The sequence below is a fragment of the Macrobrachium rosenbergii genome, chromosome 2, assembly GCF_040412425.1.
Source record: "Macrobrachium rosenbergii isolate ZJJX-2024 chromosome 2, ASM4041242v1, whole genome shotgun sequence".
Lineage (NCBI taxonomy): Eukaryota > Metazoa > Arthropoda > Malacostraca > Decapoda > Palaemonidae > Macrobrachium > Macrobrachium rosenbergii.
This window is the reverse complement of record NC_089742.1, coordinates 85915992-85988080: the sequence shown is the minus strand read 5'-3', so window position 1 is coordinate 85988080 and position 72089 is coordinate 85915992. Positions and strand designations below refer to the sequence as shown.

Here is a 72089-nt window from a genome sequence, read left to right as displayed (position 1 = left end):
GGCTCTTTGCAGCTAAGCCCCGCCCACTGCACGCTAGTGATTGGCTAGCTCTCGAAAGGGGGATGACGTCACACTAATTAACAGTCCATATGATTAGCAGTCAGTGCTGGATTTTAGCGGAAATTCGTCCTAGAAACTGATGACGACGTCACACTTCGAAGATAATGGAAATGGCGGAAAATTTTTTCCGCCGTGTATATTCACATGGCAAGAAAGGAAAATAGCACTCGTAGAATGAAGTTTTTATACCAAAATTTTATATTTGAGTTCTTTTAACCGTTTCTACATTTATGAATGTTTAGGCTACTGATAATGAATTACATTTGGAATTGAGCCATCACTCACTGACTGCCTGGAGAGAGTGGCGGAAACTTTGTTATCTGTGGCCGATTTCCCAGATATCCTACCTCTATGAGGTAAGGCAATCGTACTTTCATATATTTAACCCATTCATTAATAGGCCTTCATGAAACACCATTAATAATGGAATAAATTTACGTGATGTCTCAAACTTGAACAGGTACTTTGTGAATAAGATATTGAGTTTCAAGTCGTATAGCGCTTGTGGGAATTCTAGTGAAATATCAGTTAAACTTCTCGGTTCAGTTCGGTTCTGAGAAGTCACTCGTTAGCGATTGACAACGAAATCATACCGAGCATTTTGCTTTTTGTAAGAACACAACCTTAGTAATGGAATTAGCATGGATGAAACGTGTATCGTATCTTTTGAGTGCAATTAGGCTCTGTCCTAAAGCACTTAGTCTGTCTACGATGGGATGAGAGAGATTCGAACTAAGGCCATTAGAGCTGATGTTTTCTAGTGATTGCTGCAGCCAAGACGAAAAGCTGCAGAGAAGTAGGAGGGTGAGAGTGAGAATACGCAGTAAGATTTCTTGAAAGGGGTCCTTTGAAAATGAATGTGAGCAAACTGAGGAGGTTATGGTGTAGTACATTAATTAATGTGGCCTTGTTCGAATCTCATGATTCTCATGCCGTCGTAGTCAGACTATAGCTGCACTAGGTCTAATTGTAACTCGAAACGAAATATACTTCTGTCTTTGTACTACTTTTTATTTTTTCATTTTTATTTATTTATTTTCATATATATTATTTATTTTTATTTAATTTATATTATTTTTTATTTACTTATTTTTATTTATATTTCTTCATTTCTTTTATTTTTCTTTATGTATTTATTTTTAGTCAATGTTATATACTTATTCATTATTATTTATTTATTTTTAATTATTATTTAAAGTTTATTTTTTATTTTTATTTGTTTATTTTCATTTATTTATTTTTTCTTTATTTTTATTTATTTATTTGGTTATTTTTATTTATCTATTTTCATTTCTGTTTATTAATTTTACATTTTATTTTAATTTTTTTATCTACTTATTTATACTTATATATTTTTTAAATATATAAACTTATTTATGTATTTATTTGTTTTTATTTATTTATATTTTATTTTTTTGTTATTTTTATTTATTTATTTTTTTTATTTTAATTTTATTTATTGTTAATTATTTATTTATATTTATTTATTTTTAATTATTTATACTTATTTATGTACTATCCTTTTTTATTTATTTATATTTATTTATTTTATTTATTTGTTTATTATCTATTTTTATGTATTTTTATTCATTCATTTTTATCATCATTCACTTTTTAATTTTTTTATTATTTTTCATTTATTTAATTTATATTTTTTTATTTATTTAATTTTGTTCATTCTTATTAATTTATTTGTATTTTTATTTTTATATATTTATTATCTATATCATTACTTTCTATTCATTTTCCTTTTTTCAGACATTTTTAATTTTATTTTTTGATTATTATTTAGTTTTTCTTATTTTTATTTCTTTATGTCATTTTTTTATTTTAATATATTATTTATTTATTATTATTTTTTTTATTAATTTATTTTGTATTATTTTTATTAATATTATTTCTTTGTATTTATTTATTTTTATTTATATTTATTCATTATTTTTTATTTATTTCTATTTATTTTTATTTATTTATTTTATTTTGTTTATTATTGTTTATATTATATTTATTTTTATTTTTATTTTTTATTTATATATGAATTTTTTATTCATTTTTGTTTATTTATATATGTTTGTTTTTTTTATTTTTCATATTTATTTATTTTATTTTAACTGATTTTCTTTATTCATTTAATTATTTTTTTTATATTTTTATATATTCTTATTTATTAATTTACTATTATTTATTCATGTTGATATTTTTTTATTATTTTAAGTAATTCATTTTTATATGTTTTTAATAATTAATTAATTTATTTATTTTTATTCATTTATACTTAATTATATTTGTTCGTGTATATTATTTATTCTTATTTATTCTGATTTTTTACTTATTTTTATATATTTTTGTGTATTAATATTTTTATTTATTTATTTATTCAATTTTATTTTTATATATATTTTTTATTTATTTTTATTTATCAATTTTTTATTCATTATTTTTATTATTTATTTTTTATATTTATTTTTTATTTTTACTGGTTTTTCATTTTTTTATTATTAATTTTTATTTATTTATTTTTATTTTTATTTTTTTATTTACTGTTCATCTATTTTTTTATTTAGTTTTTAATTTTTATTAATGTTTAATTATTTTTTTATTTTTTATTTATGTTTATATTTATTTTGCTTTATTTATTATTTCTTTTGTTTTTATTTGTATTTATGTATTTATTTATTTTTTAATTAATTTTAATTTACTCCTGTTTATATTTTTTTAATTATATTTACTTTATTTTTAATTATTTATTTTTGTTTTTGTGTTTTTTATTTTTTTTTCCATTTTTATCAATTTAATTTTTTATTTCTTTTTATTTATTATATTTGCTTTATATATTTTTATTTAAATATATTTGCTTCAATTTAGTTTAATTTGTTTGTTGTTTTTTATTTTTTTATTCATTTTTATTTACTCAATTTTGTTTTATTTTTTTTTATTTATTAATTTGTTTCATTTCTTTTTATTTAAATATCTTTATTTTTATTTATTTTTATTTTATTTATTTATTTATTTGTTTCTTTATTTATTTATATTCTTTTATTTTCATTTGTTTATTTTTTTATTTATTTACCTGTATTTATATTTTAATTTTTTATTTATAGTTATTTTTATTTAATAATCATTAATTAATTAGTTTTTTATTTTATTTAATTCTTTATTTATATTTATTTAGCTATTTATTTATTTATTCATTTGTTTTTTAGATTTATTTATTTATTATTATTTATTTATTTATTTATTTATTTATTTATTTTCTATATTTTTTTTATCTTCATTTATTTAATTTTTTCATTTTTTATTTTTTATTTTATATTGTTCTTTATTTTTATTCATTATAATTTATTGTATTTATTTATTACGTTTATTTATTTATTTATTTATTTATTTATTTATTTATTTATTTATTTATATCATTTTTGTTTATCATTTACTTTCATTTACTTACTTTTTTATTTGTGTTTGTTTATTTATTTATTTAACTTTATTTTTAATCGTATATTTTTTATTTATTTTTATTTTTAATTACTTTTTAGGCATTTTTATTTAGTTTTATTTAATTTTATTTATTTAGTTTTATTTATTTTTATTTTTACTTTCATTTATTTTTATTTATCATTATTGATTTCAATTTTTTTATTTTTATTTATTTTCATATATATTATTTATTTTCATTTAGTTTATATTGATTTTTTTACTGATTTTTATTTATATATTTTAATTTCTTTTACCTCAATATAAAATATGTAATAAACAAAAATAATAGTACTCAACCAATTACAGGCAGAAAGGTCATTAAAAGGCAGCAACAAAGGCTCAAAGAGATGATTACGGTTACCATTAGGCATTTGCCCTAACAATACTTGGTACTCACCGTAGTCCATCCGAGCAAGAAGTGATTGACGTTAATGCTCGTTGAACCACTAGTATGTCCCGACGGAATCATCCACTGAGGTAGGGTGAAGTCCAAGACCGTGATGAACCATAAGCTGCAGGGCCAGAGATCATCCAGAGTGCCGACAAATATGCCGCCCAAAATATGGAGTCACAGGGAAATATACAAATGCCTCGTGAGGGACCCATGACTTAAAGTAATTTTAGCTGAGCCATTATACTTGTCGATGACTCGCTCAACTGAAGACTGGCTTATCCTGGCTTACACTGAAGACTGCCTCAATGGCAAGACTGGCTCAACTGCCCTCAGGCTCTGACGGAACAATCTCTGCTTATTTATCGGCAGATCTCGACGCTCCCTCGGAACAAGAAGAATACAAAAAGAGGAGGAGTCAAATAATTGCCAATTATCATTATGGCTTCAGGAAGGACGGTAGGGGGTACCAAGTATCCAAGTAATAATAAACAAACTTGAATAGTTACGGATCCTTCCTGCCGCCGTAGGAAAGTATACTAGAAATAACTGGAATTCTGTATATAAAATGTTTATTTTTATTTTTAGTATTTTTATTTTTTTATTGGTATTTCATTTTCATTTTTATTTTTAGTTTTTTATATTAAAATATTTTATTTTTTATTTTAATATAATTGTATTTATTTTTAGTATCCTTATTTTTTGTATTTTTATTTTTAGTATTTTTTTATTATTAGTATTTTTATTTTTAATATTTTTTGTTTTTAATATTTTTATTTTTATTTTTATTTTTATCTTTTAGATTTTTATTTTCATCTTTATTTTCATTTTTCGGTTTTCCTTTTTATTTTTATTTTTAGTATTTTTATTTTTATTTTATTTTTGGTATTCTTACTTGTATTTTAATTTTTATTTATATTTTTTTATTTTTAGCATTTTTTATTTTTAGTATTTTTTTATTTTTAGTATTTTTATTTTTATATTTTCTAGTATTTTTATTATATTTTCTAGTATTTTTATTTTTATTTTCACTTTTAGTATTTTTATTTTCATTTTTATTGTCATTTTGAGCATTTTTACCTTTATTCTTATTTTTTAGTTTTTTTATTTTTAGGTTTAGTATTTTTTATCATTTTTATTATTAGCATTTTTATTTTTATTTTATTATTGTTATTTTTAGTATTTTCATTTTAAGATTTTTTTATTTTATTGTATTATTTTTAATGTTCTTTTTTGTATTTTATTTTTAGTATTTTTTGCATTTTTTAAATTTTCATTTTTAGTATTTTTATTTTTGTTTTTAGTATTTTTATTTTTAATATGTTTTATATTTTTATTTTTTTTATATTTATCTTAAATTTTATATCATTATTAGTATTTTTATTTTGATTTTATGTATTTTTATCTTTATGTTAATTTTTTGTATTTTATTTTTATTTCTATTTTTAGTATTTGTATTTTTAGCATTTTTATTTTTAGTATTTTGTATTTTTAGTTTTTTTCATTTTTATTTCAATTTTTATTTTTATAATTCTTTTCATTTTTATTTTTAGTATTTTTATTTTTTATTTTATTTTTAGTATTTTTATTTTATTTTTAGTATTTTTATTCTTAGTATTTTTATTTTTACTAAATTTTTTTTACTTTTAGTATTTTTTTAATTCTATTTTTATCTTTTTTTTATGTTTGTACTGAATTCGGGAAAGATTATTTTTATCATAATGAATCCTGTATATTTTTAGGTTGAATGCTAAAAAAAAATTCGGTCAAAATAAATTATACCAATTATCAAGGAAAAATTTCAAGATATATCAAATTCTAAGAATGCAATAATAATAATAATAATAATAATAATAATAATAATATAATAATAATAATAATAATAATAATAATAATAATAATAATAATAATAATAATAATAATAATAAAAGAATTAAAAATCATTAAAAAAGTAAAATAAATGAAATATGTATAAAGTAAAAAAAATAGTTCAATTTGATTACGAAGTTTTCCGTAGTTTTGCCCTCTTTTTGATGACTGATTTTATTTTACCGTTTACGGATATATTCTTATAACAATGTTTTATGAAAAAAAATCTAAGGTAGAAAACAATTAAGATAAAATTAAAGCCTAAATGGTCATATACGTTTTGTACATAGAAATGCTGTTAAAAACATTCAAGATTTCAGTCAAAAATCAGTTTTAAAAAAAATCGCTAAGAAAAGGAAAATAAATGAAATATGTAAAATGTTTCAAAATTATTCCAATTTGAATACTAAATTTTTGATGACTGATTTTAGTTTAACGTTTACTGATATATATTATTATAATAGAATAATATATAAAAAAAACTCCGTTAATAAACACAATCAATATTTAAGTAAAAAGTTAACTTCAAAATTCACGTAAAAAAAGTAAAACGAATATAACATAAAAAGTTTTAAAAAATATGTCAATTTTGAGTATAATATTTTTATGAATTTTGTCCTCTTTAACTTTTTCAGATGTATTCTTATAACCGAGTTTTATTAAAAATCGTAAAAAAACATTATTTAAATGAAAAATCAATTTAAAAATCACCTAAAAATAGGAAAATGAATATAACATATAAAAAGCTAAAATAAAAACTTAAAAATTTGAATACAATATTTTTGGGAATTTTGCCGTCTTTATGATCAATAAATTTAGTTTAACTTTTTCAAATATATTCTTATGGCCGCGTTTTATTAAAAAAAATTTTAACAAAAAAAATCAATATTTAAAGGAAAAATCAATTTCAAAAATCACCTAAAAATAGTAAAATGAATATAACATATAAAAAACTAAAATAACAACTTAAATTTGAATACAATATTTTTGGGAATTTTGCCCTCGTTTTCTGATATTTTCTTATAACCTAGTCTTTTTGGAATTAATTTCTAATTGACTTTTTATTTGTTTTTAATTTTTATTTCTTTTGTTTTTATTTATTTTTATCTATTTATTTACTTTATTTTTATAGACTTTTATTTATTTTATTTATTTTTATTTTATTTTATTTTTACGTTTTATTTACTTTTTATTTATTTTTATTTATTTTCATTTATTTATTTTTATTTTTTATTAATTATTATTTGTGGTTTTTATTTATTTTGTTAAATATCATTTCTTTATTTTAATTTATTTTTGTTACTTTTATGTATTTTATTTATATTTATTTATTTTATTGATATTTACTTGTATATATTTTTGTATTTTAGTTTTTATATCTTTTTAGTATATTTTTGTGTATTTTTTTTTATTAATTTTTTATTTTTTATTATTATTTACCTTATTTTTTGTTTTTATTTATTGATCATTATTTTTTATTTATTTATTTTTATTTCTATTCATTTATTTATATTTTATATTTTTTATCTATTTATATTTAAATTTTTATTTTATAATTTTTTTTATTTAATTTTATTTATTTTTATTTATTCATTTTTATTTATTTTTTACTTTTATTTATTCCTATTTATTTTCTATCTTTACATTTCATTTATTTATTTTTATTTATTTTATTATTTTATTTAATTTTATTTATACTATTTATATTTATTTATTCTTATTTATTTAGGTAATTTAATATTAATTTTTTATTTTTTATTATTTATTAATATTTATCTTTATTTATTTATTTTTATATTATTTTTTATTTATTTATTTTTATATTATTTTTTGTTATTTATTTTTGTTTTTTTTAGTTTTATTAATTTTCTTTATTTTATATTATATTTTATTTATTTATTTTTATTTACATGTTTTAATTTATTTTATTTTTCTTTGTTTATTTATTTATTTTTATTCAATATTATTTACTTATTATCTACTGATTTTTTATATATATTTATTTTTTATTTATTTTTGTTAATTTATTATTTATTGATATCTATTTATTTATTTCTATTTATTTTTCTAAATTTTTAAAATTTATTTGGTTATTTTTATTAAAACAAATAAAATAAAAAGAATAAATAAAAAGATAAATAAAAATCATTAAAATAAATTTACATAAATAAGCAAATAAAAATAAACAATGATAAATGAAAAAATGGGAGTAAATAAAATTATACAAATAATAAATAAATAAATATAAATAAATATAAACAAAAATGAAAAATAATAATACATAAATATAAATAATTAGAAATAAATAAATATAAATAAATATATAAAAAATGAAAACTAATAAATAAAATATTAAATATAATGAAAATAGAATAATAAAATAACTAAATAAATAGATAAATAAATTAGTATAAAATAAATAAATAAATAAAATTAATGTAAATAAATAAATAAAAATAAAAATATATAACTAAGTAATAAATAATTAGATGTAAATAAAACATAATTATATATAAAAAATGAATAATGATAAATAAGTAAATAAAATTGAATAAAATAAATAAACAAATGAAGAAAAAATAAATGAAAAAATATATAAAATAATAAAATAAATTATAAAAAAATTAAAATACATAAAATTAATAAAAATAGAAAACTAAAATGAAATTAATAAATAAATATACAAAATAAATAAATAAAATTAAATTTTAAAAATATAAAAAATAAAACTAAATATAAATAATTAAAAATACAAAAATAAATAAAACTAAATATAAATTGCATAAACAAAATTAAATAAAAATAAATAAATGAATTAAAAATACAATCAATGAAAATAAAAATATAGATCAAATTAAAAATAAAAATAAATAAGTAGAATAAATGAAAATGAATAAAAATAAATAGTAATAAAATAAAAAATAAACAAATAAAACAATAAACAAAAATATAAAAAATAGTTTAAACTATATAAACAAATGAAAAAAATATATGAACTAGAAAAATTAATGAGTAAATGAAAATAAGAAAATAAATAACTGAATATAAATACAAGTAAACAAATGAAAACAAACAAAAAAATAAGAGTAAATAAAAATAAGATAAATAATATGAAGAATACAAATAAAGAAATAGAGAAAAATGAATAAAATTTGTAAAGATAAATACAAATATAATAACAAAGATATAAAAATTTAAATATAAAACAATATAAAATAAAAATAAATAAGTATAAATAATAAATAAATACATATGAAATAAATAAAAATAAAATTAAATTAAAATAAATAATTGAATATAAATTAAATTAGTAAAAATAACAAGTAAAATAAATAAATAAATAAATAAATAAATAAATGAAAATAAATAAAATAAATAATAATAAAGAAAATAAAATGAAAACGTTAATAAATATTAATAAATAAGGAAAATAAAAAGATAAAAAAAAATAAGATAGATAAAAAACATAAAAAATAAATAAAAATAAAAAATAAATGGAAAATAAATAAAAAAATAAACAGAGTAAATAAAAAATAAATAGAAATAAAAAATAAAATAAAAAAAATAATAAATAAAATAAATAAAAAATAAATACATAAATAGATGAAAAACAAATAAAAAATCAAACAATTTTAAATAGATAAATATATAAAAAATAAATAAATATACATCAAATAAATTTAATAAATGAATAAATAAATAAAAATATATAAAAGCAAAATAATAAAAAAGAAATACATAAGAAATAAATAAATAAAACAATATATATAAATAAAATGAAATAAAAATAATGAAAAATAAATAGGAGTAATAAAAATAAATAAATAAAAATGAATAATAAAAAATGAAACAATAAACAAAAATAAAAAAATAAATACATATTAATAAATAAATAAAAAGAAATAAAGATAAATAAAAAAATGAATAAATAAAAATAAGTGAAAAACAATAAAAATAAAAAATAAAATTTAATAAATAAGAATAAATAATATACATAAATAAATATAATTAGTAAAAATAAAAAATAAATAAAAAATTAGTACAAAAAATAAAAATAAATTACCGAAAATAATAAAAAAATATAAAAAAATAAATAAATAATAATACGTAAATAAAAATAAAATATATAAAAAATAAATAAATAAATGACATAAATGAAATCTAAATAAATAAAAATAAATAAGAAATAAAAGATACATATATAAATTAAAATAAAAAACAAATAAATAAAAATAAATATATTGAAATGAATGATAATAAATAAAATAAAAAATAAATAAATAGTAATGGATAAATTTAAATAAAAATAAATACAAATAAATAACGATAAATAAGAATAGTAGTAAATAAATAAATAAAAATAATAAATGAATAATATATTAAAAAAATATAAAATAACATGAAAACAAAAATTTAAAATTAATAATAGCCAATGAATAAAACTAAAAATGACTGAAAAAGGATAATAAACAGAAAGTTATAAAAAGATGATAAATAGATGAAAAATTAAAAAATGCAAAAAAATTATTAAGTATGAACAAAATTAAATAAATAAAAGTAAATTAATATAAATTAAAGAAATAGAAATGAAAAAATTAAAAAGTAAATTTCTTTTATGAGCGAAAGTTATATGATCTTTAATTTTATTTTATTGCATAATTTTGTTAGTGAATTCGTGAAGCATTATTTTTATCATAATAATTCCTTTATATTTTTAGATTTAATTCTACCAAATAAAATTCAGTTAAAATAAATTATATTAAATATCAAGAAATAAAATTTAAGATAAATTCTAGGAATGCAATAATAATAATAATAATAATAATAATAATAATAATAATAATAATAATAATAATAATAATAATAATAATAATAATAAATTAAAAATCATTAAAAAAAGAAAATAAATGAAATATGTAAAAAGTAAAAAAAGTACAATTTTTTATTACAATATTTTTCGCAGTTTTGCCCTCTTTTTGATCACTGATTTCAGTTTACCGATTACGGATATAATCTTGTAACAAAGTTTTATGAAAAAAATCTCCGTTAAAAAACAATTAAGATAGCATGCCTTCTACCCGCTGTGATGTCACTACCTTTTTGGGTGCTACCGAGCATCAGTGTGGTGAATGTCTAATGTATGTGTCTATCCCTGGTGGGAAAAAGTGTCCTATTGCTATGCTGGCTGACCCTGAATTTGACATTCAGTTGTATGTTTCTCAGCTTGATGTGGCTATCAGCATCATCAACGAAGGTTACTCTCTAGCTGAACCATCTCTGGGTTCATATGGTGAAAGTATACCACTTGAGGGTTTAGTTGGAGTAGAGACACTGCAATTAATCCCTGACCTTCACATCACTCAGTGCATGCTAGGCCCTGCTTGGAGTACACCAATGGGCCTTGTGATGCATTTCCTCTACCCTAACCAAGTGACTCCTATCAGTGCACACCAACAAGTTGCACCAAATCGTGACCTAGAATATCGGGACATCGTTCCTAAGGCAGAAAATGTTCCTTCACTTCAGTGTACTTTCGCCCAGAAAGTCTCGCCACTCTCCATTAGAGACCTTGTTTCCTGACAGCTCCGTTGAACAGGGACTCAAACAAATGTTCAGCCTAGACTCCTTTGTTTATCAAGAGGAATCTGAGCCATCATCACAATATGATCTTGCCTAGGTTGAAGAATTTAAGCAAAGCATCACCTACAAATATTACGTCAGCCTTCCACGGAAGGATGACCTTATTGACAAGGTCTCCCCCCCCCATCATAAAGTTGCTCTTACAGTTCTGAACTAAGTAGGTAATAATTTGGAACAAAAATGATTAATGACTGCTTACCAACAAGTCCTTCACAACCAATGTGAGGATGGAGCCATTGAAAGGATCAGTGTTAGGTCTCAGGACTTTGACAAATATATTTGGATTCCTCATAGGCCAGTCATTAAAGATGAACTCAATGATGCCACTAAGATTAGGCCTGTATTTAATTGCTCTTCGAAGACCAATAAAGCTCCTTCTCTCAATAGAGCCGCATACACTGGCATCAACTTAATTGGTGACATAGTTAAAATTGTCCCTATACTTCAGACCAAATGATATAGTCATTTTAAGTGACATCAAACAAGCATTCCTTAAGGATTAAGTTAGCAAAAGAAGAAGTTGAAAACAGATTTTGTTTCTTTATGAAAGAAGGAGACAAATTAGTACCCTACAGGTACAAAATAATTTTTGAATCCAGTGCTAGTCCATTCATTCTCAATTATGTCATCAAACATCAAGCAAAACAGTATGGCGATGATGAATTTTCAAGAATACTTAAACAGAACTTTTATGTGGACAATGTCATCGCCACTGGCAACTCACCTGACTTCCTCAAGAAAGTTTATACAATCTATCAACTGTATGCAACAAGGTGGTATAGGCTATACAGTATATATATATATATATATATATATATATATATATATATATATATATATATATATATATATATATATATATATATATATATATATGTACATTACACACACACACACACATATATACATATATATATATATATATATATATATATATATATATATATATATATATATATATATATATATATGCATATACAGTAATACCTTGAACATTCGCGAGGTTAGGTTCCAGAGCCCATCGTGGATCAGGAGGAATTGTGAATGTTTAGTACAAATTACTGAAAATGCTAATAAATGCATATTTCTAGAGTTTAAATCATAAATATGACTCAAATCATGCTCCCACAGCACTTTAATTTCATTTGAAGGTTAGCTTAATACAATACCATTAAAAATAGAAATAAATGGTTGATGCAAAAGCAGAGAGCAGTATCACCTAATGGGTATTTGCCACACTAGCGCATATACAGTACAGTATACTAATGTTACCCCTATACAGTACTAACCCATTGGCTGCAGTTTTCTTTTGCATTTACAGTAAAGTAAAATCAAGTAACAGATGGGACTGTAAACTTAATGACTGACGTTTTCTTGTCATTGTCAGGAAGGTAAATTAGGTAAACTTCATATGTCACAGAAGTCATATAATGAAGGTACAATTCAATAAAATAAAGAAAACAGGCATTCAGTCAATTTGCAATTATGAGAAATAACTACGAGAAAGACAGAGAGGAGAGAGAGAGAAACAAAAATTTCACAGATCTGTGAAAAAATCACGGATGCAAGTTAGGTTCTAATGAAAATTTTGCGAATCCAGAAATGCGAATGCATGAGGCATGACTATATATTTATGTATGTATACGGTATATACCATACTCGTCAAAATAATCAACTGGGTAACGCTACCAGGTTTATTATTCTGGCGAAAAAAGAAAGGTATTTTTGAGGGTGAATGAATTGAAACAGAATAATATGCCGGCTATGTGACGTTTGCACATCCTTAGTGATTATGACATTCCCATTTATTATTGTTCAGTTTGTGGGTAGCCGCCATTGTGGATAACATCTCATGTGTGACCACGCTATTGTTCTCCCGCATTTTCACCGTGTTGCACTGTGCAAACTGGCTATTGTTCATTTATTATGGAAAAAAAGACATCATTTGAAGTTATCGCCCAGATAATAGCTTTGAAGGAATCGGGCCTTCAAACCAAAGATATAGTGAACCAGACTGGTGTTAATGAGGGGAGTGTTCGGAAGTACGAGGCGAGATTCAGCTTGGACAATAATTTGCGGGCCATACATTATCCAACTTGTTGTACAACTTGGTTGGGTTGTATGAAATGTTGACAGTGTATGGGCAGGTTGTACAACAAGATTTTGGTTGGTTGGTTTGTTGGAGAGAATCAAAGCAGCTTTGATTTTAGAGGGGCGTGGCCTAATGTTGTACAACCTTTTTGACAATGTATGGGCATGTTGTACAACTTCACAATTAACATCAGTTGGAAGCCTAGTTTCATCGTGTGTAGACCTTGCTGAAAGGCACATTCTTTTGAAATAGCTGTTTTATAAAAGTGTTAAATCTATAGGCGTTATGGCAAATATAAATGACACTGAACAGTGGAGAAGTTTCATTGATACATATAGAAGTTTAATTCGATTTGGAAAGTGAAAAGCGATGAATATAAAGATAAAAACAAGCGAAATAAAGCATGGGAAGTACTCTTGAATAACTTGAAGGAAATAGTTAGCAATGCCACTCTAGATGATTTGAAAAAAAATAAACAATATGAGAACTTGTTATATGAGGGAGCCAAAAAAGAAGGAAAAGTCTGAAAAGTCTGGTGCGGGCGGTGATGACATGTACGAACCAACTTTATGGTATTTCGATCTGTTGCATGATTTTTTTTAGGAGACCAAGAAATCCAGATACCTGGAGATAGTAATTTGGATGAGAGCGATGACCAGGGAATTGAAATACAGTAGGTACCAAGAGAAAATGCAGGCTACTCATGATACAACTAAAGATCAGTATTTGCAAAAAGCTGTCGAACATTTAGATTTCATAAAAACATCAGAAACTTATGAAGGACGAAGCCGCAACCTATACAGATAGCTGGGCTGTATCTTACAGAAAGCTGAACGAGACACAAAAGTTGTATGCAAAAAAATTATTGATGAGATTCTTATAATGGGCCAATTAAACCAGTTAAATTTGGATTCTGTGTCACTTTCGTCCAGTAGGTCAAGTACTGAGCATCAACCCCATTGACATTTTCAACTCAACCTGTATGCAATTATCAATTATCCAATGAAAATGTCTCAACTGACATAAGCCAAGGGAGTCATTATAATATAACTGAACTTCTACAAGACCGAAATTATTCGGTTTAAACTAGTTATAAAATACCTAGATTAAACATCAAGGATAAAAATACATTCATTTGGTACAACAATTTATTTTCATTTAAAGGAAACTTTTTTGAACAATGTAATATTTAGTTAATGTATTTTTATAATGATGTAGTATACCTAGTTGACTTCAAGGATGAATACACATTCATTAGGTACAATATTTTATTTTCATTTTTCATTGCTTAAAGGAAATGTTAAAAAAAAAACAAGTAATATTCAGTTGATACAATTTATGATGTATATTAGTTAATGGTAATAAACTTTATCAGTTTTTGATGTTTTATTGCTGTTCTTTTGCAGAAGGTTGTTGTAAGCCTAACATTTTCCACTGCCATTGACTGCACCATCAGTATAGAAATACTGACAAAACTTGTTTTTACTTGCTTAGCACATGTGGTAGAATTCCTTCTCTGAGTTGGTTGTAATGGGACTAGTTGTTCCGGATCAGATCTCCAAGAACCCTCCTGTACAGTTGCATTATCTATATTTTCTATATCAGCTCCTTGAAAATATAACTGTCTATTCTTTTCAGGATATAATTGTGCAGATAGCAGCATGCCAATGTGATTCGTGCGGCTTTTTCAGGTGCTAAATTTATAGTAGTTAATAAAATCCGGAACCTGCTAACTAGTATCTCAAAGCAATTTTCTATAATTCGTCTTGCTCGAGATAATCTATAGCAAAAGATTCTTTGTTCATCTGTTAGCTGACCACTGAAGGGTTTCATTAGATTTTTCAGAGAGGGCAAATGCATCGTCTCCTACCATGACATACGGCATTTTCCCATAATTTCCTGCAGGTAAATCCTCTGGATCTGGAAATGTAATGTCATCATTTTCAAGTTGTTCAAAGAATTTGCTGTTAGATTGAACTCCTCCATCTGATGCTTCTTCCATTTGCTCCAGCCTCAGCATATATTTGAATTCATAGTTGGTATTTCAATGCCAAACAAGACAATGCTGAATTTTTTTTGTAATTATAATAGTATGAACCTGAATTTGCTGGTTTTTTATGTTGACATGTTTACCGTCCACAGCTCCGATACAGTGTGGAAAATTCCACTTTCTTTCAAAGGACGTAGATAGATAGTTCTTTCCATTCATCTTTTGTAGTTGGAGTTTTGATTACTTGCTTTTTTTAGCACACTAATTATAGCATTGCAAGTAGGTAAAATAAACTGACCTATAGTTTGGGGAGAAATTGATTGTCAAAAACTTTAAATCCTCATATGATTGACCGGTCGCTAAAAATCGTAAAGTTGTTGACAGCTTTTGTGTACTGTTATCATATCATCCCTCATCTTAGTTTTTTTTTTCCAAGAAAGGCGTAACCAGGCTTAACAGTTCCTGATAGGTTTCATTGTCCATTCTCAAGAAGTTTTGTAATCATCTGGAGCAGTTTTTGTAGTTCACGTAACAAATTACATGAGAATTATGTGGCGATTTAGCAACCATTGCTTTGCCCAATACTTTCTTTTACGCACTTTTTTCGTTCTCAGCTGCACATAAACTAATTATTGTACCACATAAAAGTATTTCTTCATCTACGTCCATTCCGTAATAATTCTATTCAAAATTCTAAGACAACAATAATATGCCACAAAGTATGTTATCAGTACAGATCGACATCTATAACTAATGTTGGACGACTTGGTCTTATAGTGTAGGCTATGCTCTAGAGCAGAAAATGTTGGCAAACATTGTTGTCCAATTAAGTTGGATAAATGTATGGCCCGCTTTTGCCTTTGAAACGGCCTGGACGCCCTCACCGAACACACCAAGATTCGATTTCTTCACTATGCGAGCTGTTAAACGAGGGTTTTGTTGTAACTCGCTCTTCAACACACTTGTAGCCCTTTAACAGGTGTTACGAAGGCGTCCAGGCCGTTTCAAAAGCTTAGGGGTGTCCGAACTACCACCCTCCCTGAACCTCGCCATGTACTTCCAAACATTCCTCTCATAACAGCAGCCTGATTCACTATATCTTTGGTTTGAAGGCCAGATTCCTTCAAAGCTATTACCTGGGCGATACCTTCAGAAGATACGTCTTTTGTTTTGCCCATAATAAATGAAAATAGCCACTTTACACCGTGCAGCACAGTGAAAATGCGGGAGAACAACAGCGCGGTCACACATGAATTGCTATCCACAATGGCGGCCACCCTCAAACTGACTGATAATAAATGGGAATGTCTGTAAGGAAGGTATTGAGCGGCATACTGGCTGGGTGTTGTCTTAGTTTATTGGTGGTTCCTTACTGAATGAATGTACAGAATCTTCGAAGTTGTTATTGGCTGGTACGAGCCGCAATGTAGTTTCTACACACAAACAAGGCAAAACAGAGATTATGTTTCGGACATCTGTGCTTGTCGACAGACAAACAGATGGCAATTGTGAGAGACATAATAAACGTACAATGATCAAACATATAGCAATGGAAAGGCCAGGAAATTCCACTTATGGACATTTGCATGAGATTCGAGACAGATTAATGAATATAATGCAGTAGTACAATATATGTGAAATGGCGAGACGTTTGGCGTCTTCACAAACAGAAACATACATACAATTTGATACAGAAGATTCGGTGGAACATTATGAGTACATGATCGGAATGCTTGCATGGCAATGCAAGTAGTGATGATTGTACATGGATCGAGACAACAATGGTTAGAGAGAAATAGACAGGTATATTATATGGTATCTGTTGCGTTCCTTCAAGCGCTCCCCTCCAGCTGACGCACGGGAGGGGGAGAGAGAAAGCGGGATGCTTTGTCTTCTTTTGTCTGATGGATAACTCACACACACGTGTGCCTGTAGGACCGCCATGCAGTCCCTTACATGTCATACTTACTAAGGATGCACAAATGTCACATAGCCGGCATATTATTCTCTTTCAGTTTATTCACCCTGAAAAATACCAGTCTTTTTTTCGCCAGAATAATAAACTGGGTGGCATTACCCGGTTTATTATTTTGATGAATATATAATATCTTTCTTGGTATAAGCGTAGTATATGAACGCGTGTGTATCCGGCAAAGACTTGTTTCATTTCAATTGTCATCAGTTGAGATAAGAGAATAATGAACAATATAAATAAAACAATCATAATTTAAATTTATTTATTAATTTAATGTTCCTGTGCAATTACCAATCATGTGAAATTTTAACACTCGAAATGTTGGTTGATAAGGACAGGTGTGCTTTCAGAGAGGCAACCTAGCCAGCGATAACCTAATCACTGAATGGGTGATGCAGAGCCTCCCCAATCCATTACCGAATAGTCCCGCCCTTGGAATTCTGAAATCTTGAAAAGCACCTTTGAAACCACTTTCCAAATGTAAATAAAGAGGCAAACAGCACTAAATATTATTGTTAAAGACCCGAGTGAAACAACAAACTCAATATTGAAATAAAATATGTTAAGTGAAGACGCTCCGAAACTAATGTCACCTAAACATTACATCAATAACTGTCTATAGCACGCCTATATCAGAACCATCAAAACTTTAATCTTAATGATGGAAGATTAATTCCAAAACCAATCGTAAATAATCTGTCACTCATACTGGACTTTTAAACATGAATAAAACTTTGGCAAATTGCCTCAAATATAAGTTACATATTTCCAAGGGTTATTTATTTTATCAGGTTGAGAGCAAATAGAACCTTAAGAACGCTAAAGGCCTTAAGTAAATGTGTCTTAAATCACCACTGAAATACCGCATCTGTTATTCAGGGTGAGATACCTCAAGCACATCCGTTCCTTTAAGTAATTGCTAAGGAGTAGAAAGAGGATCGCCATGTCGATGGTGGGTAGCGATGCAGCTAAGAAGTAAGTCGGTTGACTGATCCAGTCGAGAGCCGTCTGCAGGCTATAGTTTTCTTAGGCGTTCATGACAAAGGACCTTGCGTCCATACGAACAAATACGTGGGCCAAGGAGGGAGAATACGCTCCCTCGATATAATAAGTCTTCAGGTACGGTGGTAGGAGAGGAAGAACCATCTTCTTTGGATTGGACCTAGCTTCTCCCCTTTGCTTCCATCCGGCGCTTCCGTTGTTGACTGCTGTCTTAACGAACTTCTGGAGAAACGCATAAGCAGCAGTACGGTTGTTTACATCAAACAATCAGTTTACCGTGAGGAACCAAATATTGTCACCCGAATTGATGGGTATTTTGCCACTAAAAAGGGTTCATCAAGGGAAACTGATTACACAATTATTACATGTTTAAAAATCCATGATTCAAAATAAATGTGAAAATGTATTTTTCTTTACAGTTTAGAATGAATAATATCTTTCTTGGTATAAGCGTAGTATACGAACATTTGTGTATCCGGCAAAGACTTGTTTCATTTCAATTGTCATCAGTTGAGATAAGACAGAACGCTTTGTTTTGGGTTGTGATGACAGGTTGGAATAACAAATGCCGATTCGTCCCATACGAGCTCAAGACGAGGACTTCATGCTGTTACATGTTCGAGTCACGTACGCCACGCTGAGAGAAAGAATACATGTCTTGATCAGTTACACCATGTTTTGTAAGATTGCATTCAAAACGTTTTGCTGGGATGACGTAACTTTCCTTCTAGAAATTTCTCCATGGTATCTCGCACTCAAAATGCTTTAATGACGTCACCTCCCTGCTTCTAGAACTTCCATTTTGTATCTCGTACCCAAAATGCTTTAATGACATCATGTAATTGTTTCACGAGTTACTGGAATTCTAAAATCTGTTTCATTCTGATTTCCGAGACCAGTTAGTTTGGTTCCCTCTCTCTCTCTCGTTCTTAGAAAGAGATTACTTTTAATGTAGTGTTTTGTGGTCACGTATTAGCATTAACTTTTGAGATCTGAATTTAGTAAAGTTATTTAATTTGTAATGGCGCCTGGTAAAAAAGTGTGTTTTGTGGTAACGCAGCTGCAGCAAGAGATTTTACAGAGGTTTTCACAAGTCTGTGTAAGGTAACGTGAATTTTACTTATTAATACCATGGTATGATAAGTTAGGAAATTTTGACCGAGTGAAATTGTTATTGATAAATCTTATGTGTATTTTTGTGTGTATTTCTGTTTGCAATCTCTTCATATTTACACATTTTTTATGTTTTATGTAATGTAACATTTATTTACGTAGCATTTTAAATACTTCTTGGTAATTTAACATTTCATTTATTAATTTATTTTCTTTTTCAAATCTTGAGTAATTCTTGATAGTTTAAATTTTGCTTGATTGATTTAAATTCCTAATAAAGTTTTTGTGAATTAGTTTTGTTTCATAATTTAATTCAAGAATTAATTAAGTGTTGTGTTATTTTCATGTAATAATAAATTTTTCAGATTGTGAATTCTAATTATAAACTTTGAATTTAAAAATAAATTTTTGTATTTAACATTTTTAGAAAAAGTGTTTCATTTATTGATCACCAGTGAATAGGATTGATTGTGTGTGCATAAGGCAAAGTGATAAACATGTTTTGTTCTTTTAGTTTTGCTAAAGTGAATTAAGACCAGGGAAACAGTTAGAGTTGTTTGATGGAGTGATGCCCTTTTACTCTAGAATATTTCTAGTTTAATTTTTGATACCTCACACATATTCTGATAAACTTAGTTTGATTTTTCAAGTAATAAATAAGTTTTTTCTTAAGGGATCACTGTTACCTTTAGAATACTCAGTCGTAATAATTAATGTTATGAGAGTTCAGGTATCTGGCTGAAGTGAGGAATATTTTTGAATTTTGAGATTAGTTGTGTAATAACCAAGTACTTGATACGCATCGTGACATTATATTATTTGGTGCCCAGAGACCCGGGAACAAAACAAAATATCACTCTGGTTTATGGTTTATACTGGTGGTGTTAGGGATATATTTTGATAGGAGAGTGACTACATAGTTATTTTTTGCTTTGTATTGTAAATTATTTAGTTGATTAACTTAGAGAAAATGGCTCTGTTCAATGTTCAGAAGTTTTTGGCAACTCCTTCCATCCAAGAGTTATCTAAATCCAACCTGACTAAGGCACAGTGGATTGCTTTAGCAGTGGCATGTGGGGGTAATGTGTCTAGTGGTATGATTAAGGCACAAATCAAATATATTGCAATCCAAGCATTGATGGACTCTGGTATAATAGATGAAGAGTTAGGAGAGGCACAAGAGTTGTTGAATGCAGCTGAGCAGAATTTACAGATAAACATGAGCAAAAGAAAGAGAAAAGTGATGCAGAAGCAGAGCTTAGACGTATAGAAGCAGAAGAGAATTTGATTAAGCTGAAAATGCAGGCAGAAAGAGAAAGAGAAGATAGAGAGAAAAGAGAAAGAAAGGAAAGAGAAGAAGAAAAAGCAGCAGAAGAAGAAAGAGAAAGAGCAAAAGAGGAAAGAGAAATAGCAAGACATGAAAGGAGAAGGGAGATAGAGTTAATAAAAGCTCGATCCACATTACCTGTTCTAACCCTACTCAAGGTGATTCAGACCCTGTATTTGATGTAGTAAGAGTGCAGAAGTTAATTCCAAAGTTTACAGAAGAAGCTCCAGATGAGTTTTTTGATCACTTTGAAAAAGTGGCTTCAGGTATGGGATGGCCAGAGGATAAATGGTCGGTCTTGTTACAGAGTGTTCTCATTGGTAAAGGAAGGAGTGCCTATTTAGCCTTATCAGCTGATCAGTGTAAAGAGTACAAGGTACTCAAACACAATGTGCTAAAAGTTTACCAGATGACCCCTGAATATTATAATGAAAGATTTAGATCTTTGAGAAAGGATGACAAGATAACTTTCTTGGATTATGCCTACAAAGTAAGAAGATGTTTTAAACGATGGTTGGAGGCTGCTAAAGTTAAATCTATGGATGAACTTGAGGAGTTAGTAGTCCTAGAACAATATCTTAGAGGAATTCCTGAACACATAAGAGCCTATTTAAGAGAGAGAGAGGTTAAGAAACTTGACAAAGTTGCTACATTGAGTGAAGACTACAATATTATTTGTAGCCAAAGAAATTATAATGTCAAGTACCAGAACCAACAACGCACAGGTTTCAGGTCTCATCCAAATTTCAGGAACATTACAACTGGAAATCCTTCTAGTGGCTATGCCAATACAAAGTCAGGTAACACCCCTCAGCAATTGAATGTTAAATCCTCATCATCCAGTCTGTTCTCAAGACAGATACAGAAGACTAATGTTGTCTGCTACAAGTGTGGAAGAGTAGGACACTACAGTCGAGATTGTTATCAGACACAACAGCAGAACAAACCAGTTGGTCAAGTGGTTAAAGGTAACCAGGTGAAGCAAACTACGAAGAGCAGTGTGGGGACGACTGAGACTAAACAAGCAGAGTGTTTAGCAACCAGTGGAAATGTAACTTCAAGCAGTGAGTGGCTGAGCAGCTTGGAGGCTTTTAAGCCATACATCTATGAAGGTACGCTGACAACTCAAGGAGGAAGTGTGCAGGTACCAGTCAAAGTATTACGTGATACGGGGAGTAACCATAGTGTGGTAGTTCGTGGTGCTCACCCACAGCTGGAGAAGAATCTCACCGGAGATTCAGTTATTTTGAAGGGTATAGGAGGAGAAGAGGTAACTCCTATATGCCGCTTGCATTTGTCCTGTGAATTGGTGACAGGGAATGTTGATTTTGCTGTAAAGGACTCACTAGCTGTTGAAGGTGTACATGTTTTACTGGGTAATGAAGTTGGTGGTGTACAATTTGTTCCTTGTCCTATAGTGACAGACAAACCATAAAGGGTTAGTCCTACTGTACATTTAGAGAAGAATAACCCCCACCTGTTTCCAAGTTGTGTAACTACCAGGAGTATGAAGAGAACTATGTTTACAAGTGAAGATACTGAGGATTTATCTGCACCAGAAGGATCAAGTGACGGATCTTTAAGCTTAGAAGAGCTGTTCCAGGAAAGTGAAGTTTCCCTTAGTGTTAGTAATGAAGAGATTTCCCAAGAAGAAGAGAATCCTATTGTTATTAAAGAGACTCCGAGAAGTCAAAGTGTTCCTGAAGATAGTATTGAAACTACAGAAGCAGAGTTAGCAGATATGGAGAGTTCAGCCCTTGAAATTGGTCAAGTGACTAGAGAGAAGCTAATGAAACTGCAGAAGAGGGATACAACGTTGGCTGATCTGTTCTTCAGAGTTGTTGATCAAGAAGAGATGCAACAAACCTCTACCTGTTATTATCTAAAGGAAGGATTGCTAATGAGGAAGCATCGACCTGTAGATATACCAGGAAATGCTGAATGGGGTGAATATCATCAAATTTTGATTCCATATCCATTGAGGAAACAAGTTGTAGCTGTAGCGCACGAGTCTGGACATTTGGGAATCAGGAAGACTGTTGAGAAGATTATGAAGTATTTTTTCTGGCCTGGACTTCACAAGGATGTTAGCAGATTTTGCAGAGAGTGTCACACATGCCAGATAGCTGGAAAACCGAATGAAACCATTCAGAAAGCACCCATACAACCCATAGAAGTTAGAGGAGAACCCTTTAGCAAGGTAATTATAGATGTGGTTGGACCACTTCCGAAAACAAAGAAAGGAAATGAATATCTGTTAACATTAATGTGTCCAGTGACTAGGTATCCTGGGGCGATTCCTGTAAGAAGTATAAGTGCAAAGGTAATTGCTGAGAAGTTGGTGGAGTTTTTCTCCAAGTTTGGAATACCAGAAATTGTGCTAAGTGATAGAGGAACGAACTTTACTTCAAAATTATTCCAGGATGTGATGAGCTTGTTAGGAGTAAAACAACAGTTATCAACTGCTTATCATCCAGAGACTCAAGGATCCTTGGAAATGTTCCACTAGACATTGAAAAGTATGTTAACTAAGTATTGTAATGAATCAGAAAGAGTATGGGATGCTGGTTTACCTGTAATGTTATTTGAAGTTAGGAATGCTTATCAAGAAAGTATGGGATGTTCACCAAATGAAATGATTTTTGGTCGAGACATTAGAGGTCCATTGAAGATTCTTGCAGAGAATTGGGAAGAAAATCAAGAGGAAATCCAAGGAGAATATGCGAAGAACTTGAGGAAAAGGTTAAGAGAAATTAGAAAATTCTCTTTAGAAAATTTGAAAATAAGTCAAGAGAAAATGAAAAGAAAATGTGATGCTAAGATTAAGCTAAGAAATTTTAATATTGGACAGCAAGTTCTAGTGTTCTTACCAGTGAAAAGATTTCCCCTTACCAATAAGTTTCAAGGTCCTTATAGGATAATAGAAAAGTTAAGTGATCGAACTTATGTGATTGAAACGCCAGGAAGAAGGAAACGACAGAGGAAGATACATGTGAATCTTTTGAAACCTTACTTCTCAGAGACTAAAACTGAAACAGTGTCAATAACACAGACAACTTCATCTACAGAGGACGATGAAGGCTACGAATTGGGAGCTGAAAGCAAGGTGAACAATTCTTCAATATTAGAACATTTGGAAGATAAACTAAAACACCTGAGTGTTGAGCAAAGTAGTGAATTAAGTGAAGTGATTCAAAGTTTCCCTGAAATTTTTGCAGATGTACCTAGGCGTACCAGTCTGACAAAGCATGAGATAAAGATCAGAGAAGATGGAAAACCTTTTAAAATGAGAGCTTATTGCTTATCACCTTTTCATCGAGATGTTTTGAAGAAAGAAGTTGAATATTTGTTGCAGCATGGATTAGCAGAACCCAGTTCAAGTCATTATAGTTCTCCTTGTGTGTTAGTGAAGAAACCAGATGGCTCATTTAGGATGTATACTGATTATAGGAAACTGAATTCCATCAGTGTGGCTGACAATTATCCCTTGCCTCTTATTAATCAGTTACTTGGTAATACTGGGCAAGCCAAATTTGTTTCCAAGATAGACTTGTTGAAAGGATATTATCAAATTCCCTTAGATGAGAATGCTAAGTTGCTGTCAGCTTTCATTACTCCTTTTGGACTGTATCAATACACTGTTTTGCAGTTTGGTCTGATGAATGCACCTGCAACATTCCAGCCAGTGATGGATCAACTACTAGGATCAATAGAAGGAGTGGTTTTATACCTTGACGACATTATGATTTATTCTAATACATGGGAAGAACACCTGAAGATATTAAGGAAAGTGTTCAAGAAACTACAGGAAGCAGGACTAACAATCAACTTACAAAAAACTGAGTTTGGAAAGGCAACTGTACAGTATCTAGGATTTGAAGTTGGAAAAGGCCTTCTCACTCCTATTGATGCTAATGTAGAAGGTATCCGTAAGGCCACCCCTCCTGCAACGAGGAAACAGCTACAAAGATTTTTGGGCATGGCTGGATTTTATCGCCGATTCTGTCCAAATTTCTCAGCCGTAGTAGCTCCCTTAACTGACTTAACCAGTCCGAAAAGAAAGTTTGTTTGGACTCCAGAATGTCAAGAATCATTTGAGAAGGTTAAAGCCATATTAACTTCAAGACCAGTGCTTCAAGCTCCAGACTTCAGTAAAAAGTTTGTGATACAAGTTGATGCATCCGACTGTGGAATTGGAGCTGTTCTACTTCAAGAAGATGACAACAGAATCTTCCATCCAGTATGTTTCATGTCTTCGAAGTTGAAAAAGCATCAGAAAACTTACTCAACAATCGAAAAAGAAACATTAGCATTAATCACAGCATTGAAAAAGTTTGAAGTGTATGTGAACCGACCTAGAAATGAAGAAATTTTAGTGTTGTCGGATCACAACCCAATCTCGTTCATCAATAAGATGAAAAGTAATAATATGAGACGACCAGGTGGTCTTTATGCCTGCAACCATATAATGTAAGTGTCAAACACATTTCAGGAAAAGATAATGTCATAGTAGATTATTTATCCCGTTGTGAATCGTTGGATACAAACCCGGGATAAGTAATCTTCTGGGGGAAGGAATTTCATGATGTTGCCTTGTAATACATATACCCTCCTATAATTTTGACATATTTACTTTTTTCATCATGTGTTATGTGTAATGATGATGATTGTTGAAGTGTCATATTTAGTTTGGCATCAGATCTCAAAAGAACTAATGATTAAATAGCTTGATAGCGTAATTTAGAATTGTTAATACAGTTTTAATAGTAACGTAGTTTAGAATGAATAATATCTTTCTTGGTAAAAGCTTAGTATATGAACACGTGTGTATCCAGCAAAGACTTGTTTCATTTCAATTGTCATCAGTTGAGATAAGAGAGAACGCTCTGTTTTGGGTTGTGATGACAGGTTGGGATAACAAATGCCGATTCCTCCCATACGAGCTCAAGACGAGTGATTTCATGCTGTTACATGTTCGAGTCACGTACGCCACTCTGAGAGAAAGAATACATGTCTTGATCAGTTACACCATGTTTTGTAAGATTGCATTCAAAACATTTTGTTGGGATGACGTAACTTTCCTTCTAGAAATTTCTCCATGGTATTTCGCACTCAAAATGCTTTAATGACGTCACCTCCCTGCTTCTAGAACTTCCCTTTTGTATCTCATACCCAAAATGCTTTAATGACATCATGTAATTGTTTCACGTGTTACTGGAATTCTAAAATCTGTTTCATTCTGATTTCCGAGACCAGTTAGTTTGGTTCCCTCTCTCTCTCTCTTTCTTAGAAAGAGATTACTTTAAACGTAGTGTTTTGTGGTCACGTATTAGCATTAACTTTTGAGATCTGAATTTAGTAAAGTTATTATTTAATTTGTAATGGCGCCTGGTAAAAAAGTGTGTTTTGTGGTAACGCAGCTGCAGCAAGAGATTTTACAGAGGTTTTCACAAGTTTGTGTAAGTTAACGTGAATTTTACTTATTAATACCATGGTATGATAAGTTAGGAAATTTTGACCGAGTGAAATTGTTATTGATAAATCTTATGTGTATTTTTGTGTGTATTTCTGTTTGCAATCTCTTCATATTTACACATTTTTTATGTTTGTAATGTAACATTTATTTACGTAGCATTTTAAATACTTCTTGGTAATTTAACATTGCATACTTGATTTAATATTTCATTTATTAAGATTTTCTTTCAAATCTTGAGTAATTCTTGATAATTTAAATTTTGCTTGATTGATTTAAATTCCTAATAAAGTTTTTGTGAATTAGTTTTGTTTCATAATTTGATTCAAGAATTAATTAAGTGTTGTGTTATTTTCATGTAATAATAAATTTTCAGATTGTGAATTCTAATTATAAACTTTGAATTTAAAAATAAATTTTTGTATTTAACATTTTTAGAAAAAGTGTTTCATTTATTGATCACCAGTGAATAGGATTGATTGTGTGTGCATAAGGCAAAGTGATAAACATGTTTTGTTCTTTTAGTTTTGCTAAAGTGAATTAAGACCAGGGAAACAGTTAGAGTTGTTTGATGGAGTGATGCCCTTTTACTCTAGAATATTTCTAGTTTAATTTTTGATACCTCACACATATTCTGATAAACTTAGTTTGATTTTTCAAGTAATAAATAAGTTTTTTCTTAAGGGATCACTGTTACCTTTAGAGTACTCATTCGTAATAATTAATGTTATGAGAGTTCAGGTATCTGGCTGAAATGAGGAATAATTTTGAATTTTGAGATTAGTTGTGTAATAACCAGGTACTTGATATGCATCATTGACATTATATATATATATATATATATATATATATATATATATATATATATATATATATATATATATATATATATATATATATATATATATATATATATAATAAACGGATGTATGTATACGTGTGTGTGTGTGTATGTTCCAGCATAACTCTGAAATACATTTAACAATTTCACCTGAACTTGGTATACATATGACTTACTATCTAGAAAAGAATACTGTGAGGATAAGACATCACTATGTATATATATATATATATATATATATATATATATATATATATATATATATATATATATATATATATATATATATATATATATATATGACTTTTATCACATCACCGTGATTCATATACAATCAGTAAGCTACAAACGTCCTTTAATATCAATTTCGCTCTACCTCGGAAATAATATATTTTCATATATGTTACCGAAGGGAATTTTTAGTTGATAATAGCACGCCGTCCCGTGGGCTCGAGCCCATGGGATGTGTGTATTTATTATCAACTAAAAATTTATCTTCGGTAACATATATGAAAATATATTATTTCCGAGGTAGAGCGAATTGATATTAAAGGACGTTTTGTATTACTGATTATATATATATATATATATATATATATATATATATATATATATATATATATATATATATATACTAGTTGAACAACTCGGTGCTACCCAGTAAAACTGAATGACGACTGATAAACTCTCTCTCTTTCTCTCTCTTGTTAAGATAATTACTTCAGTTACATTGCCCAGCATTTTTGAGATTTATATTTCACCACTTCTCACCCGAACCCCATTCCTATCGGGACTGAACTTGTACTTAAAGGGCATTGGGAGTGTCACTATTCATCTTAGCAGCCTTGAAAACTATGAATTAGACACTAGTATCTGTCATTTTTGACATTTTATTTTTCACCCTTTCTCACCTCGCCTTCCTGTCAGGGCTGAACTCGGACTTAAAGGGCATTGGGAGCATCAATATTCATCTCAGCAACCTTGAAAACTATGGATTAAACACTGCTATCTGTCATTTTCGGTTATTTTTACATGTCACCCCCTTCCCACTCCCACCCCCTTTGGTGCCAGTGATGTCTTACCCCCACAGTATTCTTTTCCAGATAGTAAGTCATATATATAACAAAATGAGGTATGAGAAACCTGTAGTTTATTTAGTTACTAAGTCTATGGGCAGAACCAGCCCTGTTTCAGGGAAGCCCTTTGGTGCCCTTTGGTGCTAGTGGTGTCTTACCATCACAGTATTCTTTTCCAGATAGTAAATCAAATGTATACCAAGTTTGGTTGAAATTGCTTAATGTGTTTCAAAGTTATGCTGGAACATACAAACACATACATACACACAAACATACAAACACAACATACACACACTTACATCCATTTATATATATGTGTGTGTGTGTGTATATATATATGACCTGATTCTCAGTCATATAAAGGTTCTACCAGTACAAATGAAACGCGTAATGTACAATTAACACGTGTATTTTCTTTAATAGTTAAACAGGGTCCTTTTGCTAATATTACGCTACTTAATTACGCAATTATAGTCAGAAGGTACTCTGAGGTGACACACGCCCATCAGTGTCTTTCAGACGCGCCCTAATCCGTCGACCACTAAACCCTTACTGATCATTAACTTTTCAAACTCAACTTGCTTAGGTCGTAGACCTCACCTGATTGGTCTCTTATAATCGAAAGGAACCAATAAGGGTCTTCTATGTATGGCACTCATTTGAACTGCCCACGCCAAACCTCAATGATCGTATGGCTTTCGACGAATCAGCAGTGTTTGTTCGTTACTCTCTGATCACAAAGACGTGCAAACAACCAGCAGATTTTCTGTCGCATCTCAAATATGAATTTCTATATAAATCAGTTCACCACTCCCCCCTAAAAGTTCTGCATCTCGCAGGACTCACAACACTATTTTTTTTTTTAATTAGTTTCTCTGCTATTTGTGCACTGCCATTTGAGTACCATACCTCCCGACATATGTTATCAATAATTCATGCAGAAACAAAACTAAAATTTGCGCAGTTACAATTGGCAATTTACAGTGTTATGAATTCCACGCATCACATTGCTATGATTTTTTTTATAAAGAAAGAGAACTATATAGGATCAATGGAATAATAATTTTTAGCTCTACACATTAACACACACAATTTGCTTAGAATTGGATTGCGATAACCTGCAGTTCAAATAATAAAACAAGACAAAAACCAGATTACTATCAATCGTTAAGACAAGATGATTTTGTAAAAATCACAGAAATTGAATAAAAGAATAAACGACATCAAATAGACATGAATAAAATCAACCACAAAAAATGAAATAAAAGGTCATGGAATGCAAATACTTAGACACGTTTATGATTTTCTTTTCACAACAGCACATGACACCAATATTTGTAACCGTCGTCTGTATGCACATTGGGTGTACTATTAATGATCCCCAGACGTGCTTGCACATTAGCCTCACTCTCCTCTCCCAGATAGCCAGGCAGACACGGAAAAGCGGGTACTGGCTTATTCAGGTGCCACATCAAGACACCTTCTTTGACGGGATGCATGTGTGACAAGTGGTACTCGCCTTGGACACCGGTCTTAATATGCTGGATCACCCCGGTGTCGTTTTTAATTTCTTTGAATTTGTTTCTTTTAATTTGTTTGTTTTAATTTAATTCGGTTTGATACGGTCCTAAATATGCAGGTTCGAGTTTATGTTTCCTGGGTTGCAGCCTTTTAGATAGATTCTGATATTTTATGGATTTATATTCCCTATTTGTATCTTAGATGTTTGCGTCTGATGAATGCGGAATCACTGATCATATTTCGTCTGATACTTTTCATTGGCCCTCAACAGAAGTGTCTGTTTATGGGAAATTATGTCTAAAACACTCCTCTGGTTTCCAATTTGAATTGGGTGGTTATAGGTCAGGTTACAGAGCATCACCAGGTACTGTTCGACTCTACAGTATATAACGGTAAAGTTCTAGGGTCCATGATCGCAGTGTATGGCAATGAAGGGTCCTATCCATACTCTAAAAAATACGGGGTATCCCTTATAGAGCCATTATATGCCATATTAAGCGCCAGTTCTGCCATCGGTAACATCTCTACCCAGTGATTCGGACTGTCTGCTACTAAATATTTCAAAATATTTGTTACTTCTCTATTATGGGATTCAACTAACACATTGGCTGAAGGCCGGTAAGATGTGATTGTGAAATGTTCTACATTTAACATTTTTGTTAGGTCTTTTATTTCTTCGTTAATAAATTCACGTCCATTGTCACTGATTAACGTACGGAGACAGCCGAGCTTCACTATGAATGAACTCAAGGCTCTGGCAACTGATACTGCCGATTTATCCACCATTGCACACGTGTGCGTATACCACGCGAAAGCATCCACCATCACACACACATACCTGAATTGCCCGTCCCCTGGGGGGAAGGGTCCCACAACATCAATGTGTACTCTGGCAAATTTGACTGGCTCCACTGGCCACATTCGAGCCTTCGGGATAGTATGTCTATGGTTTTCATGGTATTACAGATGTGGCACCGGAAGGTGAATTTTACGATTTTTTTTTTTATCTCTATCCAAAAGAAGGATTTGTGCCCTCTTGGGGACCTTTCTATAGCTATATGTCCTGCACAGGGGCTTAAATGTATCATGTGGACGGCTTTCTCTACCAAAAAGGGAGGAAGGACGACGCGAGATCGGATATCGCCCGGCCTCTTCTCATATTTACAAAATAAGATATCTCCTTCCAGGAAGAACATATCTTTCGGCATCGTTAGGAAATCGGAAAACTCATTACTCGCACCCCTTACATAAGCATTAACCTGTTCAATCCAGGGTTCGGACTTCTGACCTCTCATCACCTCTTCCACACTCCAACCACACCAATCAATCACACACTCTCTCACTCCCAGGGCATCCGCTTGCTGACCCTCCCTGGAGGATTAGCTCTCTCGTTCTCACAGCTGGTTCAATTAGCACCCGTTCTCTCTCTCCCCTAACTTTTGAGTTACCGAAAAAAAAAAAAAAAAGGAAATATGATAACTAAGGCTACATGATTAAGTGAAGAAAAACTGAAAAACGAAAAAACAAAAAATTAGGGCACCGGACTGCTCACAGCAGTAAAAGGGCGTGCGTTGGTTGTCAGCTGACAAATCTTAGAAAAATCTCACGAAATAATATAAGCACATCCCACACAAGATGAAAATGAAATTTAAAAATAATGAAAATGGAGTCCTCTTTATGCCATATCGTTAAATCAGTAAACAATGGGTAGCCTTGAAGCAGGCAGCATTCAAACCAATACCAAGGTGGACAGAATAATATTAGTTAAATATCCGGAAGGTTATCGTAAGATTAAGGACTATATTATCAAATTAACTTTTTATAAAATGATTAAACTTCAGTGGAATTAGAATACACTTCACATATGAATAGTCCAGTATATATAATTCATGAAAGGATAAAATCTCAAATTCTTTTAAAATTTTTGTAGGTGGAAGGACATAACACTTTGCAAACTATACCAAATTTGATTTTTTAAATATATTAAAAACCTAGCTGCTGCCTGATTTTTACATGCTTGTATATTGAACTTTTTTCCAGCTATGGAATGGAATATAAGATTTAGGATAAAGACCAAGCGTTGGGACCTATGAGGTCATTCAGCGCTGAAAGAGAAATTGAGAGTAGAAAGGTTTCAAAGGTGCAACAGGAGGAAAACCTCGCAGTTACAATATGAAACAATTGTTAGGAGAGGGTGGAAAGATGGAAGAATAAGAATATGAACGGAAGGACAGCAAAAGGAATGAAAGGAGTTGCAGCTAGGGGCCTAAGGGATGATGCAAAGAGCCTACATTGCACTGAATGAGGTGCATTGACGACACTAACCCCCCACAGGGTTTTTTCCAGCTATGTACAACTCAGTAAAGCCTCGTGAATGGTGGTGAGATGTTTTTAAGGCATAAAACCCTCAAAAAGGATAGAAATGAAAATGTACCGGGTGTTTCGAAATTAGAGGACCCCCTCCACAGGACAAATGGAAAGTTATGAAGTTTTCTGCTATAGCCTATCTCCAAGTACATTATTTTAAGTTTCTATTAAGTTATTTTTCATTTTACATTTCTTGTATTTTCAGACTGAGTGACGGAGTTAGATACAGCCATGGCTAACGACCCGGAAGAAATCAGATGGATTGACCGAATCCGAGCTATAACCTTCAGAGAGGCCAGGGATGCTGGCGCATCCTTCATTTCACATTCCTGGGTAGCTGAATACATTAAAAGAGATGAATCCTTTGTTAAAAGAAACTGGAACAAAAATCCATATGACTGTCATTGCGAAAAGAGTGAGAATCTTGGAAGGCCTGAAGTCCTTTCTCAGGAGTCAAAAGACATCATAGCTGAGGCAGTGGGTAGACCAAGAAAGTCTTTACGTAAATTGGCGCTTGAACTAGAAACAAAAAGGGGAAAGAAGAGAAGTTATAGTGCTGTATATTGTGAGTTAAAAAAATCTGGTATCAAGCCATTTCATGTTATCAGCAAGCCCAACATCACTCAGCAACAGAGAGAAGACTGTGCATGGTTTTGTGGTTCATTTCTTAAAGACTGGGATGAAGCATCAGATGAATTCTTCATTTACACAGTCAGGAAGCCAAATCATAAAAATGACATCATTTGGGCTGCAAAGTTGGATGATATCAGTGATGACGTGCGCTATCGCCAAGTTGTGAAATTTCCTGAATGTTTTGGAATTTTCTCTGTTTCACAGCCAAACAGTTAATGTGGATCATCAAAGAAAAAGGACAGCCATGGAATGGCGAATACCTCAGAGAAACTCTGCTTACTGGTCTAATATTTCCTTTCCTCAAAGATCCTGAAAATGTGTTATCTGTTGAAGAAGTCACATTTTTGCATGATAAGGCACCATGTTTCAAGGCTCTTCAGACAAAGGAGCTGCTTCGAAACAGTGGTATTGATTTCCTCTCGTCAAGTGAATTTCCAGCTAGTTCCCATGACCTTAATGTGTGTGAAAACATTGGTAGTATCTTAAAGGATCGTGTTGAAGCGTGCACAGTGAACTATGATGGTATACCAAGCCTCAACGACCTTCGAAGAGAGGTGACCGAAGTGCTCAGGGAAATGGAGTTTGAGTCTCAGCTTTTTTGCGATTTGCAGAAATCATACCCCTCAAGAATGTAGACTGTGGTACAGGCAGATGGAGGCCACACAAAATATTAAATACTCAGAGAGAAACTTGAATAAATACCTGTTCTGAATTACTTTTGTTTTTGTCCATATCAATTTTAGTTTATGCTGTAGAGGGGGGGCCTCTAATTTCGAAACACCCTGTAAGTTAAGAGAAATAAGACTTGAAAGAATAAATTTAAAAGAACTGGAAGCTGATGAGAAAAGAAGACTATAAGAACAATATAAGAATATAAGAGTTGGCATTAAGCTTAGCATAAACATGAAGCAATTTATTTTACAATTAATCATATGTTTGAGGATTTGAAAGACCAAAGTGTATTGTTTATATGATCTTCAAATAGTATTGATTGCTCACAATAAATGTGCAAACATATCCTGTAGTTGCCATGGGTTATAGGCCACACAGCACAGGTTTTACCTCTCGACTACTGTAAAAATGAAAGACTATGAATAATGAAAGGCACAGCAAGCAGTGATGTAAACAAACTTGCAGTAGAACCAGCATTGCATTCATTAGTATTGCAATAACAAGTGTGCATAGAAATTCCACGAATTTCACTTGTCGAACACTTATTCTCTTCTTTTCTTGGCCAACAATTTCTCTGCTGGGTCAACACCTTATTGCCTGTAAAAGAAGAAAATGTAAAGTTAGGAATTTTAGTACAGTATTTAATCCTAAGCAAAATAATATTTTGCACACTTAAAACTTATGAAAAAAGTAGCCCCATTCCAAATTGAAATCCCTTGATGGTAAATTGGCAATTTCCTTTGATGGGTTAGGAGGAAAGACACTATATCAATGCTTATAATTAACACCAACTTTTTACAAAACTTTTAACCTTGTTGAATTGTACTAAAGCAAGAGGCAATCCAGGTGTTATAGGCAGAGCTAAGAAAATGATCCCATCAAGATATTAGTTTATGGATGATATACTGAGACTGGGAGAGAGAGAGAGATGTTTAGACATACATAAAAGGCAATGCCTTTAATACACAGTATACAATATGTGTGGTTAACTAGAACCTGAAGCATCTTTGGGATCATGGGTCATCTATTAAGGGTAAGAAGTAACCAGAAAGGATGGTCTGTTGGTTCAGGAAGGTTCCTTCATGTTCCACCTCTCTCATTGTGTTTACTACATTATTCTACATAGTGAAAGACGATACAGCACTGGCTATTCTCATGGTAAAAATATGATGCCAATCAGTGATCTCACCAACATCCTTCACCCGTGGTTCTTGGGAACAATTATTACCTAAAGAAGAGAGCTGGAAAAGAAAACTTTTGAAAGAAGCTGGCAAGGCAACCCACAGAATTTGGAAGATTTTTCCCATAATGGAGCTCTCTGTAGGAGCCTGAAGAAATTTAAGAAAAAGGGATGAAAGCAATAAGCAGTACCCTAGACTAACTTGCCAAACAAGTGTCATATGCTCGTTACAAAGGATCAAGACCTCTAGGTCTCGTTACTGAACCACGAGTTGAAGATGATGATGTTATAAGTACTAAGACACATACCAGGAAACTGATACCACAAGGGATATGATTCATGGACAAACAGGGCTGAGATTTGTGGCATAGCCGAACCCAAAACAAAATGGTGCTCTAGCATGATGTTTCGTTCTTCCTAGATATGATGCATAAAGGAACTCCTCCTTGTCGGAGATGGAAAACCAAAGGAACTGTACATTCCTGGCATGAATCTGTATAGAAACCATAGGAGCTTAACATTCCTACTAGGGATCTGTCTCTTGAAGTCATGGGTGAGAGGTTAAATTTAATGAAAGCAACACTATTCTTTAAGGATTATCAAGCAAGTTGAGCTAGCTTTGTTATGTGGGACATTTACGTCCTTATTTCATTCCTACAAAATCTTGATCGTTGGGTCACAACATTGATGCTAACTTTAGACAAGTTTACTTACTAACTAAAAACGGTACGAGAAAATAAATAGTTTATTTGTTAGTAAGCAACAGTTCATAAGAAACACACCTTGCATTGTGGTAATGTTCATACAGCTGCCTTCACAATCCACAGTCTTACAGATTCCATCACATTCGTAGCATTTCAGCGCTGATCCTGTGGATTTAGGAAAATACACGTCGGTATTACTCATATACTTTTGCAAGCACGTTAGTCATCAGCAGGACAACAAGGTTTAGAAAGCAGACAATGACTTTACTTAAACCTAAGCTACAAACATTGCAATCCATTTCAGATGCTCAGAGATTTTCTGTTCATATGAGTGTGTTTCAGCAAGTGCTGAGGTGGCAAGTGAATTTCTTTCCCATTCTTTTAATCAGAGTGAATGATAAGCCACAGTCTGTTTTAAAACATATGCATGTTACAAAATTTGAAAGTGATTTCACCCTTTTTCTTGCGCATACTTGGCATAAATCATCGAATATATTAAACTTATGTGTCTACTTATTCGAATATTGGTAATCAGATACATTACGAGTGCTAAAACATACGGAAACTGTGATTAAATTTGTTTCGTGCTTACAGGCCAAGTTCTCTATATGTCACACCTGCTTGCCAAATTCTCTATGGTTAGGACCATAAATAATGCCCGCAATCATGACAGTTACTATACAAGGTCGTTTGAAAAAAATGTAGGATTGCTAAAAAAAACGTCCTGTAGGATAACAGTCACTGCAGTGGCCTACCTAGCATTCCATCAGTGGAGGGACCTAGGTGGGGCCAAGATATTTTTTGGGGGCCAAAGAAAATTACACAAAACTAATGTACTAATTCCGCAATTAGTAAAATATACTATTCTCGAATGTATATATCCATGTGAATACTGGAAAATAATAGTATTAGTAAACCTGTATTTGAAATTATAGAGCTCAATTTTCAATTAATTTTCAACTCTTACTGTATGAAAATGTATCAAATACTGTAATGTTAATTTCTTCATAACGTTATATTCATCACTAGCCTAATTAATATTATCAAGTTTTAATTTTCAACTATAGTATAAGATCCTTGTCATGTAAATATATCAAAATAGTGCACATCGTCAATAACACAAAATACTTATGACCTTCCAAAATCCCTTCAAAATTTCAACCTATCCCATTCCCTCTTCTTCATCTCCCCTCTCTGGAAACTAACTCTCAGTAGCAGTAGCATTGCACTTACTTAAAACTGTAACTATAGTTTCAGTCACTTCATACATAAGATGATAACATTAAGTTCGATCAAAATATCATGTGTCAAAAACCTATAACTATATCCAGTCGTTTCTCAGCTCTATATAAGTAGTAAAGGTAACAAGAACCAAAATAATGTCCTAATACATATGATCAGCGTCTGGTAATGACGGTAATTATTCTACAACACCAGCGTAGTACTGCGGCGTTTTTTAAACGCTGTGGCGAATTAAAAGTCGATTCGACCGTCGCAGGACATGATCGCTAGGGCGAGAATAGCTGCTTTTGACCACCAAAGGGTGCAAGTTTAGCTACAAAGGGAATTTCAACTGGGGGGCCAGGGACCCCAATACCGACGCCACTGAGTCACTGTCGAAACAGTCCAGCAAACTGCTTCTTACAGCCATAGTAAATTAAATCTATGATGGGCCTCAAACATTTCATTGGATGTAAAAGAAAAGGCAAAACAAAAAGAGCTGTGGCATAACCAAACACCTTCCCTTAATGCAGCCATGAGTTAAGTGGGTTTACACCCACGCACCATATTGATTCAGGATATAATCCGGGTACATACTTTAGTATTGATTATACCTCTCAAATGACTAGGCACAGTGAATTCGAACGCTTGCTAAGATGACAAACTAAAAGAATGAGGTGAAATAAATTTATTCTACTGCAGTAGGAATGAGTGACAGGATCACCTGATATTCAGGTTAAATTAACTAATTTTTTTTTTTTAACATCAGTTGAGAAATCTTTTGTCCCTAGTTTTCCTGCAAATGTCTATTTAGGTGTTGAACCAGGATTTTGCCGAGGACCTTTAATGCAGTTTCATTAAGTGACAATGCTAAATATGTACATGTCAAAATATTTTTCATGTTTCTTGCAATATGCCTGCTTTAGGGGTAATTTTTTCTGATGCTTTCTACATCCGTCTCATTTAGTTTGATCCAAAGCTTTTTGTTCCCCCTGCTGACCTACGTACATCCTAGTCTCGAAAAAACGGTATTTATGTATGTACTTTTACAGGTTTCTTAGCTGTTAATCTTCCTTTTATTGTTCACATAGATGTAAATTAAAGACGATAAATATAAAGAAGGGAAAAGATAGGAAAAGAGATAATGATGGCCAGTATGTTTGAGTTATGGAAGCGGACTTATTAAAATATCCTGTATTGCCCAGCATTTTCTGGCTTATGGCGAATTGTATTCAGATTTTAGTTTTCGGAGTTTTATGGGTATTTTGTTTTAAGGATTTATAGTTTGCTATGTTATAAGAAACAATTATAAATTGTGATTTGTAGTTACTTGGGCTCTATCCAACTTTGTTCCACAGTTACGTAGTTTCCAGGGTTTCATTCATTCTTTTCGAGAATTTGGCGACCTTTGGCCAGGGTTGGTTCTGTTTTGGCTGGCGGGGGTGTGGCAGCATTGGGGGAGAGTATTTTGTCTAAAAAAAAAATTTTTTTGTTGAAAATCTTTTTTTTTCTGTTAGGTGTGGAGGTGTTAGGAACAATCGTTTGTCGATTGTTCCTTAGTGGATTGTTGCCTCGTTTGTTTTAATTACTGGCGAGTTGACGTCTGTTGGATGGCGTCAAACTTCGTCAGTCAGGTTCTGGAGGGCGAAACGACTGGTGGTCCGAGGCAGCAGCGAGTCTATTAAACTAGCAGCATCAGGTATTCGTACCTGGATTAGTCATGGCAGCAGAGCAGCAGTGGAAGTGTTTGAGGACGAGATGGATCATGGTTTGTCGGCTCTGTCATGGTCGTCGTTATTGAAAGAGGACGTCAGTACTGCCATAGGGACGAGGTGGTTGTCGTATCGGCTCTGTCTTGATCGTCCGGCATTGGCTGTAGTCCTCATTGTTTGAGGAAGTGTTCCTGTTTGCTTTGTGCATCCGTGTTATGCTGCTCTGCTGTTAAATTAATTGTATTATGCTACCTGTTTTTTTACTGTCGATTGCTTATTATTTTGCTGGTTATTTCGAGTTTGTTATTAATTGTTATGCTCCCCACTGTCATTCATTATACTTTTCATGTATTGCTGTTACTACTGTATGCTGCTTTAGCGCTATTTTGAGCCGTCTGTTTTGATCTTAAATTGTTGATTTGCCCATTGACTTATTTTGATTAATTTGCCTGTTTTAAGTACTTTATGTTAATGATTATTTCGTGTGTTTTCGCCACCCAGAACCTTGACTCACTGTAAATATGTAAATAACTAATTTGTAATAAACTAATATTAAGGTAACTTTTTTGTATTTGTTCTGCTCCTCCTCCTTTGTTTGTCACCTCTCGTCAGTCATTACAGCTCAACTGCTTGTTTTTTAAAGAACCTGTCGATCTCGAGAGGCGAGATCATAATACTGTAGACATACGGGGCATTTACTGTTTTCATGCAATTATTATTGGATCCTATCAAATAAAAAAACATGCAATTATTATTGGATCCTATCAAATAAAAAAACATGCAATTATTATTGGATCCTATCAAATAAAAGAAATTACTTAAAGCATTATTAAACAACTCAGTTTCTTACTGGTTCTCTGATATATGAAAATGCACACGAATTAAGTTTTAAGGGCATCTTTTTAACAAAGCAACAATCCCGAAGCGGTGCTGGCTAAATTATTGCAGCTATAAATAATGATGCAGCCATATTTTTTAGAAAATTATATATTTCTTTTATTGCATTTCTGACCTCATTATGCTTTTAAAAATATTCTAAAGGTTAATGTTGCCTGTATAGGCTCGCCATAACCGAGATGATCTACTATCTTCCACTTGGATTATGATAGTATTCAGTCAGACCTTTGCTTAAATTACCGTAGTTCGGATGAATAATATTAAAAAATGCGATATTAACCACTCCCCCCTCCCCCTCAAAGAAATCGTCACATTTTAAAATATCTTACGAATACTCATTTTCTTAGTGTATCGTGTCCTTTCTTCATGGTTCTTGGTCATTATTATCTCAACAGTTACTTCTGGTCATTTCTCACATCAAACATTTCTCATGTTTAATGTTTTTCCCATGCCTGATGATCTATAGTTTGAATGCCCACGTCTGTCATAATTTGTGCACTCTATCCAACCCTCTGCTGAGTCTTAACAATATTTGTCCGTACACATGGGCGCCCTCAGTATAATTTCCAAGGGTGGGGGGCAAATCTTAATACATACATGGATAGTCTCCGGTATCAAGCAGACAAACATTTTCAACCCTTTGAACTAGTCCGTTAACTCCAAAAACAGTATCAGTGCCTGCATTTCTTTAATGAATGAAGCAATATATATATATATATATATATATATATATATATATATATATATATATATGCAGTGGAATTATATGATGCCAATGATTTAAAGTGAAGCAATAGGTGCACATACTATTCAACTGAAATCAAACATTTCTTGAAAGAATAACGAAGATATATACTGCATACAAATATTATACAATATAATAAGGCCTTTAATTTACTTAAACTGAAAGAATATACTGTAGAATGGAAGGAAAACAAATTGATGTAGTTAAATGTAATACATTTTTTTTCAAGTCAGTCACTGCTCATTTGAAAAGGAACCATAACCTCCTATGGTCAATACCAAATTTTTCAGCTACCTTTTCCATGAAATCTGTTTCGTTCAAATTTATTTTATCACGATGTACACTGAGCATACATAACCCGGAGAGTCGTTCATTTGACATAGTAGATCTCAGCCATGTTTTCTCTCGCTGAAGTGTACTGAAGGACTTTTCCAGAATTTCAGGGGGCAGGCAATTCCCCCCTTACCCCTACGTGAGGGTGCCCATGTCAGTAAGTCATGTGCTTAACAGATTAGGTCAGCAAAGGTCCAATAGGTTAAAGTTGAAGGCACTTATGCCTGTCATTCCTTTATTGCCCTGAGTCGAACCCAGGGGCCTCATATGTTGTGAGCCAAGAGTGATAAACTACGTTGTGACGTCAGAGAAAGAGAAATCTTACCAATAATTAGGACAGCGCACAAGATGAAACAAGTTCCAGTGTAGCACTTCATCTTTCAGTAGTAACCAGCTCTGAAAAACAAATAAACAGGAGTCTTTTAAATATAGTCTACTGGTACAAATTCAACCTTGACCATAACAGTAAAACAGGTTTTGATTTAGGAAAAACCTATTTTTGATAACTGCTGTTCGTCCTCAAAGGAGTTACTCTAATGGTCTGCCCATGGCTCCATAAGACAGACCTGCCAATCTCAAAGAATTCTCTTATAGTTGGTCTCAGCCAAAATATGAGGGACTCGAGAGTTCTGTCTCTTGCCTACAGCAGCTACCTCGGTTTTCCCTTCATCCTTCTCACACAGGTGTGGCAACAGCGCGTATGTCGACCATTTTCATCACGGAAAGTGGATGGGTTTGAGGACTCACAGTAACTTCCAAAAATAGGTTTTCCTACATCAAAACCTGTATTTTGATAGTGTAGTCACTGTTCATCCTCAAAGGAACTCACAAAAGAAATTTACAGGTGAGGAAATGACTTAGCTCCAATTAAATAAATCCCAACAACCCAGATAAAATTTCGCAAGTCACAAGTTATCAACGATATTCTTTATTCTGGATACCCATTAGGTTATGAACCATACATGTACTGTCCTTTAGTTCTGGTTACTTACTAATTATGTTGACCCAGCAGGATTATTGCTCCTGTCCTTCGTAGTTCTTAGGTTACTTTCTAATTATGTTGGATCCAGCAGCAGGATTAAGTTCACGGTTACTTACTAATTATGTTGGATCCAAGCAGGATTATTGCTCCTGTCCTTCGTAGTTCTGTTAACTAATTATGTTGGATCCAGCAGCAGGATTATTGCTCCTGTCCTTCGTAGTTCTACGGTTACTTACTAATTATGTTGGATCCAGCAGCAGGATTATTGCTCCTGTCCTTCGTAGTTCTACGGTTACTTACTAATTATGTTGGATCCAGCAGCAGGATTATTGCTCCTGTCCCGTAGTTCACGGTTACTTACTAATTATGTTGGATCCAGCAGCAGGATTATTGCTCCTGTCCTTCGTAGTTCTACGGTTACTTACTAATTATGTTGGATCCGGCAGCAGGATTATTGCTCCTCCCCTGACAGCATCTCAGCGTGACCATTACTCTCAAGGCAATAGTTTTTCAGGAATAGTGCCTCTAATAACCATCCTGTACACTGAGAAACTTCTTCAAAGAAACATTTCCGAAGAAAACCAACAATGTAATCACCTTCTAGATATCATGCAACTTAGGAAAGGAGTGAGGGTCTGCCTTTTTAATTAGAGACACTGAAATAATTCTCAGTCCATGCAGAGAGGGTGATTTGTTTGTGCTAGGGTGAAGGACAGCGGACCATCTGGGATGTATGCCATGACATCAATGTGTTCCTTGAGTGCTTGAACTGGGCATAATGTATTATCCTATATATTGAGTGCCCTTATTATGAAAGGGGATTTCTTCTTTAAATAGTCCTTATTCTTGACCAGGAATGATGGCTAGGAGACAATAGTAAATGACAGATAGGTGTATGAGTTATGAAATTTCCCAGTCTAGAGAGCCCAGTTCGCTAATCTCAGCTCCTGATCCCAAGGCAGCCAAGAAGATCGCCTCTTGAAGCATATGAGTTGTATTTGTATTAGGCCCACTGAACTGAGGGTATGACAGGAGTTTCAGGGGTCAGGCAATGGAAAGCTTTGCAGGAGTTGGCCTTTGCAGTGCAAAAGACAGAAGAAAAAATTAATTTCTAAATTAAAATTAGTTCCAAGACCATAAAGCAAGGGTTCTCCCAGTGCTGTCATGTATGCCATAATTGTTGTAACAGCAAGGCGCATGTCCCCCAAAAATGCATAAAAATTGTGCATACAACTGCTTCAACAGAGATTTTATCTGGGCTTTCAAAGTGCAGGTCATCCAACCGCATCTTCTATGCAAACTGGTATTGTCGGATAAATGAAGCCCATAGTTTTTGCACTAGGTACATAACATTTTTAGGTGAATAATCTTCACAATAGACTAAATTTTAAAAATCCATGTGAGAAGGATGTGTAGACGACTTTCCCTCTTGTCTGCGATAGAACAGTGGACGGTAATAGAATCGATTTTCTTGCCTGTTGTTGAAGCATAAGGAACCATTGACTGTTTGGCCTTGGGCCACTAGATATGCTGTTTTGTTGAAAGCTGGTAGTTTGCCCAAAGCCTTTGAAATCTGGGACAGTGGAAGAAAGAGGCAGATTGTACTCAGTTTGTTCCATTCTGGTGGGAATGGATCTCTTGCTATTGCTTGTTTGTCCTGGTTTGGAGACTCATAAACTGAAAGTTGATGGTTCTAACATGTGGCAAACAGGTTGACTTCTGGATGTGGAAGCATTTTGGCAATTAACTGAAAGGAGTGTTTAACCAACATCCACACAGTTGAGGCTGTGGTACTCCTCGACAGGGAGTCTGCTATTACATTCAGAGACCCTGTGAGGTGAATTGCTGACAAGTGTCACTTCTTTACTTGGGATATCCATAGGATAGAAAGCATTAATTACTACATTGAGTGGAGCAGAGCTTTAACTCAAGTTCGTGATACAAGACATTGCAGTCGCATTGTCTAGGACCCACAAAATGTGGGTCCCTTTTAGAGGTTTAAATTTTCTGAGAGATAGAAAGACAGCCATCAGCTCCAGGAAGTTGATGTGACTATCAGAACAGGTGACCATCTTCCCACTACCTGATGATTCCTCCAACGGCCTCCCCAACCTGCCAAGGAGGCATCTGTGTGTATTATAACTCATATTGATTGTGGAGTCAGGTTGACCTGTTTTGCCAGAGACCCATTCTAGGTCCACAGACGAGTATCTTCCCAACTCTCTGACACCTTGGATTAAGGTGATCGCTAAGTTTTTTCCTTGCATGTGACAGCCAGGGTGTTTACATCCTTTAATTGCAATCTAAGGATGGATCCCCCACAGATGCAAATTGTAACGGCCCCAGAATACTTTTTAATTGTGTTCTGGAAAAGTCGGACTGTGTAAGGAACCTTTTCAGGTTCTTCCTTAATTTGTTTTGAGTGCTGTTGGGAAGAGACAGCCAGACGCAAAGAGTATTCCAACAAAGTGCCAGCCACAGAAAATGTCTTCTGGGTATGAGGTGGGACTTGTTCCAATTTATCAGGAAACCTTTTAGCTGGATTCTTCTACTATAACTCAGGTTTTGTAAGCATTCTTCTCTGGTGGCTCCCCAGATTAACCAATTGTCTAGGTAGACAACCAGTTGAATTTCTTCTTTCTTGAGCCCTCTTACAACTAATGCTGCTAATTTTGTGAAGGTTCTTAGGACAATGTTGAACCTGAAAGGCATGACTTGAATCTGCGTTTCTTTCCCTATCTGAAACCTTAGGAAGGGGTGGGAGGGACATGCCAGTATGCTTCTTCCAGATCAATAGAGGTGATCCAGGTCCCTTGCAGAATAAATGAAAGTTCTTAGGCAACAGCAGTCATCCAAAACTTGTGACAAACAACATGTTTGTTCAAACTTGACAGGTCGAGGATCACCCTCTATTTGGAGGAATCCTTTTTGGGGAAGCTGAAGAGACATGCTTGGTGGCAGATAAACATGTTTCTTTTTGGCTTCCTTTAAGAGGGCCTTATACACACATTCTTTGAAGAAGGGGTCTGGTTTTGGAAAACCCCTTTAGAGAAGGGGGAGGGTGAGACCATTTCCACCATAACCCTTTGAAGATCATAGTGTGCCCCCAAGGAAAGGTCTTCCAATGCATGTGATGCTGTAGAAGACGACCCCTGACCATGCTAGTCCTATTGGGTAGCCATGTCCAATGAGAGCTTTTTCTTCTCAAAAGAAAGGAAGTGTTGCTCATTCCTTTGTAGAATTATCAGATACTGGGATGGCAGAGACGAATGGCTTTATTTTTGCCATTAACTCCCTCATCTAGGTCACCACAAAATTCTGAAAATCTGTCTTCACATGACTGACTGTTTTAAAACTGAAGGAATAGAAAGGTGGGGCCACCTGGAGAGGATATTGGTTTTCTGTCATTTATGTGCTATATTTTTTATTAAACTGGAAAAAAGTTGCTCCTGCGGCTTTCATTGCTATACAGCATTAATTGGCTGGATAACTGTCTCCTCAGGCAGTTTCTGAATTCCTATTGAAAGAGGGAGCAATCACCATTTAGTATTGGGAAAAGCCACTCTGTCCTGAAATTCTGTGTGCTCAACCTCAGTCATAGCTCTCTTTTCATGAATGAGGTGTTCTCCATCTGGTGAAAAGATGCACAGTAATGCATCTTGCCAAGGGTTATCAGTAATATTGTCAGGGGCAGATACTGGTGCCCATACAACTTTCTGATCTGAGGTTTTATAGTCTGGCCTGGTCGTATTATTGTTACCAATTGGAGTTCTGGAAGTGTGAAGGCTGCCTCTTAATACCTTGTCTAGACGAACGATTCAGCTTAATTTGGGCTTGGGTTTTTTATTATGCTGTTGCCATGACCTAAGTTTTTCTGTGACTGAACCAATTTCTGACTGGGCAGATGGGTCAGCCTCTATATTCTCTTGTCTAAAGGCTCAGAAATTTTTGTACATCTTATCCAATTTAGTAACCAGGGCAGACCTGAATTCCTCTCAGAAATCATGAATAGCATCTCTGATATACTGATGCTTAATAGCAAGGATGTCCTTGATACTCATAATTTCTCCCCAAAATTTTCAAAGAACAGCGAGCAGAATTTCCCTACCAGGGATGCCCACATGAACTCCCTCTGGAAAAATTCAGTGGCTATATCCACTTCAAGTCAGGTATTAGTGACATCTCTCCCACGGAAAAATTTTGTCTCCATCAGAGGAGTCGAAGAGGGAGGTCCTAGAATACACTGCTTTGGAGTACTGGCTCAAACATGGATTTTGTTTGGAAAGGGATGGAAACACACTGCCTGGAAAATGTAGCCTCCTCCTTCCATACTCCTAATGAAAACTGTGATCTATAGAGACAGCTTAAATCAGCCTCTTCCATCATTCAAAACTCACTGCAAGGAGCATGTTACATATCACAAGTCCAGCAACCAGCAACCAACCAAATTATCCTTTATTCCTATGAGGGCTGTGCTCATGGTAAGAGGTATGAGCCGTTCCCAGGTGAAAAGTGGATTCAGAAATTTGCTATCGTGCAAATCATCTGTGGGCCGTGCATAATAGCAGCCCTATAGTGATAAAAGGAACAAGTGTTTATTAGAAACTACAGGCGTTAGTTACTTATAATCACTGTATAAGCAGCAAACACTTCAAATTAAAATGGGTTGACATGGTCACAAGTATGTGTTAGGTTAAGTTAAGTTAAGTATACCTTAGTTTAACCAGACCACCAAGCTGATTAACAGCTCTCCTAGGGCTGACCCGAAGGATCAGACTTATTTTACGTGGCTAAGAACCAATTGGTTACCTAGCAATGGGACCTACAGATTATTGTGGAATCCGAACAACATTATACCAAGAAATGAATTTCTATCACCAGAAATATATTCCTCTAATTCTTCATTGGCTGGCCGGACACTCGAACTCGGGCCTAGCAGAGTGCTAGCCGAGAACTCTACCAACTCGTCCAACGAGGAACTAAAATCATGATCAAGAGGTAATATCCATAAAATAGTAGTGATGTACTATACTATTAATTCACAATTACTACAATAACATTGCCTTAAAGTATTTTCTCACCAGTGCTTCTAAACTCAATTAAGACAAAACTGAATGGATACCCATACGGTGTATTTCTATACATTTTATAACTTTGTTTACTCAGTCCACTTCTAAGCACCATGTAAAGGTTATAGGCTACGTTAGTTGGCACATAAAAATTATTAATTACTGGAATAATTGCACTAAATTTATATAAAATCAGTATCTCTAAGATTTTAAGTTGTTTGACAAGGCTCACCATTGCAAAAATGTACTTTTTATATTCCCATAGGAAAAACACAAGTGTCATAAGAACTTTTCTTAATACCTGGTGGCGTAATATCCATTAAAAATAGAGCCACATGAGTGTGTTTCCTTTAACACTTGAAAAGATCCCCAATAATAAGGCTAACTGGGGAACTGTCTATGCCACAAAATTCATCTTAGTTTGATTATAAAATATTACAAACGAAAAACTGGTACAATGGGGAACTACTATCACAGTTATATTTCGTAACTAAGAAGTTGGGCTCTCACGATTTCCCTTTTTCAGTAACCTAAAATTATCTACCTGTGTTAAAAAAGTTATTGACTAATGAGTTTCAATAACAAAATTGTGTAATATTACCACATTATTGCTAATTATTGTTTTCTTGGAAAATAACAGCATCGGGCTTATAGCGTAGCCTAGTGATCTAATCCTAACTTCTAACTTTGTAAGAGACCCATTGCTTCTAATTTGAACAAATTTAATCCTCCCTATTAAAATTTTAAGGAGCTAAAACTTTTTACTGGGTCTTAAAACTATGTATTTAGTTTTCTTCTTTAGACAAACTCTCCGTGATGACCAAAAATAAATAAATAAATAAATAAAACTTTGAAACAAAGCATTTTGGAGCAAAACCTTATGACATCTAACACTGGCACAGATCTTAAGTGTAATGAGGAAAATGGCCGACACACGCACTGTGCCACACCTGTGTGAGAAGGATTAAGGGAAAACTGAGGCAGTTGCTGTAGACATGAGACAGAGTCCTTTATGTTCTATCACTGTGCCAACAAACTATTCTGGCTGAGACCAATGTATAATTCTTTGAGATTGGTTGGTCTGTCATATTTGGCCCTGGGAGACCATGAGAATAACTCCTTGGAAGACAAACAGCGGCAATGCTACCAAAACAACAGTTGGTAATTGAATAATCCAAATACTTTGCAAGAGCACATAAACAACAGTTCTGCAAGAGCTGATGGTACCAACACACTAGGAATATATGGCAGAAAAGTGGTATGTCTACTGCAATTAGATGATTATCGTACCTCTGTTAAAGGTCTGGGGAAAATAAACAGGCAGGGAGGTACTCTGATTCTACTCCTGAAGATGTAAACCCATAAGCCATTTGGTTTCAAAGTTTTGTTGTACAGAAAGGTATAGGTTTCCTTGTTCTGTATTGCAGTTATCTCCATGTTAGCCTGCGACAAAGTGTACAACCAGCAGTCTCCCGTGCTTTGGTGCAACTGCATTGCCTGCTGATGACTATTAAGTTAAGGCTAAGGTACATCTTAATAGGTAGTGGTTACAGTTTGAATTACTGCTAGGGGAGGTGATTCCGCCTGGAGGGTGATTAGATACTTTTAATCAATCATCATGCTTTGGTGACCAAGTTTGAAGCACATTATGAGAAGTAATCCTGGAGCTTTTTTTGTTAGTTACTGTGATTCTCTTGCTGCAATTTTAAGTTAGAGAGACAAACTTAAATTTGTTAGCAAAAGAGAAGAAAAAGTAAAATGAAAACTATCATTGGATAAACATTGTTTGCATTGCAAATGCAAGTTGTGAACTGGATCTGAGCTCTTTAATTCTGAGGCTGATGATGAACAATATATTCAGTTTCCATATTCTAACATAGATAGAATATATAGTTGGTTTGTAAGTAACACCAGGGTTTTGCTTTTGGTGTTTTACGTATGCAATGAGCATTTCCCATTTCAAGTATGTATCTTAAGATTAAACCTAAGAACTTCATATTTGCAGATAGTTATCAGAATGTTTCTCCTCTGCAATTCATTTTTTGAGGAATTTTCATTTCAGTTTTATAATTTGTTTTGCATCTTACATCTTTAAAAATATTACTGCTGTCATTTTCTCAGAGAGAACTGAAAGTCTACTTTAGAGGCTCAAGTATCTACTTTTTGTAATGGCATTGCTAAGAATACGCCGGATATGCTGTGCGTTCGAACCAGTGTAGAATACAATAAAGTCATCCATATGAAACTATCTAATTCCATTGGGTAACTAGTTTGTGATACTGTTTATTGCAAGGAGCAACAAAATGCCTCTCAAATCACTCCCCTGTCGGTTACCATTTTCCAATTTATGTGCTGAATAATGTTATATATTCACCTTAAAAAGTATGGTCCGTTAAGTTTCTCATGATCAAGTGTAGATCTATTTTTCTGTTACCGGTATGGGTTGGGGTGATTACATCAACAGGTATTTAAGTACCATGTTTACCGTGAGTTCTAATCCATCATACTGGGATCGTTTCCTGGTTTGGGTATTGGCGTAATGATGGCATTTCACACTTTCTTGTAGAATGTGTCTTACTCTGAAGTTGGTTGCAAAATCAGAGTAAAAACCTTCTAGCTAAGGAACTATAGTTCTGATTACATCAAAATTGATGTGGTCTTGACATGGAAATGTGCTGCTACACAAGGAAGAAAAAACGTATAATCTCAGACCTCCATTCATGCTCATGGATATATTCATCAAGAAGTTGTTCTCTGCTCTAAATACTTTCCAAGTACAAATAATTCTCCATTTGCATGAGGGATATACACTCCTAAAGACCTTGCAGAATTAGAAATTACGGAAATATATCATAATTCCGCTGTAAGAGTCAGTGGTAATAAAGGGGGTTAAATTCTGAGACAGCGGGAAGCTTTACTTTTTGGGGGGTTCTGATAAGAAATACTTACTTTTTGGGGGGGTTCTGATAAGAAATAGTACTGAGTGGACATCATGAGAAACACAGAACATTAAAAACACAAGTCTTCACGTTATCATTATTTATAGCCTTACCGTCATTCCCTTTGCTCTCCTTCTGACTTGCGCTGCTGGTTCATGTGACGACTCCGTGTTTTCCCATATGAAACAATGGTAATAGGGGGGTCAAGTTCAGAGGCGATGGAGTCTCTTTTTATTGGATACTGATAAGGAATGTCTAATACAGTAAAGTATCATCATTAGTAGTAAGAACACAAAAAAAATTTACAGTGTTTCCTTCCGACTGCTTTTTGAAGACTTGCTCCATTTTTGTCCGTGTTGTCTTCTTGCTCTTCAGAATTTCCTCATGACATGCATTTGCCCTCACTTTCTTGTTACTTTCAAACTCCTCTCAGCATTCAGGTCTTTTCCTTCTAAAATCTCAAGTCCTTCGCTAATCATATTCAGTGCCCCTTGCAAATATTTCGTCAGCAACACTATCTCGGCTGTTGCTGATGAGTCTGTTACATCGATTTCTTTTCGCTGTTCCTTATCCCAAAAGCTATCTCATTTACATAACCAACAACCATAAATTAATATGACAACTTAGCCACTTTTAAATTTCAGTGGTGGAACTTTAGAACTGTGTTAAGTTGGGAATGAAAGGGCCAGCTTGAATGCTCTCAAGGTGAGATCGCATACGAACACACCCATACCTTTGCAATTACAGGCGAATCCATGTTGTTTATTGAATGGCAACCAAAATTACTCGACAACCATAATTATGCACTTTAAAGAAAGCCACCAAAATTCTAGTTGATTTTGTCATATATGGTAATTTGCTAGTAAAATAAATCACAGTGGCATTGAAGCTGGTAGAAAAATTTTACGTCACTGCCCTGCTTAGGATTCCTGCCAAATGGCAACACAGACGGGTGAAGGTGATGCTCTTGCATATTCTTACCCGCGTTAATGTGAGGAATTGTGTAAATAGATCATATTTCCTCTAATCATTGCCTGTGTTAAAGTGGTCCTATCACGTTCCTGCCATACAGTAGCACAAATTATGAAAACCTGGTACTTGACTGTGCTTGTAAAGTCACCACATCGGCGCCAGGATAGTGTTTCGCAGCGCCATTAATTAAGTCTCCGCTGAGCTTGTTTTCTTTGGTGACTTCCCATTTTCTTCAAGCTCAATTAGTCACGCCTAAAACGTGCCAGGTCACGCATTTTAATCATTTTTACTTTATGCGTATTTATACAAATGTCACACATTGTGTATCACATGTTTCTTCATTCACAGGCATCAAGACTGTATCCATATTGTAGCTCTGTATGTTTTGTATTGTAATTTGTACTGCGTTCACTGCATATTATTGTTTATTGTTTCGACCTCAGGTCACAGTCAATTCCATTGTCTCTCGCGGTTCGGCGTCAGTCGGCCGCAATATAAGCTGCCTGGATCTGTAATAAAGTAGCAGTAACTTTTACCTGCTCGTTTCTTTGACACCACAGTGGTGACCCGGAGTATCCCGGAGCCATTAGCGGACTCACACGGCGACTTAGTCTTGGCTCCAGGATTTCTCCAAAACGCTCTTAGCGGCCTAAACACGGCGCTGTAACCAGCGTTTGAGCGTGCTGACTCTCGTCGGCGTACCCCACCAGCGACACCAGCGCCCCGAACACACGACGGCCGGGCAACACAATCGCGGGCCGCCCTCACCGTAAAGCTGCCGCCGTTTACGCAGGGGAACCCATCGATGTGGCTGCGCAGGGTGGAGAGCCACTTCAGAATCGCGGACCTGACGGACGAAATCCTACAGGCCGACACAGTGCTCAACGCCCTTCCGGAGGACGTGTACAGAAAACTCATCTCGCGAGTACCAAACACACACCCTCACATACAGCACCACAAAAAGTTCCTCCTCGAAAGCTTGCTCCCTGCCCATCGCCGAGCCGGGCCGCCCGTGCTATCGACCTTGCCATAAACCCACGCCACGACCTCAATTCAAGAGACGCTTGGGGCATGGTCGTAGATCTCCTGTCACTACCAGACTTGGGTGGCACAAAGAAGCGGCAGGAGATAAGCTTCACACGGAAATCTACCTTCGCCAACTCCTCCCGGAGGTACGCAACCAGATCGCTCACCCCTACACCATGCCTGTCGAGGACCTCAGAGACGACGCAACACCTCACAGACTCCGTCAAGGCTTCACAGCGGCTAAAACCGGCCACACAGCCGGTCAGCTCCGTCCAGCCTGAAGAGGACGTGAGAGCAGCCCGTCAACGCCATCGCCAACAGACGTCCACCGAACCACAGCAGATGGAGGTCCCCGGGCTTGTCGCTACCACAAGTGGTTCGGAAAGGACGCCCGAAACTGCCTGCCGCCCTGCTCATTCGCCCGTTCAAAAACGGGGGTAGCGGCGGCCAGCAGGACAGGCCGCCATGGCAGCCGAAGAACCCAGGGCCTCAAAACAGTAGGTTTTTACATCCGCGACACCGTCTCCGGCAGGATGATGCTGGTCGACACAGGGGCCTTTAAATCGGTCTTCCCAGCATCCAGAGGACCGCAACCAGACACCAGACCCGGCCGCTTTCCTGGCGGCCGCCAACGGAACCCCATCCTCTCCTACGGCACCAGGCTCCTGTCGATCTCCATCCTTGGCCAGAGTTACTCCTGGGACTTCATCGTCGCGGACGAGGGAACCCCACTCCTGGGGGCCGATTTTCTGGCGCACTTTGGCCTGCTAGTCGGCGGGGCGCAGCGCCTCCTCGATACCGACTCCTGCCGGTCTCTCCCATTAACGGCGGGACCCAGACCCACCATCAGCGCCGTCGCCCCCACCAGTATGCACACCTACTGTCGGAGTTCCTGAGATATTTAAGCCTGAGCTTCGCCAAGTCCCCGGGGCCCCAGCCAAGCACGGCATATACCACCATATAGTGACTAAAGGGCCCCCGACATGCGAGTTCCGCAGGCTTCCCCTCAGCGCCTTCAGGAGGCGAAAAAGCATTCGCGGAGATGGAACAGATGGGCATCTGCAGGAAAGCCTCCAGTCCATGGGCCTCCCCCTCCACATGGTGCAGAAACCGGACGGCTCCTGGAGACCCTGCGGCGACTACAGGCGGCTCAACATTGCAACAGAGCCCGACCACTACCCTCTACCCAACATGCAAGACCTCACGGCCTCCTTTCACGGGGCCAAAATATTCACTAAATTGGACCTTCTTAAATCTTATTTCCAGGTACCTGTTGCGCCAGAGGACATACCAAAGACAGCCATCATCACGCCCTTCGGGTCCTATGTGTTCGCCTTCTCCACCTTCGGGCTGAGGGAACGCCGGGGCCACCTTCCAGCGGCTCATGGACAGCATCCTGGGGACCTAAAATTCTGCGTCTGCTACGTCGACGACATTCTCATATTTTCCAGGTCTCACAGCGAACACCAGAGACACATCAAAGCAGTCCTCCAGCGCCTCCAAGAGAACGGCCTCGTCGTCCGTTTCGACAAGTGTACCTTCGGCGCCCAGAAAGCAGAATTCCTGGGTCACGAGGTGTCTCCGACAGGCGTCCGCCCTCTTACATCGAAAGTGGCAGCCGTGAGCCAAGTTCGACACCCACCTCCATCAAGGCCGTCCAGGAGTTCCTTGGGATGGTAAACTTCTACAGGCGGTTCATCCCGGGATCGCGCACACCACGGCCCCCTGACGGCAGTCCTAAAGGTCAACAATCAAGTCCCTGTCTTGGGGACCCAGCCAGCAGCAGGCCTTTTCCTTGACGAAGGCGCCCTCACCAAGGCAACCGCCTTGGCACACCAGATCCCAAGGCCCCCTCCAGCTGACGACAGACGCCAGTAACGTTGCCTGCGGTGCTGTTCTGGAGCAAATCATCAACGGCGCCCCCAGCCCATCGCCTTCTTCAGCAAGAAGTTCAGTCCCGCAGAGACCCGCTACAGCACCTTCGACAGGGAACTCTGCGCGATGTACCCGCGCAGTTCGGCACTTCAAGTTCCTCCTGGAGGGACGCCCTTCACAATCTTCACAGACCACCAGCCACTGGTTCACGCCTTCACGAAGCAGGGGACGCATGGTCTTCCAGACAGCAGCGCCACCTCTCAGCCATAGCCGAATTTACCTGTTCCGTCAGGTACCTCCCGGCAAGAAAAATCCCGTAGCAGACGCCCTCTCCAGAGTCGAGTTGAACGCAGTGCAGCTTGGTGTAGATTACCAGGACCTTGCCAGAGAACAGGCCGCTGACCCAGAAACCCCAGCATAACGCGCCGCCATCACATCCCTCAAGTGGCGGGACGTGACCCTCGCCTCGAAGGCCCCAGCCTGCTCTGTGACATCAGCACAGGTCAGCCCCGCCCTTTGGTTCCAGCCTCACGCCGCCAGGTATTCGACATAATTCACGGCCTCTCTCACACCCCTCCGGCAGGACCACGGCCAAACTGCTTTCAAAAAGTTCGTCTGGCACGGGGTGCAAAGGACGCCACGGCCTGGGCAAAACAGTGCCTGCAGTGCCAGACCAGTAAGGTGGGTCGCCACACGCAGTCGGGGGTAGGCGAGTTCTCACAGCCAGGGCGCCGCCGGCCACATCCACATCGACATCGCCGGGCCCCTTCCCCATCAGGCAGATCCAGATACCTCCTGACGGTGGTAGACCGTTCGACGAGGTGGCCCGGCCACACCCATGCAAGAAGCCACCGCCAGCGCGTGCGCCGAGGCCCTGCTCTCCAGTTGGGTTAGCCGCCCGGCATCCCGGACCACATCACAACCGACAGGGCCCCGCTTTCCTCTCCGAGTTGTGGTCTGCCCTGGCTCAACTGCTGGGAACCACGCACCACACCACCACAGCGTACAACCCAGCGGCCAACGGCCTGGTCGAACGGTTCCACAGGTCCCTAAAGTCATCCCTCATGGCCCGCTGCACCGCCGAGGACTGGAAACATCAGCTGCCGTGGGTCCTCCTCGAGTTGAGGACCGCCCCAGAGCCGACGGCACCCCATCCGCAGCTGAACAAACCTATGGGGAACCCCTCGTGGTGCCGGGAGAGCTCGTGACGGATGAACGCCACTCCCCATCACTGCAGAGGCTCCGCGACGTGGCGGCAAGTTCGCCTTGCAGGCGCTCATACATCGACAAAGCAACCACCTTCATGCCGCCACAGCTGTCATCCGCCACCCACGTCTTCGTCAGAGTCGACGCCGTCCGTCCACCACTAACTAAGCCCTACAGGGGACCCTTCCGCGTGCTGGAACGAAACAGCAAGGCGTTCCAGCTGGCACTCCCAGGCAAGGACGACTGGGTTTCCATAGACCGGCTAAAGCCCGCCTTCCTGTCGGAGAGTCCCGGCAGCGACGCAGCATCCCTTCCACCCAACCGCACTCCAGCACGCCCTCACCCCCGCAGCGGCCGCCCCAGGAAGGGACCGCCCAACCAGCAGCCTCACAGGCGGGAGGCCCCTCCGTTATCTTCAAGGAGCCGCGGCGCCCTTCAGCGTCCCAGCAGATACAGGGATTAGTCAGACGCGTCCCTCATCTTGGGGGAGTATTTGTAAAGTCACCACATCGGCGCCAGGATAGTGTTTCGCGGCGCCATTAATTAAGTCTCCGCTGAGCTTGTTTTCTTTGGTGACTTCCCATTTTCTTCAAGCTCAATTAGTCACGCCTAAAACGTGCCAGGTCACGCATTTTAATCATTTTTACTTTATGCGTATTTATACAAATGTCACACATTGTGTATCACATGTTTCTTCATTCACAGGCATCAAGACTGTATCCATATTGTAGCTCTGTATGTTTTGTATTGTAATTTGTACTCGTTCACTGCATATTATTGTTTATTGTTTCGACCTCAGGTCACAGTCAATTCCATTGTCTCTCGCGGCCCGGCGTCAGTCGGCCGCAATATAAGCTGCCTGGATCTGTAATAAAGTAGCAGTAACTTTTACCTGCTCGTTTCTTTGACACCTTACATGCTCTTGATACACAAACAGGATTGTTCGTAAATATTGGTCTCAATTCTTCAGTCTCTCGTGACACATCCCCTCAGCATAGACTTAAGGACACCATTGATCTTTTAGCACAGTCTCTTGCATCTTGGGTTATACAGAGTTGCAACCAGCTGGTTGATGTTCACCAGACAGCTCAACTCCCCATCATCTCAGCAGTAAAATTGAATACCTTTATCGCTCAGTATTTCCTTGAGGAATCCTATCCTGCTGCACCTCTACTACCCACTCAGTTTCTGTTTTAGGGAGGGCTACTGCCTCTGGGTACCGATTGTCCTTCTCTGGCTCTGGTGAAATAGGTTCAGTCAGCTACCCTCTTGAATGGCTGGCTCATCAGTCAATGGGATCTTTCCTAGAAGTATCTTCCAGCAAATGTAGAAAGATGCTGCAAACACTTTACTAGTGTTTTAAGTGCACCACATGAAGTGCGCTACCCCTGTGGGGTGATTCTGTTCTGAATACCGTTTACATTCCAATAAATAACATTACCAGGTTAGGGTGATTCACTGCATTATCAAGAGACATTCTTTAGATATTTTATTACCATTGTCTTCCATGTCCATCTCTTTAATTTTTTTTTTCATGATTTGCAGAAACCTCAGATTGTAGATAAGTGAAGACTTCATTTCAAGCTGAGTTTTTTTGTACTGAACTTTTAGCCCGTACATTGTTTTTCATGGGATTACTGGTTGATTGTATTGTCTTATACTTTTTCCCTTTGCTCTTTCGCCTTATTTTCATTTCTAGTTTTCCTCCCTTATGGACACAACTGTTCTGCCTTGTAGCATCTTTAGTTTGGTGTTGTGAGTATAGAAGGGATATTCTTTAAATCTAGTATAATGATGTTGACTGCAGTTAACTCAAAATAGTATTTCATGATTCCAGTCTTGGAAGACTGCCAGATCTGCAGTTTGCGCATTTGTTGTCAGTGTTAAATTTTGCCCATATATACTACATTTTTTCACCAAACAGGTTAAGGTGTAGTCTTCGTTTTATGTTCCAGTGCAGATTTTTAATTTTCTGATGACCTTGTCCATTAAATAGTGTATACCAAATTTTCAAAGTAATTTATATTTGTCCTAGTGTAAGGGCGTCAAATCGCCTCTCCTTTCTTGTGTTTCTCTCTTCATACGTGCATTAATCACGTCATATATGTTACTTGTTGATATTTCAGATTCTTTATGTATCTCATTGTATGAATCATTGTACGACCTGTCTGCCGACATATATACTTGTCTTTTACATGTTCTGGAACGCATTATATGTCTTTTTATGCCTGTTAACAAACACAACCTTTGTATGGATGCAGCGGGGGCCCTCAGGTTGCCCGCTACCTTTCCATCCACTTTCTGTATTATAAACACCTGTCGAGAATAATAAAGGATCAATCTTTCACTTCTCACATTTCTTGAACCTCACACTGGTGACCCCGGAAAAGGGACAGGTAGCACGGTTTTGGCCCAGCTGTAATGGGAAAAATATGCCTTTAATTATTTAGTGATTTGTTTAGGAATTGATTCATCATCCTCCTCTAATATCTTTATACTGCTGTTGTAAGAGTGATTGGGACTATAAAATGTTTTCGTCTTTGTTGTGGACATCGAATGCATAGCAGTGTAGCCAGTCCCTGTTTTGTTTTTCTTTCACTCTGAGTATGGGAGCGCTGTCCTGAATCTTTCGTCTGCATATTGGTAACACTAAAGAAACATGTAAGGGACGAGAACGCTGCTGGTGTGAAAAGAACGTCAACCAGTCCACTCTTCATTTTGGCTATTTTAGCAAATTATTAATACAAATTATTATCTATCCCTTGCAAGGGACCTAGTTCAGGAGTTCTGAAGAGTATGTAAATTGGATCTAGTCCAGGAGTTCTGAAGACTATGTAAATTAACCAAGTCCGGGAGACTAGACCTGGGAGAAGTTTGGCATGATGTAATGAGTAATAAAGAAACGAACTGAGTACCAGGGATTTTCTTCAATACCATCGTACCTTACCACTAAAAATGGAAATCAGCACTTCAATTGCCTCCCAGTGGGAAGACATCACCTGGCCTCATCAGTAATAAGACCCGTACACCCAAGGAATATCATGTAATAGCAGGCAGGACAGGCCTACCTAATTCCCAGGCAGCGTAAACGTCAGTAGTCTTCATACCCACTGTGTCAACTATGACACAGGACCATTCTCTGACCCCTGTCTCCAGGCAAGAAGACTGACAACAGTGCATCTGTATAGTAGTATTATTATTCTCTCTTTTCTCGTATCTTAATGTCTTGGTGGGGGAAAAATTCTCCCGTGACACAGCCATTCACGGACTAAATACGGCCAAAGCCTACCATCAGAGAGCATTTAGCGGACTAACTACGGCACAAAGTTTAGGCCTCTGATAGCTCCCTCCCTGACGGAAATTGTGCCATTAGTGGACTAAATACGACATACCCAAAAAGGGCACATTTTGGCACTTTGTTTGACCACTCAAACAATCATCACCATTAACAGACTCAATACAGCGCATTTTTCCACGTTTTGGTGCGTGAAGAGTAAAGATGTCAGGAGCTGAACCTCAATGCGAACCCACGAGCATCGTCTGTATGCCTCTCTCGCCAATGAAGCCAGGCGCAGTCAAACTTCCCCCATTTTTGCGGCAGAACATGGCATCATGGTTCCTGCGTGCATACACACACTTTCGCGTGACGCACATCTCAGACGATGCTATCAAATCCGACATCACCATGAACACAACTCTCCTCTGCGACACGAGCACAGGCCACCCATGCCCCCTAGTGCCCGCTTTGAGGAGAAAGCAGGTGTTCGACATAGTCCACGGTTTCTCCCAACCATCAGGGCGCACAACTGCAGGCCTCATGACTGACAAGTTCGTCTGGCTTGGCATCAACAGGGACGTTCGCCAGTGGGCAAGGAGCTGCATCCTGTGCCAGGCAAGCAAAATGTCCCGGCACACAGAGTCCAGGGTCGGCGACTTCCCCCAGCCTCGTCAGCGTTTCGGCCACATCCACATCAACGTTGTCGGGCCCCTTCCACAATCGGGAGGAGCCAGATACCTCCTGACGATCATAGACCGCTCCACCCGCTGGCCCGAGGCAACCCCCATGGAGGAGGCATCAACAGCGTCATGCGCAGAGGCCCTCCTCTCCAATTGGATCAGCCATTTCGGAGTGCCAGACAGCATCACTACAGACAGGGGTCCAGCCTTCCTGTCAGAGCTCTGGGTCTCCTTAGCATGCCTGATGGGTACAACTCTGTACAGCACAACAGCCTACAACCTCACAGCGAACAGCATGGTCGAGAGGGCACACTGCTCTCTTAAGGCAGCTCTCATGGCACACTGCACCAACAAGAAGTGGAAGGAACAACTGCCCTGGGTCCTGCTGGATCTCCGCACAGCACCAAAGGCAAATGGTGATGCCTCCCTTGCTGAGAGTCTATGGGGAGACACTGGCCGTCCCCGGAGAATTCTTTCCACCGTTGGCGAACGGCGCCGACACCCCCCTCCCAAGGTCAAGGGAGCTCGCACAGAAGTTCGCGCCCTGCCATAAGACCTTCACCAACAGAACCACCACCTACAGCCCGCCCACCTTACACTCCTGCACCTTCGTCTTCGTCAGGGTGGACGCCCGTCAGCTGCCCTTAACTGGGCCATACAGGGGACCCCACGAGTCATCAGGCGGGCCGCCAAGGCATACCTCCTTGACATCCATGGGCGGGAAGACTGGATCACCATCAACAGGCTGAAGCCAGCATTCCTGTTGGACAGCAAAGTACACAAGTAAGAAGGCAGACACCCAGAGTTCCCCCTCAGTACCTCCCCGCAGACACACCCGCTCCCCCACCAAAGCGGGGTCCATGGCGGCCCAGGAAACACATCGAGCCAACCCCTGATGTCGGTTCCACCCCATGCCCACAGTTCTCCAGGAGCAGGGGCCTGCTCCCACTGCCTCAGCGTCTGCGTGATTAATCGCTCCTCTAATTATTGTCGGGGGGGGGGGAGTATTTGTAAGGGCGTCAAATCGCCTCTCCTTTCTTGTGTTTCGTTCTTCATAAGTACATTAATCACGTCATATATGTTACTTGTTGATATTTCAGATTCTTTATGTATCTCATTGTATGCATCATTGTACGGCCTGTCTGCCGATATATATACTTGCCTTTTACATGTTCTGTAACGTATTATATATGTCTTTTTATGCCTGTTAACAAACATGACCTTCGTATGGATGCAGCGGGGGGCCTTAGGTCACCTGCTACCTTTCCGTCCCCTTTCTGTATTATAAACACCTGTCGAGAATAATAAAGGATCAGTCTTTCAATTCTGACATTTTTTGAACCTCACACTAGGTTTATAAACCAGAGTCTTCAATGTAGGAGTATTTCTTCTTGCCAGCTGGGAATGGTTGTTGAAACTTGGTAACAGGTGGTTAATTCAAGGTAAGCAGTGAATGGGATCATCAGCCAGCAATTTTTCCTTCAGGATCAGGGGCTGTATGGGGTGGTTGAGGTGGAATTACGATAAAGGGCTCCAGTTTGTATTCCTATATCAAAAATACAAATTACTTTTAATTTCAGTATTCCAAGAGCACAATTTTTCAGTATCTGTAAAACAGATTTCTGGCAGTTTTATATATATGTATATGTATATATATATATATATATATATATATATATATATATATATATATATATATATATATATATATATATATATATATATGATAATAATAAACTATATTCTTTGCTATGCAATTTTACTTTTAAAACTGCCAGAAATCCTGCTCGATGCTAGACCAGAATTTTGCCTGCCAAATCACAACAAACATCCAAGTGGTGAGGGAATGTCTACTCCTGCCCTAGTATATGTAACTGAATTTAACAAACATATGTACGTACAAGCAGCGATAGACCTATATCTTTCTTCATGGGCTAGTGTTGCATATGGGTTTGGATACTGCTTGGGCATCAGAATTTATTCACTTGGTTTTTCATCTGAAAAATCTTACAAGCGTATTTGCAGAATCTCTTCTCGCTGAAATATCCGAACTGTGTAAATTTATATAAGCTAGTAATTGCTCCTAGCTGCGACCCCTTTCATTCCTTTTACTGTACATCCATTCATATTCTGTCTTCCATCTTACTTTCCACCCTCTCCCAACAGTTGTTTCATAGTGCAACTGCGAGGTTTTCCTCCTGCTACACTTTTCAGCCCTCTTACTCTCAATTTTTATTTCAGTGCTGAATGGCCTCATAAGTCCCAGCACTTGGCTTTCCAGCCTAAATTTTATATTCTATCTACAGTATATAGGCTAATTGTGTATACATAGTGTATGCTAATTGAGTATATATAATGTATGCTAATTGTATATGTTATAAGTGAATGTTAAATCAGTGAAAATTATGTGCTTTAATATGTTTCATGCTTAGAAAATAATGAAATATCCACGGATGCTGCAGCAAGGCGAATCTCTTACCGTATTATTTGCTAATTATCCCTCAGTTGCCTTGGTTCTATAAAAAGATCACAGAACTACAGTAAAACCAAAATGATTACAAACATGGCTGTCATTAGCTACGTTGCCAAACTTCCTGCTGACTTATTCGTATAATCGAACTACACTTAACCTACATCCCTCGATTCGGGGTCCTTTAATCCGGTCATAAAATCCTATTATCCTTCCCCCGGGCTTTCCAGAAGAGACCGTTCTGAGACAAGGCCGACTTAATTTACAATCTCTGAGAAGCCAATAACAGTATTTTTTTTTTTTATCGCATTGTATCATTTATTTTCATCAGTGAGTCTGGGATAGATATTGGGCAATTGTAGGCTATAATTCATTTAGATTAGAAAGTAAATCATCCTTATCCTATCCTGTTATCAAAACACTTTAATGTATATCAAATCTTCATTTACCGCAGCTTTATTTTCCTACAATAAATCATCCTTAACTCGTCATCAAATCTCAATTATTTCGTTCATTTTACCTCTTCAGAGTTAGGAATGCAGAAAAATAGTGTCCAGGTGTTTGCCCTTTTTGACCTGGTATAAGGAAGAAATAGTACTACATGTTCGTAGTCATTTTGGTTTTACTATTTTATTATATGTCCTATTCAAGTGGTAGTCTCCTGGCCGCGTTGCATTCTTTGTTTCGTTCGCCACTGTTTGGGGGCACGAGTCAGAAATGCCAAAGCAAAAAATACAAGGTCTGATGTTTGACATCCGTGACATCACTCTCATTGCACTCATGTGTTATAGTTGAGGTTACTTCCGCCTTATCCAGAACCGCATGAATACATGGTAAATAAATTATATTGGGAGAATAACATCTAAAGATGCACCTCAGCGAGCATCAGTCTGGCAATGAAATGAAAAAGTTCATTCTTCACAAATAATTCGTTCCACCTTCTGGGAACACAAAAAATACAAACATCAAGCAAAAACAAAAACTAATGTGCAGTCTGGACACACGGCTGCTGACTCAATTTCAGACATGTTTTTTATGAGTACCAAGTGTGTTTTTCCTCTTTGTACATGCTTGAGCACGTTCACCTATCCTTGTCATGTTTTATTCATTCTCGTATGTCCTTGAGTCTTGACATCGACACTCATGAAAAGGAACACGTACTAGTCAGTGTTTCGTCATAAGCCATGCCTGAACGTGATAGCCTGTCAATAAGCGGTGGGTTACTTACTATTAAAGTATTCTTCAGGACAACTGTGCACTTCAGATTCAACACGTCATTCTCTTACCCAATGTGGAGAGGTGGTGGATATTTGTGCGGATCCAATCATTATGAAGATAAATGAGAGAGAGGAAGAGAGAGAGAGAGAGAGAGAGAGAGAGAGAGAGAGAAGCTCTTGTGAGTGATATAACGGTCAGAATAGGCAATTTCTTTGTTACGAATCTGGTTAGGTAAGATTACGTTTTGCAGGTCTGTTTAGTATTCTAGTCCCAGTTCTTTGTACACCATCACGAAAATACCTTAACATTTTTGGAATTACACCGCAGAGTTGTATACAGGAAGCCTGTATAACAAAAATAAACTTTCTTGAAAAAGTATTAATATTCCCATTAACTCTTCATTTTCTCCACAAGACTTTATTAACTGACATTCTTGAAGGAAATTTTCACCCAGAATTTACCCTTTTTTAGTCCACGTTCTCACTCACGCCTTGCCCGGTGCTCTTACCAAATACTGAACTAATCATTTTCTTTCCTTCCACCAAATACTGAACTAATCATTTTCTTTCCTTCCTTCTTGTACTGTCCCTGGCAGGGTGGGATGTTTCTTTTGTTCAGCTGGCAGTTTTTCTTGGTCAGGCTCCCGGACGAGTATTTACAATCTGTATACACAGTCGTGAGCATACCAGCCAGTAGCCAATCACCAACCAGATCACGTAGCCAATCAGATTCGAGCAATGACGTCATCGACCGCATATTTTAATTAGCTATATTTTGCCGTATATTAGACAACTGTGTGTGAGCAGCAATAACCCATATGAGAAATATTGTTCAAAATTAACTCACTGGTGTATTTTTATGCATTAAAGACCCCAATAATAAATAAAAATATGCACGCACAGAGTGACGTCATTGTCTTCTTAAAACTAAATAGAAGAGTCCTCATTCCTCCTTTGTGAAAGCAATATTGACATTTTTTTCCCCGCTACATTGTTTCAAGTATGGCGTTTTATGTCGTCAATATAATAAAATCTTCTGTTCATGTAACTATATTAGTTAAAAGCTTCATTCTGAATAACAATAATAATTATTACACAGGCATTCTTGAAGCACTGAACACTTTTTCCTTAAAGGCTAGCTTTTAAGAAAACGGACATATTTAGCAGTAACTGAGCTAAAATATACACAGTTAATAGGGCCCTTTTTTTAGAATCCATAATGTTAATTAAGTCAGTTGCTGTAGATGTTTATTATAATGATGTAACTTGGTTATAAATAGTGCGTGCAATATAAAAACTTGGGTGATGTTGTTTCGTGTAAGCTTTGTGAACAGAATAATGGGCTACTTTCCACCTGTATACAGTATTCTATGAAATTTTCTAGCAGTTTAGACATTTTTATGTTAAAAATTAGTAAAGTCGATATAAGTTATTAATATTTTAAGGCTTTGTTAAATTTTTCCTTCTTTGCTGTTAATTCATAAGGTTTTCTCAATTGCATCTCATCTGTTGTTTACATTTTTGATCGACGATGACGTCACTGTTCGCTCCATATCTTAATTTAATTTAACACAATTTTAGTCTCTTTTATGGACACAAATAAACAAGAGGGTTAATATTTGAACAATATTTCTCATATGGGTTATTGCTGCTCACACACATTTGTCTAATATACGATAAAATATAGCTAAGTGATATGCTATTCGCATATAGGCTGGATGACGTCATTGCTCGAATCTGATTGGCTACGTGATCTGGTTGGTGATTGGCTACTGACTGGTATGCTCACGACTGTGTATACAGATTGTAAATACGCCTCCCGGACTAATGACTCGGTTCCTGAGGGCCAGATTTCTCTCTGCACATATTTTCGCTCACCCCCAGCCTCCTCTCTCTTAATTCTCATCTGAATAGGTCTACGTCATCCGACTCTAGTGCCCACAGGAGCCCAGCTGACACTGTATTCTCCCATGGGCTGTGCAAAGGAAATGCCCAAACCACATCCGTCTGCACTTCATCTATGTCATCTACTGTACATAAGTGCTCCCGTAATTTCCGTTACTGCATCATTTCCTGGGCAGTCCTGCCATCTGAATTCTAATAGTCTTCTTAAAGCATTATTCTCAAGTCGACAAAACCTTTTAGATACTGTTTAATTTTCATACCAAGATTCATATGCGTACATATATAATACAGACATGACTATACCACAGTCCAGATGTACCAAGTCAGCCAGACAGGGAACCAAAATAAGCCTCATCTGTGCATCTACGTCACGCATCCCGAGTCGCTAACCCAGACATCAGTCTATGGATCAGCTGAGACCTGCCCAATACTCATATTTTTTTTTTTTTCCTTTCCGGTTTTTATGAATCTTTCAAGTCGTCTTTTTTTATGCAGTTAGATAATGGTTGGAAGGAGTAGTAATTGTAAATAATGGCCATAGATATATGGATTTACATTATTATTTTCTAGAAAAAATGGGGAAACTTGTATTGTAAAAGGTGAATAAGACTACCATTTAAACTATATTCTATATGTTGTAATCTTCATTTTTTCCTAACTGTTCCCCGACATGTTTGACCATCACGTTTTTTTTTTATCCATATTGTATTAAGATATTTCACCCTAAAATATAGAGAAATTTTAACCAAAAAAATCTTGTTACATCATCTGGAATTTCAACCCCAAATCTTTTAATATCAGAAAAAAGGGATCGTAAGAAAAAAGGGGTTGTAGGCAATTCTTTCCTTCTGAAAGGCCTTCTCCATGTATAAAATTAAAAATTTCTCTCATAATAACTCAATTAGAGAAAAGTTCACTAGAGGGTGCATACAGTTCACCCCTATTAATAATTGGATCCATGAATCAGCGTAATTTTTACTTCATTACTTCTAGATCTTTAATTGGGGTATTTCATGGAAAATTTTTTCACAATACGAGTATATCCTCCAATGTACTTAAGATCCTCTTCGTCAATTACTACTCCTGCAGTGTTGTTCATATGTGCCTTTATATTTAAAAGTTCTTCATCATCATCAAAACCTTCTTTTTCCAAGTAGCATTCTAAATTCTTGAACATCTGCATTGTTAAACACATTCCTAATGCCAACTCCCTTGCACGTGAATTTTTCATTTTGTGTTCACCGTTTGATTGTAACCTGTTTTATCACTTATTTCCACATTAAATTTTTCACTTATCACTGCAATTTCCTTTCCTAACAACAACTTTTTAAGTCTAAATTAGAAATTTACAGCATTTGGATGATCATGTTGACCATTCATTTCCCTACTGCATCCAAATAATTGCTCAAGACAATCTTGATTCAACCTTTGCATAAGTATATATAATCTACAGTATGTGAGGCCTTCAGCATACCATACAAAGCTATTAATGATTTTGATGATAAAATTATATCTTTTGAAACCTGTAGAGACTTTTGTTTTAGCACCTCTAACTTTCATGCTACTTATGACCTCTATTACATTATGTCACAAACTTGTTTATTTTTCTATATCACTACCAAATGCATTAGTCTTATCAAAGTCACCTTACATAAAGGAAGAATTCATAATTTTGAACCAATCATTCATTAACAGAACAAAATCTGAAGTTGGTTTCCAGTTTTCACAATCTAATAGGCCCTTCTCTCCTGAGTATTTTAATGAAATGGAACAAGATCTCAATAATACCTGTACAGTAATTTCACCCGCTGTCTTTGTTGGCCGCCCACATTCAAGTGCATTTCATTTATTTTGTATGCTAGACCATATTCTGATTTAGTTTTACTTAACATTTACCTTATACCAGTGACTGAAATGGAGTCGCCATTACTTAAACAAAAACCAGAGTCAAGTAGATTATTTCTGACTAGTAACAAAAAACACATTATGATATCAATCACACGGAAGCAAGCAGCAGATTAAGGTTTTGTCACGAGGGTTCTCTTTACTAAGATGCTCTCTCTGGGAGGCGTAACATCACTACACCTTTAACTCATGTCCATACCTGCACACTGGCTGACCTGATATATCTGGACCGTGGACTATACTTACACATAATCTTTCTTTCATATTTAGTTTCAGTCTGTGACTTCTAAATCTGATTCAACCTGCCCACTGTATAAATTGGCCTTTTTTTAGTCCTTCACTAAATTTAAACTCTAGAAAATCTTGAATATTTGACAAATTCTGTCTCATTAATCCTTTCTCAGTCTAATGTTATTTCATTCCTTTGTGCGTACTCTTGTCCTTGTTATATTTTTTATATTTATTTTGAATTCTATCTATTTATGTGGCGCATTCTATTAAGCAAACTTTGCTAGCTTTGTGACGTTTTACTGATTAAAACAGCATCATCTGCATAATTTACTTCTGTCAAGTTACTGTTGTTGCTCCAATCTATACTTTCTTTTCCATCTTCTACCGCTCTTTCACTTATAAAGGATATAAGAGCAAATAGCCAAGGTAAAATATAATTCCCTTGTCGCCACTATTTAATGAAACTACACTTTACTTGACAATACCCCATCAATGGCAACTTTGTATGTAATTTCTTCATGAATAATTTCAATTAGCTTTACAATTTAACTGGATTGCCATAGTGATGCAAGACTTGTAATATTATTGCACTGTGGACACCGTCAAATGCCTTCTTGTAATCAACCAAAGCCACCAGGCGGTGTTTTTACAATCCACACACTCACACGGTGTATCAACAAAAATATTTTATGCAATTCCTGTCTTTTCTAAAACAAGCCTTTTATCAGCTTCTTTCTCCAGACTATTTACAGTAAGCATATTGAATATTTTCATTACAACTGAGGTAAATGCAGGGCCTCTATAGTTACCACATTCTGGTCATTTTTCTTTGGTACCTTTGCTATGCCTTTCAACCCTTGTTAACCATCAGGCCCAGTTTCCTCATCCGATATCGTGCAAAACAGTCTAGTTAGTATACGATGTGTCATTTTGCTTCCGGCTAAAATCACCTTTGTACTGAATCCCCCATAACCTGTGTTTTCCTCTCCTAAGGTTCTTTATTACTGATTCGACTTCAAAACTGAATTTATTCATAAGCACATCTAAAATATTTCCCTTATTCGTTACCTCACAAAAATGTTCCACCTAGTGTTGCCATTCTTCCTTTTGATAGTTATTTTCCTCTTTTTCTTTTCACCCAAGGATTTTCATTAATGATTCGTGGGCTAACACTGCTTACACTTCTGACCATTTGGCTTTGTCATAATCATCAGCCTGTTTGTCAATTTATTTACCTTTATCTCTTCCTGAGCTGGGCTTAACTTCACTATCGAGAATTGGGTACTTAGCACTTGACACTTTGCATTCCTTATCGCCTTCCTGAAATTTGTTTGCATGAGCCTTTTCCTTTTGGCTATCCTCTACTGTAGCCCAAGTCTCATCTAATATTCAAGGTTTCCATCATGCTACCTCATATCCCAATATTTCTTTTGCCGCAGACTGATGTATATTTTTGAAGTTAAATGAGTAACTCTTAAAATCCCTCAGTGTTCTTTTCAGTCTTGATTAAAAGCTACGCGCTCTATTTTGTTCATACGACTTCCATTTGGCGATCTCCCAGTGTTTTTTTTTATGAATGTCCTTTTTTAAAGGAAAAAAACTAAATCTATACCAAATTATTTGCAGCAAAAAACTATTAAACACCATTTTCGTTTTCAGTCTCTCCAAGACTTTCCTTACCAACAATATCTTCCACACTTTAGAGTCCGTACCCACTTTTACATTCATATTGCCACCAACAATTCTCAAACTCCTTCCTTGTATTTCATCTGTAGCATTCCCCAGTTCTACATCAAATTCATCTTTTATCCCCCTTATAGATATAATACCTCATACTGCAATTTTCTTATACAAATCTTGCCAACAGTAATGTATTTTTCACTGCGCTTCTGTCAGTCAGTGTCTTTTATGCATTTGGCATTAATAGCCCGCCGTCGCCTTTCCTACCAATTTCTTCTGCTCTTCCTGAATAAATATACACATTATCCTCTTTGTTTTTCGTTTCCCAATCAGTGCAGCGTCATCCACAATCGGCTAATATCTCCAGTCTATATCTTTTAAATTCCTTCTTAGTCTATCTTTCTGATTTGATTTTTGGTTCTTACATTTCGATCTCGTATTTTCAATCGATCTTTAGTAGTGTATTTTTAAACCTGGAGATTCTTATCACCCCCATATACCCGGAGCCGGAGGCCATTGCTAAATTGTGCCTATCCACTAAAATTGGTAGAATCTAAAAGAGGATTCACAGGCTAAACACACCAAAGGATAGCCTGGTCCTTGTAGCATGCAATTCCTTGTTGAATTAATGACAATACCCTTCATAATTAGTGGACTGGAAAAACGAATTGGTTTTCATCTTATCAAGACGTTGAATTAGCCACTCGAAATTGAGAGTTTCTATGATCGAGTGTGTGTGTGTGTGTGTGTGTGTGTGTGTGTGTGTGTGTGTGTGTGTGTGCACGACTGCACGTAAATGCGTAAGTGTAACTGAGTGCGTAGTTGCGTTAGCTCAAATCGCACTGTTCAAGAAGTGTACGACGACTCGAGAGGGGAAAGGAAAGTAGCTCTCCTTATTTTCATTTGAAATGCCACATTTTCTCTTGTAAAAGATATGCACTTATCTTAGTTTATATTGTACATGGTGCCATAACACTTAATAGTGTTCTGCATTTTTACCTTGATGTAACAGCAAATTACCAAGGGTTATGGTTATGTTACATAGGCTGCACCATGATGAGCTTGCATGTGAGTTGCAATGCCACCAACCGTAGGCTAAGATGTGCGATATTCTACCATAACTTTATGAATATGTCAATTCTTGGGTTAAATTCCGCCTGTTATGCATATAAAGCCAGGCTAACTGTGTAATGTAACAGTCTAAGTTAGGCGTGAGTACAGTATAGCCTAGGCTAAGGACAACATGCTGTCTGGCACAAGATTGCTGTCCTAAATGAACTTTTCGTATTACTGGGAACCAGGATAGGAACCAGCATAAGAACCTGCTTAGGAACCAGTTCTAACAAATATGGAAGGAACACTAGGAATAAGTTGTTTACACCATGTATCCTCCTACTTAGAAACATTAAACAAACCGCGGGAGTCAGCCTTTCCCTCAACCCTAACCAGAAATGAAGATTCGTCCGCCTACGACGTCAAGTACCAGTTCAAGCTAAGGCCTGGGTTTATTAACATAGGCCGGTGTGTCACACTTGTATTAGCCTACGACCAGGATTGAATTCTTATGTATAGGCTTGGCTGAGTTAATTGTCGAATTCTTATGTATAGGCTAGTCTGAGTTAATTGTCCTAAAGTGAATGGTAGCCTCCGAATGGAAGTCAGGACAATTGACATATCAAGCCGCAAGTAATAACATTATTATTAAACAATTATTACAATACAGGTAGGAACTGGAAAGCAATGATGAATAAATGTGATAGCACAATCCTTCATTTTGTCTGAAAACTACCTAACGTTTTAACCAACCTTGCGTAATAATAATCAGTTACGGTAGTTTAGAACACCAACATTTATAGCAGTGCTATTGCCATAGTACTCACGAAAACACTGGGTAGGTCAACATATATTCTGAACTCAAACTGCACTCGGCTAGCCGAAAGCAAATCCTCTTATTTTTTCAGCGGCCCTCCTACACCTTTACTTGACAAGCGTTGAGCTGACACTAGAGAGATAATAGAGATTGGAGACGAGGGTTGCCATCGAAAATTTTCTGTTCCCGCTAGACGGAGCCTCCAAAAAGCTAGATTTGGAATTCAACCTGCTAGATTTACTATATATATATATATATATATATATATATATATATATATATATATATATATATATATATATATATATATATATGTGTGTGTGTGTGTGTGTGTGTGTATAAGTACATTCCGAGAGAGAGAGAGGTTTCTCTCTCTTGCTCTCTTCCAATGTGTATATGGCATTGTTAATCTTTTGTGTGCATCGTGATTAGCCTATACACCTAATTAATATACCTAGGAGTATATATCTACATATATAATGCAATGCCACAGAATGTGAATATACCTTGGCTGGTTTTACACAAGTCTCAAAATGCATCTGAATAATCCATTGCTTACCTTTATCGAAGTATTAAATTAACAACAATTCTTTGTGGCCTTCGTCCTCATCAGCTATGTCTGCTGCATGGGATGTGCTTGCTGTGGCGCTGGAAGTGCCGTATGCTTCTTTGGTGCCAACCATATTCAAGATGTTTGGTGGAACTTCATAATTAGAACAAGTTTTGCCATGTCTCCTTAACCCAGCACGTGTACTAAGAATAGCATTTACCATTTTCGCTTGCATCCTGTTTCCCATCTTAGTTTTCACATTATTCATCTGACTAAAAATTCTTTCTAGCTCCGCATTTGAATACGGTAACACCAAAACAGATGAAGCAAATTTCGGTAACTCCTTGAATGGGTTACAACCAGAAGAATCTTCATACTTAAAAACCTCAATTCAAAAATTCGATTGGTCTCCTTCCACCTAACTAAAGTTAAGTCCCTCCATTGGTTATCAGTGACATTAACTTCACACGGGGGAACTGTCAATAGCTCCATTAGTGGAATAAGAGATCCTTGAACCACACTAAGTGCTTTTTTAACGGATAGCAATGACGTGTTGTAAAATTTTAACATTCTCTGGCAACTGTTGGCGTATCTCCTTTATCGGTATGGTATGAAAGTGGTGCATCTCTCTCTGTCATGTATACCCTTTTCTTTGTCATCAGAGAATCCTTTTTGTTTTAATATTTCAATTTCTTTTTCAAACTGATAAGCAAAGTAGGGTTTCGGGTCTAGAAACTCACTAATATTACCTTCCAATGGGTCAGTATTTGCCGTTGGCAACACTAAGCACGATACGATTGTAACGTTTGAATGTGTGGTGCTTGTTTCAAATATCGATATGACTTATTTTTTCAAAGAGTATTGTCGCGAATTTTTTCCCACGACTAGGAGGGTTCTAAGTACCGGATGGTATGGGACTAGGATGATCAGACTTGAAGGACACTATCAGCAAACATCGACGCGAAGGTCCATCAAGATCAGGCAGGGTTTTACAATTTTATTTAAAAAAGTAAACTATTTATATTTAACATACATTAACGCACAAGGACCACGCGATCGGGTACAAAACAACTCTGGAAAAGTTACACAAAACTCAAAAACATATGCTTCTAAAAGCTACAATTCCGTACAAAACTTATTTCTGAACACTCAGGCTATACTTTAAACGAACATTAACTATATCAAGCCCCAGATGGTAAAACTCTAAAGGGATTAACTTTGCAAACTAAATGAACCAGCTCTTGACTACAAAATTAACAATTTGGCTGGGGAAGTGACAACATGGGGAGTGCTCAGCTTACCTCAATGATATGCCCTCGAGAAAGGCCCATATCGCCCCTCTGCATGTCTCGTCGTCACCTCGGTTCCCTTTCAAAATTCCTACATAGGTTATTTTGTTAAAGAATGTGTTTAAGTCATTTAAAAGAGAGCCTCTCCGACATTCATGATACAGCTAATAGAGGCAATCCGCCGGACACAAATAATACTCGAACATATTTACAAAAAAACGAGAACCACAAACTCTGCCGCTGCTTACACCCCCACGCTTATCCTGAACGTTGTGAAGGATTGTCGAGAAAAAACAGATCCAATTTTTTCAAGACATACTCCACACTAGAATTTTTGACCGAACGGGACAGTAATTGGAAGGTTACGCAGGTGAGGCTCGAAGACTGGAGGTTCATCACAGCCTGCACTCAGTTGCAGTGCTACAATTGAAAGGCAGCTCACAACAGACTTACAACAACCAAAGCACGTGAGTAATCACTCTCACAAAACACAATGACACCTAATTTGTTCTGGAGTGGTGTGTTGGGGTGCCCTCCTGTTTGGTTTTGGGGTTTTCTGGGAACACCCACGACGTTTTCCTGTGCAAGGGGCTTTGGGAACCGCCCCTGACGTCCTCCTCCAGGAATGCGGGCTTGAG

At 35.7% G+C, this 72089-nt stretch overlaps 1 long non-coding RNA gene across 1 annotated transcript; it reads right to left on the bottom strand.

Moving 5' to 3' along the window:
* Nucleotides 1-28722: 28722 nt before the first annotated feature.
* Nucleotides 28723-69758, bottom strand: LOC136848944 (uncharacterized). Its single transcript, XR_010856187.1, has 4 exons — nucleotides 69623-69758; nucleotides 40634-40704; nucleotides 35479-35565; nucleotides 28723-34113 (listed from the first exon to the last, which is right to left on the bottom strand). It is a non-coding gene; the product is annotated as an uncharacterized lncRNA (long non-coding RNA).
* Between the last annotated feature and the right edge of the window lie 2331 nt (nucleotides 69759-72089).